Source organism: Terrapene carolina, unplaced genomic scaffold (assembly GCF_002925995.2).
Source record: "Terrapene carolina triunguis isolate 2854851 unplaced genomic scaffold, T_m_triunguis-2.0 Scaffold130, whole genome shotgun sequence".
NCBI classification, from domain to species: domain Eukaryota; kingdom Metazoa; phylum Chordata; order Testudines; family Emydidae; genus Terrapene; species Terrapene triunguis.
In genome coordinates, this window is record NW_020664481.1 from 31,740,732 (window position 1) to 31,812,820 (window position 72,089).

The window sequence follows — 72,089 nt, forward strand, 5'->3', positions numbered from 1 at the left end:
ATTCCTACAGCATCACAGCTAGTACAAGTTTCCAAATCTCGAGGTGGCTGATAAGACTGTGTGCTGGGCCAGTATTTTTCAGCAGTAAGGCTGCAAGTGAGAGTTAATACCGGAGACAGAAGCTGCATTTTTTTCCTTTGCTCTTCTTTGGTGTGTGTGTTTGCCTTGTTTTGCCTCTTGGAAGTGGGATCAGACTTTAACAACAGCTACGACAGTTTCAGCCCATCTCTACTAACTTCTTCTCTTTTCCCCAAAAGGACAATTATTACCATTTTTAATACCACCTAAGTTACTGTCAAACAGCAGCGTTTTCCTTCCAAAAGGAAAATGAAGGAAGTAAAATGTTGTTAAAATGAAGGCCTTATTTACTACTTTACATTTCAAATGCTTTAAATGTTTTTCCTTCTTTTCATCATCTTTAATACAGTGTTTGCTACAGTACAAAGCAGGCTAAAGTTTCTTTATATCAAACCACAGATCTTGTTGAACCCTGTTTAATGTTAAACCATGATTGGTTTATGTTAACACTTTTAACCCATATATTCCATCTAAATTAATACAACACACCTGACCCCCTCCAAAGACCTAAAACATGATCGCTAGATGGTGTTAACATGCACTTATCCCTCAGAAGGATCCTACTCCATAACGCACCAGTTTTGGCTCAGGACAGAACATCATGGAGCTACATTACGTGTTTGGTGGCCTCTATGCTGTCCAAGTAACAGCGTGAGAACTAACCAACCAATCTTTTAACTGGTTAAAAACTGAGCTGAATCAACATCCCAGCACCTCCTATTCAACCACATTTTTTATTTGGAGCTATGTCTTTCTCCCTAGCTACTGTCATGGAGGTAGGGGTCAGTCAGCCCTCTTTCCCCTCCTGGACACTATATTTAATTCATAAGAATTATATAAGTTGTGTCAACACAATACTTCCACATAATGATGATGTGGTCCAGCTGAACTGCATACAGTTCTGATCAAAGGTAAGTAGATGAAAAAGCAGTGTCAAGCTCATCTTTGGATTCCTCTGACCCTGGAGTTGCTGCATGTTGGGCCGGTCCATAGACCCTAACTGCTTCTCATGGCCCCAAAGTGCCAAAATCACAGCCAGAGATCAGTGTAGACTATAGGCTTCCGGGACAAAGTCCCCTTTCTTCCAAGCATGCCCCCTACACCAGCTTGCCTATACTGGAATGATCCTCCTAGGACAGGATACTGCAGACCTAAGGTCAGATTCCATCAACCATACACCACTAAGTAACTAACTACAGCCCAGTTATTGGGCCAGATACTTGGATACTTTCCGAACAGGAATTAATTCCTGACCTCAGCCTATTTGAGAAAAAAAATCCCATTTGAGCTGTAAAAGTGGAAAAACAAATGTTTACTATTCTAAGTCTAGATTTGACTGAGCTATAAGCACAATAATATTTAAAAGTTTTGAACTTCCCACATTACAACTTCAGCAAGAATATTTCCTTCACTGACAGTTTCTGAAACTGCAACAAAGTGTATTCCTTTTAAACTCATGTATAGTGTAGTAATTAAGTTCATAACATTTGTGTGTAACATTTCAGCTAAATTTGAGGCAGCTACTCCTACAAGACAAGAGATTTGTATTACAGTGACAATCCAAGAACATCACTTGTCATTCTTACTAGTAATTTAATAGTGTTTAATTCTCTCGTAATGAAGATTATATTCCTCCATTATCATTTATTTGTCAACCATTCAAATGAAGCCAGAATATTTTAAAACACCACTGTGCATAGACCAAATAGTGTTGAAAACTTTAAAATGACTCATAATCATACAACTAAATATTTACATTAAAAAAACTCTCTTCTGGAATACTTCCCAGTCTCACTAATAGTCTTTGCTAGCACACCTGCAGCTTTTTGTAACTAATTAAGGAACTCCAGCAAACACATTCAAAAATGCCTCAAAAACAGATGCAGACTCCATTAATTAAAAAAGCTAACACCAGCTTCTGCAATCGCTGAGTCTGTAATTGGAAAATGTGCTTCTTTTACTCCCTTTCTGAAAATTCAGTGATTTTCAAAAAAAAAAAAATCTGCTTGTGGGGGGGCGGAGAGAGGTAATAAATCAACTGCTTTTGAAACGGAAGGGACAAACTCAGCTTAGTCAAAAGAACTGTCCTAATTACCGGTACTAAACCTACACTTCATGTTGAATTATTTATATAAACTTGTGCTCTTGGAATCAAAGAAGTAACATCACTGTCTAGAGCAGAGCATATTATACACTAGGGTCACTACAGTCTAGCTCTAGCAATAAGCTCCATGCAGGCAACATCTCCTTGCCTACAAACCAACCATCTCCACATGAGCATACAGGTCAGCAGTGAGCTCAGTGTGGACACAATTGGAAACTTGAACAATGCAGGCTTCTTCACGCAGCTCTGTGAATCCACCTCAGTCTTTTTTTAAATCTATTTTTGCTTTTAGCTTTTTTTATTTCTATAATCAATGAATACAAGTCCTCAGAACCTCCCAAGGAGGACTTGACAGAGCCATTGGAAGTGTGTATGTCTTAGGGAGAGGTAGCAGATAATCAGAATTGGAGAGTGTTAGAAAAGTCTAAATTTTTCATTTCTGGGCCACATGGATCGTCATTCCTGATGTATCGTTCCCAGAAAAATTGGGCAACTGTAATACTTATTGGATTGGTGCAGATTTAATCTTAGTTTCCTCTCAGCACAGTCATACAAAGTAATTGTGTACATATTTGTGTTTTAGGCCCTGATCCTGCAAACACTTACATATCTGTTTAACTTTATGCACATGAGTAGTCCTATTCGAGTCAGTGACACTATCCACATGCATAAAGTTATATGCTCATGTGTAAGTGTTTGCCAGGATCAGGGCAGTATTTGTTAAGGGTATCATCAAATCTTGACTGGCTCATTGAACAGCTCTTCTGTCAAGGCTCTAAAGGGTGATTTTGGGAGTGAGTCTCACTCCATGCTGTGTCAAGCAGTAGCCCATCCTGTATGAAGTATATCTCTCAGGTGTCAATATTTCAGGATGAGAGCCTAAAGTTTATTTTCCATGATCATTTGAGCAATCAAAACTCAATTACTGGAATGTCCATGGGAAGCACACAGGCATGTAGCATGGTTGAAGCTAATTATTTTTTTCAGTTTGAGCAAATATAGGTCAAAAATGTTTTGTGGTATTTTCCCAGCTCTAATATAAATAATTGATAACTTGGCATTCATCACATATATTCCTGCTTTTGGATAATTCCTAAAATGTCCTAGGGGTACAAGCTCCTTCTGGTACTCCATGTGGAAATCCAGGAGCAGAAGAAGGATATGGTTGGTCTCCTCTACTAACTGTTGACAGATAATAAATAATAAGTAGAGGGCTCCCTCCCTCAAACCTATGGGATGCAGCTACAGAGACAGGGAAGTTCCCCTCTTGCTAACAGCCCCCTCAATGATGAGAGTTTACTGTGGAAAGCCTTTATCATTTATTCCTTACTTCCTCAGCAAATGTTCATTGTTAATAAAGTAAAGTAATACAAGAATTTGCTCAAATTCTGAATCTGGTTCAAGTACAGTTCTGGGCCTGAGATAGGAAGTTAAGATCCAGTTCAGACTTCTCTGTCATGGTAGGGGTCTACTACAGACCACCTAACCAGGAAGAAGAGGTGGATGAGGCTTTTTTTAAACAACTAACAAAATCATCCAAAGCACAGGACTTGGTAGTGATGGGGGACTTCAACTACCCAGACATCTGTTGGGAAAATAATACAGCAGGGCATAGATTATCCAACAAATTCTTGAAATGTATTGGAGACAATTTTTTATTTCAGAAGGTGGAGAAAGCTACTATGGGAGTGGCTGTTCTAGATTTGATTTTGACAAATAGGGAGGAACTGGCTGAGAATTTGAAAGTGGAAGGCAGCTTGGGTGAAAGTGATTATGAAACGATAGAGTTAATGATTCTAAGGAATGGTAGGAGGAAGAACAGCAAAATAAAGACAATGGATTTCAAAAAGGCAGACTTTAGCAAGCTTAAGGAGTTGGTAGGTAAGATGCCATGGGAAGCAAGTCTAAGGGGAAAAACAATTGAAGACATTTGGCAGTTTTTCAAAGAGACATAATTAAGGGCACGAGAGCAAACTTTCCCCCTGTGTAGGAAAGATAGGAAGTATGGCAAGAGACCACCTTGGCTTAACCAGGAGATCTTCAATGATCTAAAAATCAAAAAAGAGTCCTACAAAAAGTAGAAACTAGGTCAAATTACAAAGGATGAATATAAACAAATAACAAAAGTATGTAGGGACAAAATTAGAAAGGCCAAGGCACAAAATGAGATCAAACTAGCTAGAGACAAAGGGTAACAAGAAAACATTCTACAAATACATCAGAAGCAAGAGGATGACCAAGGACAGGGAAGGCCTGTTACTCAATGGGGGGGAAGGAGCTGGGGGAGAGGGGGGCGGAGAATAACAACAGAAAATCCAGAAATGGCAGAGTTGCTTAATGACTTCTTTGTTTCGGTTTTCACCAAGCAGGTTGGTGGCGATTGGACATCTAACATAGTGAATGTCAGTGAAAATGAGGTAAGATCAGAAGCTAAAATAGGGAAAGAACAAGTCAAAAATTACTTAGACAAGTTAGATGTCTTCAAGTCACTAGGGCCTGATGAAATGCATCCTAGAATACTCCAGGAGCTGACTGAGGAGATAGCTGAGCCATTAGCGATTATCTTTGAAAAGTCATGGAAGACAGGAGTAATTCCAGAAGACTGGAAAAGAGCAAATATAGTGCCAATCTATAAAAAGGGAAATAAGGACAACCTGGGGAATTACAGATCAGTCAGCTTAACTTCTGTACCCAGAAAGATAATGGAGCAAATAATTAAGCAATCAATTTGCAAACATCTAGAAGATAATAAGTAACAGTCAGCATGGATTTGTCAAGAACAAATTGTGTCAAACCAACCTGGTAGCTTTTTTTGACAGGGTAACAAGCCTTGTGGATGGGGGGAAGCGGTAGACATGGAATATCTTGACTTTAGTAAAGCTTTTGATACTGACTCACATGACCTTCTCATAAACAAACTAGAGAAATACAACCTAGATGGAGCTATTGCAAGGTGGGTGCAAAACTGGTTGGAAAACCATTCCCAGAAAGTAGTTATCAGTGGTTCACAGTCTTGCTGGAAGGGCATAGCAAGTGGGGTTCCACAGGGATCAGTTCAGGGTCTGGTTCTGTTCAATATCTTCATCAATGATTTAGATAATGGCATAGAGAGTACACTTACAAAGTCTGTGGATGATCCCAAGCTGGGAGGGGTTGCAAGTGCTTTGGAGGATAGGATTAAAATTCAAAATGATCTGGACAAACTGGAGAAATGGTCTGAAGTAAATAGGATGAAATTCAATAAGGACAAATGCAAAATACTCCATTTAGGCAGGAACAATCAGTTGCACACATACAAAATGGGAAATGACTGCCTAGGAAGAACAATGAGGAGTCTTTGTGGCACCTTAGAGACTAACAAATTTATTTGGGCATAAACTTTTGTGGGTTAAAACCCACTTCATCAGATGCATGGAGTGAAAAATACAGTAAGCAGTATATATACAGCACATGAAAAGATGGGAGTTGCCTTACCAAGTGGGAGGGTCAGTGCTAACAAGGCCAATTCAATTAAGGTGGACGTCAGCCTATTCTCAACAGTTGACAAGAAGGGGTGAGTATCAGCAGAGGGAAAATTACTTTTTGTAGTGAGTACTGCTAAAGGGATCTGGGGGTCATAGTGGACCATAAGCTAAATATGAATCAACAGTGTAACGCTGTTGCAAAAAAAAGCGAACATCATTCTGGGATGTATTAGCAGGAGTGCTGTAAGGAAGAAATGAGAAGTAATTCTTCCGCTGTACTCCACGCTGATTAGGCCTCAACTGGAGTATTGTGTCCAGTTCTGGGTGTCACATTTCAGGAAAGATGTGGACAAATTGGAAAATCCAGAGAAGAGCAACAAAAATGATTAAAAGTCTAGAAAGCATGACCTATGAGGGAAGACTGAAAAAAACAGATTTGTTTAGTCTGGAAAAGAGAAGGCTGAGAGGGGACATGATAACGGTTATCAAATACATAAAAGGTTGTTACAAGGAGGAGGGAGAAAAATTGTTCTTCTTAACCTCTGTGGATAGGAGAAGAAACAATGGGCTTAAATTGCAGCAAGGGTGGTTTAGGTTGGACATTAGGAAAAACTTCCTAACTGTCCGGGTGGTTAAGCACTGGAATAAATTGCCTAGGGAGGTTGTGGAATCTCCATCATTGCAGATTTTTAAGAGCAGGTTAGACAAACACCTGTCCGGAATGGTGAAGATAATACTTAGTCCTGCCATGAGTGCAGGGGACTGGACTCGATGACCTCTCGAAGTCCCTTCCAGTCCTATGATTCTGTGATTCTCCAAATTACAAGGGAGATTAGTTGTGAGCTATAATTTCAAGTGAATACAAAATAAATCTCTGCTGTAACCTACAGGTTTTGTCTAGCTTTGAGTCACAGCCATGTGAAAAAAAAGTTCCTCTAGGTTCCATCTGAAGCCATAAATCAACCCAGATTTGCCTCACACTTGACGCATGTTTGCAAACCTCAGCAGACCTTTTGACAAATCTAGCTTTCATTTCAATTTGTGATGGCCCCTAAAACTAAATCTCTGCTCCTTCAGACACTTACGGTATGTCTACATTGCAAAGAAAAAACCTGTGACACCAAGTCTCAGAGCCCAGGTCAGCTGACTTGGGCTCAGGCTGTGGGGCTAAAAATAGCAATGTAGATGTTCAGGCTTGGGCAGGAGCCTGAGCTGACAGACCCTCCACGCTTGCTGGGTTTCAGAGCCCAAGCCCAAAGGTCTACACTGCTATCTTTAGCCCTACAGTCCAAGCCCTGCAAGCCCAAGTCTATTTGACCCTGGCTCTGATACTCAGTGCCATGGGTTTTTCTTTACAGTGTAACCATACCCTTACACATCTGTGTAAAATTAAGCATATGCATAACTGTTCGCAGGATCACAGCCTAAGCCTCTAATTTCATATGCTATTTTAGACTAGAAATTAAAAACAAAAAAAACAAATGAAATTTCTGCTTGTCCTGAGCATTATAATCTCACGTGCTACTTTATTTTAATGAGCAGGGCCATGTTCTCTGAAAACTTTATTACAAGCTTGCATTGGCTTCAGTAAGAAGGCTCAGATCATTGTATGCTACAAACCACATTTAATATAATATTTACTATTTTAATGTATTGTCCATTCAACCCTTGGATCAAGACTTACAAATGAAAAGCACTGAGAAACACAATATGACAAAACATACCACAAAGAAATAAATTAATAAAGTCCCAAGAAGGGGCCACTTTGTTTATGAAACACTTAAGCCTTTGGTTGTGCTGAGTCATCTACAAAATGTACAGCAGACTGCACAGCTAGATCTCAAAACATTTGCTTTTGGATTTGTAATGATGTTCTTCTCTATCTCAGCTGCTTGTAAATTCGTATCCATAATAAAACTTCCTACTTTCCATTCGGGATTACCAGAGCTTGCACTAGCTGCATTTGAACAACAGATGGCACCAATCATCTCAAGAAATCAGCCAGAGATGTATTAGGTATAGTCTAGGTTTGTTTGTTACAAAAAGTAGCATCATGATGGAAAAACAAAATGCAACTATGCAAGCTAAAGGAAAGAAGAATCCCCTTGGAAATCGTCTGTGTTCAGGAGACTAGAATTTCATATTTAGCACGAAGCAACAGAGGGTCCTGTGGCACCTTTAAGACTAACAGTTAGTCTTAAAGGTGCCACAGGACCCTCTGTTGCTTTTTACAGATTCAGACTAACACGGCTACCCCTCTGATATTTAGCACGGTCTGTTTGTGGTAGGAATTACCTCCTTTATCTGGTCAAAGTCTGACAAAAAAGGTGCTCTGGTTTCACACTCTTTTTTATTTTTTTTGCCAAGCCACAGGCTGTTGGGTCAGTGAGGCAAGCTTTTGAGCTTACAGAGAGCTCTTCCGAAGAAACAGCTTCTCTCTCTCACCAACAAAAGTTGGTCCAATAAAAAAAATATTACCTGACCCATCATGTCTCAAAAAATCATGAGAATTGGTTTACAAATCACAAGCAGTTCACTGTAACAAGGGGCAGGAACTTACTTTTCTCTTAAATGAAAGCTGAGATTCTGAGGTAATAACATGATTCCAGGAACTGAGACTTTGAGGGAAGGGGGAGGAAGAAACCCACCAAATATGGTGAGTCTCAGAATATACGAGGGGAATTGAAGCCACTGGTTACTTTTCCAGAAAAGGCTCCCCTGCGCTCACAAACAAACAATGCTCCTTAATCGCTCTCCTTCATAAGGCAATTTCCACGCCCCTCTCACCGGCCCGAGCCAGCGTTGAACTATTTGCAGCCCAAGTGCAAGGCAAGGCGGCTGTAGAGGGGTTTGTCATCTGCCCCAGGAAGGATTTTTCCCCAAGTCACTCTGAGCAGATGCTGAAAGGAAGGGAAGGGCAGGACAGGGCTGAGCTCCTATTGAAATGAGCAGGGGAATTTTTGAAGACGTTCCTGGTGACGTTTCTGTCTCGCGTTTCGCGTTCCCGTGAAGGGCCGGGGAAGGGCGTTACCCCCAGTAAACTTGGCTCATATCGATACAGCGTAGGGCAGGGCGCTTGTTTTGCCCTCAGTAAAGATGGCAGCTAGACGTCTTGCCCATAACAAAGATGGTCGCCAAGCGTCTTCTTCTCGGAGGGGAAGCGGGTGGCCCGTCCTAATAACGTGGAAGGCGGTTGTTTGATTGGGCGGAGTCAGGGCACCCCGCGCCGAACTTGTGTCGCAGACGGACGACGTACCTGTCCCGCCGTGATGAGGGCAGCAGGGGTTTCCCCGCTGGTGTTGTTGTCCCTGGGGTCCGGAACTATGGGAGGCAATCGCGCAGGGCTCCCTGGCCGGCTCTGATGGCGGCTGCCGGAGCGGCCGACGGCCCCGTGCCGGTGCTGGACGAGTTCACGGCTCCGGCGGAGAAGAGCCGCTTCCTGGAGAAGAGTCGAGGCCGCATTCAGAGCCTGTTCGGGGTGCGACTCGCCGTGTTGGGGGCGCCGGGAGACTGGTGCCCCTCGGGACAGACCCCTGGCTCGGGCCCGGCCACTGACAGGATCTGGCTGCGGCTCTCCGGGGACAAGGAGACTGTGCGCAGCGCCAAGGTAACAAGGGGCGGGTCGGTTCTTCAGGTACATCGGCCCCTTGGATGCTCCCAGCCGGGGGTCCCGCCTCCTGGGAACTCTCCTCATCTGTCCCGTCCCGCCCTCTTAACGCCCCCCCCCCCCCCGGCTCCTGACAGGGCCCCGAGCCGTGCTGGACCCAGGGTGAGAACAAGGCTGGCGGGGAGAGGGGCCCTGTACAGCGCTGAGCACGTTATCAGCGCCTAACAAATAATGATGATGCTTATCTTATGTTGAGTCTGCTGGTCACACAGGAAGGGGGGGGCACACTTGGCACTTCGCACAGACCAGGGCCGGTTTTGTTTTACACGTGGTTGCTGAGCTTGGTTATTTTTGAAGTGGGCCTGGAAGGAAGGTGGTGGTGGCTGAGTGTAATGTGGGCTGTATGCAGGGAGTGGGAACATGAGGTTCAGATATTGGGGTATATTCCAGTAGTTGAGAACCTCTGTCAGTCATATGGAGGATAAAACTGATTCTTGATCTATGGCCTGATCTACATTTGAAATGTAGGTCAATATAGCTATGTCTCTCAGGGGTGTGAAAAAATCCATGCCCTGAACTCTAGTTATGATGACCTAACCCCTAGTGTAGATGCAGCTAGGCTGAATGCTTCTGTCCACCTGGTTACCATTGCTCAGGCAGGTAGTGATCCTAAAGCCACAAAAAATCCCTTCATCACTGTAAGCTGGATCTAAACTATGGGTAAGGCCCTCCATTTTCAGTTTTTATTAAGTTTCCTGGGAATTTAAAAAATGGATGTAATTCAGTACAAAAAATTAAGTTTTCTGGGCGAAATATTCGGGGATAGGAAGATAGAAAAAAGCAACAGAGTAAGAGTAAAAGTAAAAGGAGTTTAATGTTGTCACTTAATTAACTGTACGTTAACAGTACATACACATATGTGCAGGTGTGTGTTCCCTTACTTTAACAGACAGCCTCATGTTGCATCTAGACTAATTTATTAACATAAACACATCTACCCAATGCAATGAATTGGATTTTCTTAACATAATCAGTATTTTCATGTACTTATGTTGTCCAAAATTCAGATGAAAATCAGTAAATAATAATAATAATTTAGTAATAGCGTTTGTAAAACCTGGGAATTTTTCAGTAGAAACTAAAAATGAGGTTAACTATGGAGTTACGCTGGCATATAGCTATGGCGCCATAGCTATGCTACTATAGTCCCAATAGTATAGACGTGGCCTTAGTGTATGTTTGTATTGGTGTAACATAAACAGCTATGGATCAGCCCTACCCTACCTCAGATAGCTTTAGATTGAGTATTTGTGTGTGAAGGGAGGAGGCGGAAGAGAGAGAAATAAAATACGTCCGTATAAAAAGAACTCCAAGTCAGACACTGACTTGTCCTAACAAGTTGGTGTTCAGATTGCCAGTGTATTGTTTTTTGTGCCATTGTTTATAAGCATGAGAAATAAGGAACCAAACATTATAAGGTTCTGTCAACACTAAAGTGTAGCCCTGCTGTCACACAATTGTGAAAAATGGCTGTGTCCTAAGCATTTTATATCAGTTTCTTCTAGACTGTGCAGGCAGGAAAAACAAAACAAGAACCATATTCTAATCATGTTAAGAAATGTTTTAGTCAGCATGGTTTTTACCATGCACGCAACTTGATTTCTCCTTGAGAGCTATCTTACAGTCAGGCTGCAACCATAATAATTTGGTTTCTTCTTGAGGGCTGTGTGGATGGTAAAAAATATGTTGACTAAAACATATTTTCTTAATGTGATTAGAATAGTTCTTGTTTTGTTTTTCCTGCCTGCACAGTCTAGAAAAATCTGTTATGAAGTGGTTGTGCCCCAGCCATGTTACACAATTGTTTTAAACATGTCTATTTTCATTGCATTTTTGTAGCCTAAGGCTCTGTTTATCATTGCATTGAATGGTTTTAACACGGTTCTTCCTCGAAGAATGCTAACAGTTTGACATTGCTAATACCTCTTCAGCATCAGAGCAGATAGAGCCTACATGATTTCATCAGCTTAGTTCTTGGAATAGGTGGCATTTTATCCAATTAAAAAGCAAAAAAAAAAAAGAGTTATACTAAGCCAGGAAAAGGCTAGCTAGTCTTTCCTGTTCTTACATTCTCTGATATTTTGGAGTGTTGGGTGTGACACTAACTGATGTGAAACAATCTCCTAAGAGTGGTTTTGTAATCAAATTTCTTTGGCTAACTTTTTGGGTGTCCAACTACAATGTTGCAATTGGCATTACTCCAATAGTTAATGACATGTGGCAACTGTAGCCCATTTGAGGCATGTGGGGAGAATGGCAGATTGAGCATCATAATTTGTTTAGCAACCAGTCTGCAAAAAGTAATTCCTGTTGTGTCTCTCCTCCTTGTATTAGTAGAGATTCTTAGCACCTATTCCTAGGTCTAATTCAATAATAATTTTATCTTTACATTTTAGTTCTTAAGGTTTGATTCTTTAGCTGTGGAACTGCAGAATAATTTATTTCAATTAAATCTATGAATGATTTCTAGATTGAAAAAGCCACCAACTCTCAGAAGCTTAAAGTTTTTACTATTATTTATATAACAGAAACCCTAACAGGGTCAGCATCTCATTGTCCCATGTGCTGTACAAACACACACAAAGAAGTTTCCCCTCTCCAAAGAGCTTCCATTACAACTGAATAAGTATTTCTTTTCCTAACAGCAAGGTCTGTGGAAAGTAGCAGAAAACTTTAAAATGTGTTTTTAGAAAAATTGAGTTTTCTTTGAACATTGTGGATGAGCTAGTCATTCTGTAAACACTGCTTTCAAGAAAAAGATAATTTGTTGTGCTTGTAAATGTGCTAGTCATAGCACTAGAAATTGAACTGCTCTGGTTATTTACAGAATAAGTAAAACACATGCAGGGGAAAAGCCAATGGTCCTACTAATGTGCCTTCACTTGAGCATGATAATTATCCCCTACTTTATACCTCTAAAGCAGTGAAACTCAGACCTCTCTGGTTCAGGAACCAAATTAGCCATCAACATTACCCAAAAGAGTTGCAGTAGTGTGAATTCTTCCTTTAATTTACTATAGTACTATATATTCATATTTAAACAGTATGAAGGGGAAATATGTAGTTTATATTATTCTCACAGCAAAATGATTGACCATGTATTATTATTTTATCAACTACAATTGGTTAATAACATAGTAAAAGCATCCTGATTGGTTAATAACTTAGGTTAATAATTAAATCACACAGTGTTTTAATATGTGACGCAAAGAGCCATTTGTGACTCTCAAACCTCAGTCTGAGTATCACTGCTCCAAATAAATCCTGGGCTTCTCTATGGAGACTACCAAAAAAAGTGCCAGTTGTGGCTGTAGATGTTGTTTGGGGGTCCCCTTTTAATTCTTACTTTAACGGAGGCAACAAATTGTCAACATTTTAACCACAAAGTTGCCTAGACCTGCTCTAGGCAGGGTTAGATGACACAATGGTTAAAACTCTGTCATTTGGTGGACACTGGTAGTACTCTAGTATTTTCTTGGAAAAACTTGAGACATGTTGAGACACAGCCACAGAGGTGATGGTATTGATTTTCAATTATTATTAGCTGTAACTATTGAAAATTAATTTGTACCTCCTAGTTCATGGAGTCCATGAAAAGAATCTGCCATTTATATTTAAAAGAGAGAGTGCTCTAGTTTGTTTTGGAAGAATTTGACCAGCTCTTTATAGGTGGAAGTGTCCAGTGTTAAGAACTGTATTCATGACTAATTGATATGTTGCTGAGATTTATAAGTATAGCAACAGAAATACTTTTGGTTAAGGGAAGCTGAGCTGCAATGGAAACCCATTAAGTGTTTTGCTCAATTCTGAGTAACGGATATTACAAAACATGATAGAGGAAGGACTCTCTTCAACCCAAATGTTGAGTTTACCCGTTGATCGTGAACCTTATGAGTAGACTATACATAGATACAGTGCACACAAAGTGAGTATGCATAGAGTAATGCTGGGTTTTAGCTCTGATACACTGCCTGACTACTAGGTAATGTATGTGTGAATTTGTCTGCTCACTTTAGTTCATGGTAAAACGAATCAGGGAATAAAATGTTAAGAGTTCCACTATGATAGCCTTCTGCAACAACTTGAAGAGTTACTTCTGCATTGGATAGAGCAAAAATGTAGAATAAAACAGTGGGTTTACAATTTCAAGTGTTTAATAATCACAGATGGCTAGTATAATCAGAAATGACTGACATTTTGCATAATATTTACAGTATCCGTTAAATAACTAACCTGAAAATTGTTATTTATTTGATCAGATGACTTAAAAATTTGAAATGGATAATAGAACCTAGCCCAGGTAGGTGACAACAAAAATTACTGTTCGATGGCCCATGGGGAATCAGTTAGTGGTTATAAACGACACAGATGTTGGCAGTCTCAGTGAGAAGCTAAGCATCTGAATGAGCCTTGTAGATCCCTCCAGGTCAAGATTTGAAAGGATATTGGCTGGGCAGTGTGTGTAACTGTACATTGCCATTGCCTTATAAAAACAAAACTTCAGACTCCAGGTCTGTCAATCACAAGCAGTAAAGTCACTTCAGAAAGCATTTTCACTGCTATATATTACTTTTAAGAAACTTTCCAGATACTGAATGTCTCTTTCACTACCATTTTATTGCTATTTTTATGGGGGAGGGGACTCTTTGTGTGTTTGTGTTTGTGTGCAGGCCAGAAAAACTACTTGCCTCCTTCAGCTTATGTTACAGCAGCAGTTTGTACTACTGTGTAGTCTTGCAACATCCAATCCTTAAAACTGTGTTGATGAGAATCAAAGATGGCAGCTTTGAAGCTGGAGGTCATTGATTTGAATCTTGGTGGAATACCATTAATCATGTTAATGTGTGTGTAGAGTTAATACATGATGTTTTGGAGCCTGTAGGTATGCTGACTTCAGTAGTTTAGAAACTGGCTTCATGGCATGATAGAAAGTTAACTGTAGAAACAGGAGGCTTTCCTTGGTGGCTTTTACATGTTTAGAACAAGGTTGTCTAAATTCTTGTCTGCGATATTGCCTGCGATCCAAATACATGCTCGACTTTCCAAGTTATGCAAGAATTTTCAAATAAATGCAGCAGATAAGGAGGAAGAGATGCCAAAAATCATTTATCTCCAGCAATAGATGCAACTGTGGTGTTTACTGTGACTATCTGGATACTAAACTAATTTTGTATATGAACACTTCCACTTTTATTTTGAAAGCTGCAATAAGCTGAAAATGAAAATTAGACCTGCTTTTCTGAAGATGCCAATGGACATTTCACCTCCTATGGCTCTCTACTAAGCACTATTTTACAGGTTATAATCCATAACCACAGCTCTAATTATGGATGTTTAAGAAAATGGCTTGAACACCAAGTCTCTAAAAACTGATTCCCACACTGAGCTATGAAACTTTTCTTAGTGGTCTTCAATATTAGATATTTTGAAAAATCAGGCAATTGTACTTTGGGAGGTTAAAAGAGGTGGTCTGTGGAAAATGGAAGGGTAAGACTTTTTTCTTATTAAATGGTCTCGAACCACTGCTGTGAAATAAGATAAATGTCTATCTTTAGTACTAATTATTAGCATAAAATATAGTTCAAGACTAGGTAGGGAGCCACAAAGGCCAAGATCAGTATAATAGAGGCCTGGGTTGTGTACTGACTGAAAAAAGGAAAGATAATTATGTACTAGAAAGAAACAAATGCATGTCTGTTACATAGAAATTATATTTAAACACCTCTGTGGAAGATAGAGAATTAATTAGACATGTCACCACTTTGATTCATACCCTATTGTCTGAAGAGAAAAGAAAAGAGAAACCCCAAAATTTACTGTATTGCTTCATTCTTTAAAACCGACATTGCAAAACACCTAGCTACATTGGCAAGGTTAATGCAAGGTACTCTTTATAGCTAAATAAATAAATAAATAAAAGATAGTTTTGTCAGTCCATTGTGAGACTTGCTTTATTGCCATTGTAAGATTTAAAACTAACTTTAATGGATGTCATTTGCAGTGGTGGTGTAGCCATGTTGGTCCCAGGATATTAAAGACAGAAGGTGGGTGAGGTAATATCTTTTATTGGACCAACTTCTGTTGGTGAAAGAGACAAGCTTTTGAGAGCTCTGCGTAGCTCTTCTCTCCCCCATTGCCTCTTTATTTGTCATTCATTTTTCTGAAACAGAATTATATCCAAAAAAACCTGTGAAAAGACCATTAAAGTTTTGTGTTCAGCACTCTGTGCTTCGATCCCTCTGCCCTGTCCCCTCTTGCCCATTCTACCACCCTATGCCTGACTTTTGCCCTGTCCTTCCCCTGTCCCCATCTCCCTCCCTCAGCTTCTGCCTGTGTCCCCTTATCTTAACTGTTTCCCTTTTCCTCTCCCACGGTCTTCATCCTGATACCTGCTCCTGTCTCTTTTTCCTCCATCGCTCCATCCCACCCCCATTCTTTGTATTCAAGTCAAGGTGCTCTCCTCCTTCACCTTGCTGTCTGAGTGAGAGCATTGAGAGATGTTCTTGTTGCTCTTGGTTCCATTGCCTGCCACAGCAATGGCCCCTGACAGAGGGGAGGAGTATTTACAGGGAAAATCCTGCTTTGCCCCTGCAGCCCTGGAATGGAGCATTCAGTTGCTGTGTAGAACTAGCACAAATCTTTTCAGGTCTGTATATAGGAACTGAGGATGAAGCCTGCTCAGTGCACATGGACTTCAGAGAACTTAGCTGTCAGTTCTAACAAGTTTCTACTGAGCATGTACAAACCGGGTTTTGGTTTGTTGGTTTTTTGTGTTTTGAAGTTTATAGCTTGGCCAGATTTGGGTGAATTTTCATGAAAATTACATCCCTGATATCAGAACAATCATCTCTCCAAATTTCAAGTCCCTACTCCAAAACATGGAGGCACTAGATCATCTCAGTGAAATAATTACAGGATTTTTTTTTTAAATAGCCAAAACATAATTTTCCTTAACCTCATTCTCAGAGATGGCTGAACCGTGTTAGCTGAAACTTTCCAAAAAAAAAAAATTCATCTAGAGACAGACAGCTGGCATGGAAAACTTCAGCCCAAACGATTAATTTGGCAAAGTTATAAGCTACTGAAAACAAAGCTTTGGAAAGTGTTTGCCTGTCTATAGGTGTTACTAGCTGTGCCACTTATATTGTGATGACAACAGAAATGTGTCTATAAAGGAACAAACATACTTGGAATAACTTTTCTTGTTTTCCTTGTTTAGATATAGAAATGATTGGATTGTGGAGTTCTGTCATTCAATCACTCTTCCATTTCCTACCAGAATCTGTCCTTTTAGAATCTTATTCTTTAAAACTGAATTATAAAAAGTGTGGATGATTTTTTGTGTGTGCGTGGCTTTCTTTAAGTATAACTACCTGTTCTAAATACGTGACTGACTAATGGAGTTGCAGTTTAAAATAATGTAATGAATATTTTATTCAGGTAATGGAAGAATCTATAATTGTTGGCATCTGGATACCATGGTGGGGGGGGTGTTTTGGTTGGTTTCTTAACGGAAATAACTACCTATATTAGAATTGGTACTGAAACTAGCTTTGTTAAAAATGTTTTTGTAGCTTGATGTATGCATTCTGAAGTTTAAATACTGATCTTGAGTGAATAATTAAACAGTGCTAGCATAAAATATAACTGTAAAAAAATATTACTAATTATACCTATTGCAATATGTTTAAATCATTTGTTAATTTTCTTCATTTTTGGTATTGGAATACTGTAATCTTTTTTAAACAGAGATAAATTTGTGGGCTAAACCTCACCCCTCCGGTAAAAACATGCGTCATTTCAGCATCAGTTTTCTGCAGAATATCTTTGTAGCTGACACTGGGACATATTAGTTATATCAGACCACCTTGCAGGACTGCATGTCACAGATGAACTTGATTTATTATTCATAACTATAGGGAAATTGCCATAAGAATAACCCTTTAAAATAGTCTTATGCAAGCCGTTTTTTTGTTCCAGCATGTTATTTATGAACCAGAATTACCTTATGACATTGTTGAGTCAACTTCAGAAGAGCATGTCTCTTCTCTGACTAATATTGGTAAAATGCATCCTTATATTGTCTTTTTTTTTTTTAAGAGAATCAATCAACAACCAAGTCAACTTCAGCTATAAAAAACATAAGAAATAAATGTTTGTTTCAAATGAGTTAGCTGATAGCATAGCCAAGCATAATAAATCAAAACTGTTTCTATTCTTACAAATCTGATTTTTAAAAAAAAAAATCAGACTGTGTATACATTCAGCAATTTGTATCCCAAAAGAAAATAAGACCTAATTACATATTGTATGAATATTGGGAATAACTATTTTAACTTGACATAGATTTCAGGGTTTTGAGGCAGGTCTAGAAACCTTGATAGCCGCACTTTCTATGCATGTAAATGCTTCTATGCAAAGCTTATCACTTTGACAAACCTTAGACCATTGATCCCCAAACTTTTAAGGGTTGTGCACCCGCCGCTGGGGCTGGGAGCGGGCTAGAGCTCCGGGGGGTCAGACAGGGTAAGAGGGCCAAGGCCGCAGCTGGGGGTGGGTCTGGGTCCAGGAGTGGGGCTGAGGATGGAGCCGCGGCCAGGGGCCAAGGCTGGGGGTGGGAGCAGAGCTGTAGCCAGGCTGCGATGGGAGTCTGCAGCCGGGCTCGCAGCCAGGTGTAGCTCCGCTCCCACCCCCAGCCTCGGCCCTGGGCCGGGAATGGAGCCAAGGCTGGGGATAGGGCCGGGAGCTGGGGCCACAGCTGCGTATGGGGCCGGAGCAGAGCTGGGGGCTTCGTGACGCTCCCTCCCAGCCCCCCCCTTGCGCCCCACCCCATCGGGGCTGGCCTGGGCCCCTCCGTGTCTTCCCCTCCCCCCCCGAAACGTTCCACTTGGGGGCACACGCCACAGTTTGAGAACCTCTGCCTTAGACTGTAGTCTCCTGGGAAACCCATAACAGACATTTGAAATGCAATGTTTACACTTACCTTGGATATCTTCCTCTAGTGAATAACGTCATACATCATAATAAACTGGCTTTACTGTCTATTATAGTGGCTTATCATTGGCCTAAACAAAAAAAATTGAAATTGTATAGACACTTTTGATTTGTAAAAAGTTGTTCATTATGCTCTCTCTCTCTCTCTCTCCCCCTCCCCCCGTCCCCCTTTATAGGAGTATATTAAGGGACTCTGTGAACCTGAACTAGAAGAAAAGGAATGTTATCCAAAGGATATGCACTGCATTTTTGTTGGAGCACAGAGCCTGTTTCTTAACTGTCTTATTCAGGATACCTGTGCTGATATAACAGTGCAGGAAATAGGATTACTTAGTATTAAGGGTGGTGCAGAGGCTGTTGTGATGGCTAGAAGTCATATTCAGCAGTTTGTGATGCTCTTTGAAAACAATGAAGGCTTATTAAGTGACAAGGAATCGAACATAAAAAAACAATTTAAACAATTTGTGGAAGCACATGCAGATAAATATACAATGGACTTGTTGATCTTGCCTAGCTCGCTTAAAAGAGAACTTCTGAATCTTACACAAAGTGATTGCTGTGAAGCAGATGGCAATATTATAGATCTTACTACAGATTCTGAAAGTACACCAGAGTTTTCACAAAACAAAACCCCAAAACTAACTGTAATGAGTGGAGATGGAAGAACAATTGGAGAGGAAGCAAGAAAAAAAGCTGGAACCCCTGTAACAGAGCTTACAAAACAAATGGACACGGTGTTTTCCAATGCACCAGGAAAGTGTTTTGTTCCTATTAATGGTGTGACTCCACTTGAGGCATCTGTTTCCAAAGAGAGACAGTCATGTAAAAGGAGGTGTTCTGATGCTGAGGAAAGGCTTCCTAAGAAACAGTTTTCATTAGAAAGTGATCAGGAGGGCAGGCCTACACCATGCAGTAAAGATCCAGATAGGGATGCAGTTATCGATCTGATTTCTGATAGCTGCAATGAGTCGGATGATCCACGCTTCTCTATTACAGACTGTGATGACATTAGTGAGGAGATGGAATACAAGATTCTTGTAAACTTTTTCAGGACCATGGGATATTCCCAAAAAATTGTAGAGAAAGTTATTAGTGAACTGGGACAATCAATGGAACCATTAATGCTCCTGGAAGCAATAGAAAAGGAAAGTACAAAGTTTCAGAAGGAAAAGGAACAGTCACCGCAGATATCTAGAACTGTAAGTGTGCATTCAGGTGGTATTGCAGATCTTTCACAGACTCTGAAAGATAGAGGTTCTATCAGTAAAAATCAACTTAAACCCAGTCATACTTTAAAGGAGACAAAAAATGTAAAACAAAAAAGAGCGAATTCACCACATGCACAGCTCCGGGCAGAAGACAAAATGCATGTGACAGACTATAAAAATAAATCTGCTCTTCCTTCCACTAAAAATTCAACAGAGCATTGTAAACAAGTACATTTGAATTCTTCTGATCAGAGTCCCAATTCCAGGACAAATGATATAGAAACTGATGGTCTCATACCATCTTTTAACACTGCACAAGAATTAAAGAAATATGGAGTACTAAAAGATGTTGACTTTGTAGCAAGAGGGAGCTCAGACCGAGAGCATGCATCAGTTCAGACTGAAACTGTAGTTCAGCAAAAATCTGCAGGGCCCTCGAATACGCAGAATAATCAACCTGTTCATGTGCAGAGACCAGGACATTGCAATCCTTCCCAGTTTAGACTCCTCCACCAACCCTCTTTTGATATCCCAAAACCCATTGAACGTCCTCTTCCAACTTCTGTGTTTCCATCCCAACTGCATGCTCCAAATCTAGAGAGGAAGACAATGGGACCGTACAGTCCTCATACAGATGCCTCAGTTACTGGGGTTCAAAGGTTTATGGATTCTCTGAAAAAGCCGTATAATCTGGAGTTGAAAAATGAACCTGGGAGAGCATATTTAAAACACATCATTATAGATGGAAGCAACGTTGCAATTTCGTAAGTATTGCTAGTTTGCGCTACTTCTCTTTATTAAGTGTCAATGAATTTCAAAGTGAAACTGGGAGGAGCGAGCACAGCCTGGGTATAAAAGCTTTACTTGTCAAAAATTCTTAAGTGGCCTCCATGTGACCAGCTATTTATTTACTACTCCAACAGAGTTCTCCAGCAATCTTGTAGTAATGGGCTAATTTGGTAAGGTGTATAGTGCTGAATTCTGTCTATTGCGAGCTAGATGAGCAACATGAACCTCATTTAATTGCCTATTTAAACTGTAGAAAAAAATCACAGTTTAATACCTGTATTCTCCAGTTTCTGTTATAAACATGTATGGTGTTACTGTTTAATGGTTGCCATGTTCCACTTAAGTGCTTTAGAAATTCTTCTAGATACATACCTCAGAGATGATGCTCAAATACTGTGCTGATGTGCGTGGTATAAGAATAGCAGTCCCATTTCTGTCATGTGTGAAGCAATTCCCAGAGAAGAGTGTGTATGTTTGGGTGGGGGAGGACTTTGACCTTATGCTAAATAGAGCTACTATCTATTTATTAAAGCTTAAAGTTTTTAGTATTTGATAAAACAGGTGTGAGTTTAACTATAATTTTTAATCTTTGTAAGTCAATTGAAAAATTAAGTAGTACATACTAATAGTTGTCCTAATTCTAAGTTTATATATTTTAAATGTTATTCTGTGGTACCCTTAAAGATTTGACTTCCACATCTTGGCAAGAACTGAGGAGAGTCCTGAAAACATAAAACAGGTGTCCCGTGATTTAATTTCTTCAATTTCATATTTGTGCACAAAAACATTAATAGACATGATTGTAAATGATCAAATGCACACTTCATATTTTTACATAAGAATGTATATATTTTTATTAATACAATATGGAATTCTTTTTAACATTGGTTTGTAATATAGAAAACTAAAATCAGATAGGGCCAGGGAGAGAGAAGAGATCATTTCTAAGATAATTCAGTTTTCATTTTGCATTTATTAAATCTACAGGGTTTTTTATTAAGCAACTGTCAAACACAGTTTGATATGTGCACTTTTTTAATCAACTGCTTTAAACTATGCGTATGCAATCTCAATGAAACGCATCCCCACTTAAATTCAGAAAGAGAACTCAGCAGTGAGCCCTAACCTAATATTATAGCTTAATAAAATTGTATGATTGAAACTTACAAATAGAGTAACCTGACATTTAGTGTTCTCGCAGACAACTAATGAGCATAATCTTAACAGGTGAAAACAAAAATAATTACAGTAAGAATGTAATGTTTGAGCAGTGAGAATATTTTATAAATTATCAATGAAGTTAAGGGTAAGCATCACATTAAAATCTAATTATTTAAAAATTTGAGTAAAAAGGGGTTGGCTTTTTACATTTGCCTGAAGTTGTCTTGCCAATTTTTGCTTTTTTTATAGTCACATTTTCCTGTCTCTAAAAATATTTATAGTGCATTAGTACTCCCTTGCAATCAAGGATCAGGGCCCCACTGTGCTGGACATTCTGCAGACATGCAATAAAAGTAGTCTCTGCCCCCCAAAAGGTCGACAAACTAAGGGGGGGTTGTGTATTTTGTTTGACGCCTACTGGATGCTGTGTGAAAGACTAACAAACAGAAGAAACAGTGCAAAGGACAGAATACAAAGTAAACTTACTGAAAATAGACTTTTACCTTTCAGTTATACCAATTTTAGGTGTTCGCAATTTTTACCTATACTTGTTAAGAGTGATACTGAGGGCTGGTCTACACTAAAGCTGTAAGTCAACCTAAGTTGCGCTACTTCAGTTATGTAAGTTACATAACTGAAGTAGACGTAACTTAGGTCGACTTACATTAGTGCCTATGCCACAATGTGTTGACGGGAGATGCTCTCCCACTAACTTACCTTCCGCCTCTCAGGGAGGTGGAGTACAGACATTGACAGGAGAGCGTTGTTCCATCGACTTAGCTTGTCTTCACCAGACTCACTAAATCGACACTACTGCATCGATTGCAGCAGTGCTGATTTAGCTGTAAGTATAGACGAGTCCTGAGAAGGGACTTCTAAATTGCCCTCTCCTTTAGTTGATCTCATGCACCTCAAACTATGGAGTTTGCAAGCAAATGAGTAGTAGAGTGATTACTTGCTTGAGAATTCTTCACAAAAATGGAATGTGAAAGTGTGATAATTTAGGAACATTTCATTTCTTTTTTGGGGAAGTGCTGTTTTCCAGGAATAGATTAATTGAGCTTCCTGTTGCTCCACTGACTAATGCTAAGATAAGAAGTAACCCTGTCGTGCTTTGAGTTCCTCTGCAATGAGAACAAAGAAACTGTCTATGAAAATAAGTGTCTCATCTGAAAACTCACCAGCAAAAAGTAAAAATTGATTACTTACAGCAAAAATAAAATCAAACCCAAACAAACAAACCCTCTATGGATTAATTTACTCCCGATTGGCTAGGAAGGGAGTAAGCTAGACTTCATGTCCTCCTTTAAAACAGACCCTTTATTTTAAATAGTATTTCCTGCTTTTAAAGCAATATAACTGAAGTGATATGAAGGACCTAATTATAGACATAAAACTTCAAGTGGTGATTGAGGTCAGTGTTTTAATGGGACACTTCAGAGAGTAGGCCAGAGTGCTGCCTGTAAGGGTGATTCAAGAAAGTACCCTATGCTGCAGGAAATGCTCTCAACTGGATGAGATATACAGCAGGTCTTATTCACTTGTAGCCATTAGATCCAAGATGCCATTAAATAGAATTATTTTAAATCTGTGTCCTAAACAAATGAACTTTAGTTTAATATTTCTCAGAATATGTAAATTTTCCCTGCAATATCAATTTACAGCATTCTTTATTTCCTGCCCTAAACATTTAGTGTTTCTTTGTGCTGTTAAAAAGCTGGAATATAGTTTCCCATCAATATCTGTAAATATGTATGTATTTGTATATACATACATGCATATGTGAATTATTATTTTTAAAAAAGTCTGCAAACTTTTGGCTAGATGAGGATAGAAAAATGGACTCTTAACTACTACACCTTGTACATCTAGAAGCAGCCATGGATTTAGCCACCCAACTCACAGTTCACTAAATTGTGAATCTTGTTAACAAACAGTGGACAAATTTCCTTAGTTGTTAGGGAGAACATAACTTCCACAAATTCCTCTAGCTCCTTACCCAACCTGACATCCCCACTCTCCAAGCCCCAGTTTCATTTTGACACTAGAAGAGCCTGATAGATATCAACATCTGGATCCAGTGAAAAGGATGAAGGACTTGAAAAGAGGCTTGCTCAGTCATAGAAAATGTGAGTGCAGAGGATGTCATGAATGCTTGTATACAACAGAATAATATTTAGCACAAAACTATCTTTGTTTTACCAAAGTACTTATGACTTAATATATATTCTATGGAACTATTAACTGTGGATTATTTTGTAGTGCATCGTGCTTCTGGTTTTGAAATCTCCTCTCATTTACTTTTATAATGGCTTATAAAAAGTCAAAATTTATTGTAGTGTATATCATTTCAAGTTTAGATATTTGAGATTATGCAGATTGTGACCTTATTTTCTGCTATTCAGATGCAGATCATGGTGGTTTCTGAAGTCTCTTCTACTGTTAAGCTGCACAATTAGTCCTAGGTATCCCCACTTCCAATCATATCTTCAGAGTGTACTTACCTACTGTAAAGGTAGCTTTTCCCTTATTTTGCTGGGAATAGGAGATTTGAACTTTATTTCATTCCTTCAAGATACCTTTCTTGCATTGGATATTTTAGTGACAGCTTGGCCTGGATTCTTCACATCCCTTTTGAGCTGGACGTTTTTGTTTTGTTGCATGCGAATAAACATTCAGGTGCTAAAGTTTCATTACTCAGGAAGAAATTTATGCCATAGCTGTTAGAGCCACGAAAGAAATTCAAAATTGAAGAAAAAAAATTCTACATCTCTAGATGTTGAGTTGAAATTTCATGATGTTAAATCAGTTAGGGCTTTCAGCAGAAATTTGATCTCAACAGGTGCTGGTCTCATCAGATGTTCCCTGGACTCCTACAGATCATCCTTAAAGCCTGATAGCTTCTCAGAAGAGAGATTAAAAGAAAGCAATTTGTCTTAAAACAGCAGCACCTGTTAGTACTGTAGTTAAGGGTATGTGTTAGATTCCTAACAAAGTATGTTACTTTAGGAGTTCATATTGTAGCTCTTAACTGTATTTCAATTGAGACTGAAATCTAGAATACAAAACATTAATAGTGACTAATTCTTTAGCCCTCAGTAGAATTAAAATAGGTTACTAACATAAATATCATGGACTGATTTGTTTGGTGTCTGAGATATGTTACTTTGTGGGGTGCAATGTTTTCTAGTTAGAACATCCTATTAATCTATTGTCAATATTTTTAAAATAGTTTAAAAAATGGTCTAACTAGTGATCAGTGGTTTGAGAATTGGCCTGCTAAACCCAGGGTTGTGAGTTCAATCCTTGAGTGGGGGCCTTATAGGGAACTGGGGTAAAAATCTATCTGGGGATTGGTCCTGCTTTGAGCAAGGGGCTGGACTAGATGACCTCCTGAGGTCCCTTCCAACCCTGATATTCTATGATTCTATGATAAAGAACAGTAAAGTATAGCTACATTCCCAAAAGTGTAGATTCTTTCAAGGTTGCTCAGATATCACAGTACTAAGTGCATTACAAAAACTCTCTGATCTTTTCCTTCACCCTTGTATTCCATCTACTTTGACCGATTTCTGTTTTTCTTTTTCCCCTAGTGCTAGCCTGATGACTTCTGTTTCAGGCCACTTATATTTGCTGATAGTTGAGTAGACCTGGGAGTGTTTCCAGAACTGGCTGCTATCCTCATATCTCATCTCTTGGAACCTTACCCATGGCCAGAGATTCAGTGCTTTCTGGCATATCTCTACGGGTATTCTTAAGGTTTCTTATTGTACCTTATCTCAAAAGGTATTTGTAGCCTCCAGCACCGTAATGTCTGAGCACCTACTTCACTGACGGGCTTTAAATTCACAGGTGCCAAATATTCATGCTGAAAGTAGTTGCACACCCTTGCAGTCAGAGAACAAATCTTACTTTCACTGGCCAAATACAACTAATGCATTTTAAAGAGCAAAGATCTAATAATGCCCTCGTGGACCTCTTTGTAATCAGTCCAGAAAGATTTTTTTTCTAAAAGGGGGGGAAGGAGTCAGAAAAGCAAGTTTTGAGTAAATGAATATATCTGAGGAAATTGGCCTCTTTTTGCTTGTGGCATATCATGAATGGTCAATGAAGTGAGTTAACCATTTGTTCCAAGATAAATAATTTACCCAGTCTATTGTTAGATAATGTAGGAAGCTTTCAAATACAGTGTGTTACCTTCCTTAAAGTATGATGGTTATTAACTAAAGGAGATAATTTGGTAGCTATTATTCTAACTTCAGTTTAAGGACCCATAGGTATATCCTCTGAAGAATTAATTTGGATACCAGTCTTGAAAATGCCAGCATTATAAGGGTTAACTGAAGTACTTGATTAACACTTCCTGTCACTTGACTGTTGCAGTCCTGGTAGCTCTTACGGGGAAATTCTTTATGACCCACAACTGTATGACATTACTTGAATAAAAGTACAGTGTTTTCATTACTGTAAATAGCTTTACAAATGAACTATTTCCTCATTGTTCAGATTTTGTTCTTTAGAAAATAGTCATGCAAACCGCAAGTCACAATTATGAGTCATAATTTATCTTAACCTTTTTAGACCGATTTCCCAAACTTATATTAATGGAAAAGAAATGCAAATTGCTGGGGTTATGTAGAAAGTAACAAATCCACCATCCTCTTTAATATTTACTTTTTACAAAAGGAGCATTTTTCTGGAGAAAGAGAATGAGGTTTTATGTAATAGTATGAGCTCAAAATTCTGTCAGAAGATATAATGTGCATTGTTCTTCCTAGCACTCATGAAGGTATTGGATGCTTCAAAAAATAAATGTCTGGATGTATCATGCTCAGTATAAAAACTCTGAAATGACCACTCAATTAACAGATAGTGATTTAAAAAGAAAATACCTTAAAGCATTCTTAAGCCATTGCCTAAAGTTTCACTTCCATACAGGCTTGTTTTTGTTACATTGTTAGCTCAAGGTATAACTTGAGTTTTGCCTCTAACCCAATTCCCATCCACACAAACAGCTCTCTAGCTTGAGCTGAGTGGTCCTTTAAGCTCAAGCTGGCTGGTCGAGGGAGTGGTACAGGTTGAAGCCTGTGTGCTTTCTGATACTCAAGTTTAGGCTATGTCTACGCTAGAGAGCTTACAATGGCGCAGCTGCGCCGTTGTAAGATCTCTCATCTAGCCGCTCTATGCTGATAGAGAGCTCTCCCGTCGACATAGCTATTGCCGCTCGTTGGGGGTGGTTTAATTATGTCGGCAGGAGAAGCTCTTCCACTGACATAGTGCTGTGCACACTACCACTTATGCCAGCAAAACTGTCACTCGGGTGTATTTTTTTCAGCCCCCTGAGTGACCGAAGTTTTGCCGACATAAGTAGTAGTGTAGACATGGCCTTAGTAATGTTGTGGGGATGCAGCAGCTGGAGTTACAACTTATCAGCTATTAATCAGATCACTCTGTGCTGCTTATCTGATCGCTCTGGGCAGCTTTTGTTTTTGTTTTGAGTGTTTCGCAGTATGGTTGCTCTCACTAGAGCTAGACTAGCTCAAGTAGAGTAACAAGAGAACTTGCAGTGAAGAGAAACCCCTACAGAATGTCTACACTGTATCTGGGAGCAAGCCTCCCAACCATGGTGGACAGACTTGTGGTGGGGCTTGTGCTAAAAATAGCTATGTAGACATTCTGGCTCAGGCTCTCAAGCCTAAATCAAAGGAACACAGCTATTTTTAGCACCCACTAGTCTGAGCCTCACCACTACAAGTCTGTGGATCCAGATGCAGTGTAGACTAGCAGTTCTCAAACTGTGGATTGGGATCCCATTGTAATGGGGTTGCCAGGGCTGGCATTAGACTTGCTGGCGCCCAGGGCCAAAGCTCACGCCCCACTGCCAGGGGCCAAAGCTCAAGGGCTTCAGCCCTGGGTGACAGGGCTTGGGTTTTGGCTTTGGCCCCCCTGCCCAGGGTGATGTGGCTCGGGCGGGCGCAGGCTTCGGTCTCCCCTGCTGGGGTCATGTAGTCATTTTTGTTGTCAGAAGGGGGTCACAGTGCAGTGAAGTTTGAGAACCCCTGTAGACATACCCTGAAGTGCTTTCCCTAAACCTATTCATAATGACACCTGCCTCAGTCAGCTGAAAACTTTGATTACAAAACATGAGGGTGAGGAAAGTTAGCTTGAAGTAACAGAACCATCAAGAAGTTTAAATGCTTTACTGAGTAATCACCTGATCTTTTGTCAAGGTTGTGCCCTTGATTTGTTTATTGCAGCCTTGTTGTGTATAGGAAAGGCCTGAGGTTTTCTGGTTTTGTTTAAATCCACAGCTTTCTATGTACTTTAAAGTGGGGGTTTTGAAACTGTCATCTGCACCTCCACCAAATCATGCCTCCTCTGTGTCATTTTGACTTCTACCCTGAGATGCACCCACACCCCTCCCACACATGCAACACACCTCTTTGGGAGGGAAAATCTCTGTCCATGCCTGTTAAACTGAAACTGAGTGGGCATCAGGCTCTAACGCACCTTTTGCCTTTTGTACCCCTCCTGGGAGATTGAAGAACTTTATTCTTTTAGGTTCTGTCTATATAGGGAACAAGAGGTGTGTGTCTGTCATGTTAATGTGTAAAATCCTGGTTTAGGCAAGTTGTAGTTTTAACACTTGTTACTTAGTTCAGGTGAACCCTAGGGGAGTGTTACTTCAGTCAGCTTAGAGTTTACCTTAACCAGCTAATTTGTGTTTAAAAATATACCTTTTTTTCCTTAATGAAGAGAAGGCCTTTCGGGTGGACTGTGGGAAACATCCATGCAACATTAAAACAATATTTATTAAAATAAGAGAGAAAAATAAGAGCGGCATAAAAAATAACATCTCATCTGGATTCTTTGGAAAAGCCCAGCCAAGCTGGCTTCTCTTTTCTTAGTTATAGGAAAGAAAAAACCTTACATGTTCTAGAAAGCAAATGCTGTCTCTGACATTATCCTGCTGCTGCTGCTATGTTATGCTGCTTATTATCTTCTCCTTGCTATGGCCCCACACCAGTTGTAAATACACAAGTTGGGGAATGCTGCATTCCATAGGACATGAGCAACTGAGAATAAGATGAGTCTTTAACAACAATTACTTGCTGTCTTTTAAAGGCCTACCTAGCTCAAGTACCACATTTCACAGTTCAGCTTGTTTAGCAGTGCCCCTTTTACCCAGGCTTCGTTATTTCATTATTATTAATGTTTATTACAGTAGTGCCTAAGGCCCAACTAAGAGTGGGGGGGAGGAGAGAGCATTGTGCTAGGCATTATACAAATCCACTGCTCAACTGTCCCTGCCTCGAAGAACATAGTCTCAACAGCCAAGACAGATGCAAGGTGGGGAAGGGGGTAGAACACAAGCAGTTTAAATTCTTTATCAGTTTTCTCTTGCCATGAATTATAAATTGATAACCTTAGACCCCCTGACCCAATCCTACCTTCTTTATACATAATAAAGCAGCAAAAATGCCCCTCCCCTCTTTTTGCCCATGCAGATCACCTTTAAGGAAGACGCTCTCTCTTTATCACTGCACATTTTGCCTGCCTGCCAGCTCCATGAGTCTTGAGGGTCAAGAGCTGCTGCTCTAAGGCTTCTGCCTGGACAGTTTGATTGCATGAGAGAGATTGTAAGTCTGTTGTTCAAATGCAGGTGGCAAAATCATTCATTTGTGTCACTTTTTTTTTAAAGCCTTGCAACAAGAGAGACGGCAGGAGAGGCATAACTTACAGTTTTAGGAGCCACTGCCAGTTCTGCTGCTTTCTGTGTCCTCCAAATTCTACACTCTTCTAAATAAAAATTACCCTTTTACAAAAATACAGTCATAATGTGAACTAATGTGTTCTTTGATAGCAAAGTTTTCTGCAAAACAAGAATCAGTAGCAAAGATCTGAATGTCAAAAGCCAACTAAGACTATTCAGGTGCTAAATTATCAAGCATAGGTATTTGTTTCTTAAAAAAAAAATAAGGTTGCATGGTAGGGTGTAGAAGGTAAGGGTTTTCTGTGAGAGCTAACTCTTTGACAACTGCATTACTTTATTTAAATGTTGATGTTTGTTGTGTGAAGCACACACAGTACTATTTCTATCAGGAAAAAGTGCTGCACAATCATGTGTTACATAAATGGGGCCATATCAGTTCAAATATAATTAGTGGTCTGTCTATCCTTCCCCTTCCCCTCCAGCCCCACTCAGAGAATCTGATCTCAGATTGAAGTAGGTGGCATCAAAAATATAAAGCAAGGAAGAAATTTAGAAAAAGAGGGTTTAAAAAAAAAGGGATTACTGGGGATTAAAGTGTTGTACAGACATTTAAATTAGGATGTCTGCTAGCAGATCGTATTTTAGAAGTTGGTTATTTAGTTGATCTAAAGTCTCTAAACTAGCTGTTCAAGGAATAAGCGTAGACTTCAAAACATTTAGGGTATGTCCATGCTGCAGCCGGGAGGTGTGATTACAGTACACACAGGCATACCCGAGGTAGCTTTGATCTAGCTAGCTTGCTAAGAATAGCAATGAAGCCATGGAGGTGCGCAGTGTTGCCATCTCCACATAGCAGGAAGTCCCCAGACAAACCCTGAAAAGTCACTAGATATAGCTGTTTAAGCTCAAAAGGAGTCAAAAATAAATAAATATATATATATATATATATATATATACACACAAACACACACGTGAGTATAGTCACAAAATAATTCACAAGCAGCTCAATAGTGTTGTTAAAATCCATTCCATGCTGTTCTTACTACATTCTGTTGCACACCAGAAGCAACTAAAACAGTACACTATCATCAGGAGGGCGCCCTCTGCTCATTGGGAAGAGCGCTCTGTACACTGCAGTCCAGGTTAGCTGGGGTTGGTTAAATTCAGCTGAGCCTCCCTTTCTTGCCAGCCTGGATTTGAGTCTACAAGTTAATGAAAGGGAGATCCCAGAAGCAGGGGGAAGAGGGCATTCCTCTGACCTGAGCTCACCACTGCAGGGAGCCAAGAAAGTAGACTTAAAAACAAAAATCCGCTAGCCGGACCCCTTCCCCCCCTTCCAGGGTTTCATTTCTGAAAACAGCTGGGCAGCTAACCCCAGGCCAAGCCAAGGAGAGGAGTAAAGGGAAACCTAAATCAAGCTAGCTGCACCTTTGATCTTGTAGTAAGGGTTTCATCCCTGGCGGCACGGTGCCCCTCTTCCCCGTGCCCCAATGGGGCACATGGCCCTGTCTCATCCCACCCCATCTTCCATCCTTGCAGCGCTCCTCACTGGCTAACCTGCCTCCTCCACCCAGTATGCTGCTTCATTCGCCGTATTTCCCTGCATCACAGGGTGTGCTACCTATTACGGAGCAGTCAGAAAGAACACATTTGGGTAAAAATAAGTCCTGGCAAATGTGCTGCTTTCTCCAAAGTGTGCCTGGCTTTAGCAACCTATTTAATTAGCCTCCACAAACTTCTTTTCCTCACTTGCAGATTATAGTGATCTCAGCCCACGAAGCCCTGGAATGTGATTCCTTCCAAGGACATGCTCAATTGAGACATAATGTCATTGACTTGGTGTGCAACAGAATGTAGTAAGAACAGCATGGAATGGATTTTATTAACGCTTTTGAGCTGCTTGTGAATGATTTTGTGACTATACATATTGGTGACTTCTTTCTCTGAATGTCACTGTAATTGGCAGTGAAACTCGCTAGATTTGTCACTGGTCACTTTGACACTTATTTTCTCGCTAGGGAAACCAAAAAGTCACCAGATCTAGTGACAAAGTAGCTAAGTTGGCACTAGTCACTTGAGTGAAGTTCCTCTGGGACTTTCAGTATATATTCGGGCAGCTAGTCCATTTCGTTGCCCATGCTGCTGTGGCTTCGCTGGTATTTTTAGTGAGATAACTAGATCAAAGCTAGCTCAGGTGTGCCTACCTGTGCTGCATCACACCTCCCAATTGCAGTAGACATATCCTAAAGTACTGAATAATGCAGGCCTACTGCCTTATTTCTGAGCTCCCTGATATGAAATGCATATGATCCACAATGTGTTTAGTTCTTGCACTATGCAGATAACTTTACATTCTCTTGGTATCTACCTGATTAGAAAACATGAAATGTGTGCTGAAACCTGCTGCCCTCCTTTCTATTCACAGCAATGTTTCATTAAGTTGCTTTCCTGTCGATTTAAATTCTGTTGAACCTGTTATAATCTAACCTGCTGTCTCTACTCTGTGTGTGACTCTCCTCCCATAAATCTGGCTTCTGATCTGTAGAAGGATATGAAACATAGTGATTTTTAAAATTTAAACTGGTGTTAATCTTGTTTAATCTGTTTCATAAACTTTCAGTGAGGTTTTGTTTTGTTATATAAGGAGATCTCTCACTACCTGCTGCTATTTAAGTCTTCCCTTTGCCCAATTCTCTTACTTAGTTCAGTTCTTGAAATTGGGTGGACTTCTAATTGGCCTATGCAGCTTTTTCATTTGGGAAGTTGGATGCTGGAAATCATGGTTTCTGGAATAAAAACTTAAATTCTATTCAATATTTGCCAATTTTACTTGTACTGAATACTGTTCCATTCATTTTTGCTGAACTGCATCGGTTTCTTTTGCATATAAAAGCATGATCATTCCTATCTATTTACATCCTGTCCCTAGTTGGAATTTTTTGAACAGCTGAGTCTAATCATTTTCAAAAGTAACTTTAGTAGGAGATAAAAATTGAAGTATTGGACTATTACACTCAGGGCTCAATATTTATTTTAATTGTAGCCACTTTTATAATCCACACTGTAATTGCTGTGTATTATCACTAACCCTTGTTAAAGTGTGTAATAAGTAATATTCCTCAGGACTATAATCAACAAGGACACATGCAGAGCCCTGCACTTAGGACGGAAGAATCCCATTCACTGTTACAGACTAGGGACCAAATGGCTAGGAAGCAGTTCTGCAGAAAAGGACCTAGGGGTTACAGTGGACGAGAAGCTGGATATGAGTCAACAGTGTGTCCTTGTTGCCAAGAAGGCTAACGGCATTTTGGGCTGTATAAGTAGGGGCATTGCCAGCAGATCGAGGGACGTGATCATTCCCCTCTATTCGACATTGGTGAGGCCTCATCTGGAGTACTGTGTCCAGTTTTAGGCCCCACACTACAAGAAGAATATGGACAAATTGGAAAGAGTCCAGCGGAGGGCAACAAAAATGATTAGAGGCTGGAGCACATGACTTAGAGGAGAGGCTGAGGGAACTGGGATTGTTTAGTCTCCAGAAGAGAAGAATGAGGGGGGATTTGATAGCTGCTTTCAACTACCTGAAAGGGGGTTCCAAAGAGGATGGATCTAGATTGTTCTCAGTGATACCTGATGACGGAACAAGGAGTAATGGTCTCATGTTGCAGTGGGGGAGGTTTAGGTTGGATATTAGGAAAAACTTTTTCACTAGGAGGGTGGTGAAGCACTGGAATGGGTTACCTAGGGAGGTGGTGGAATCTCCTTCCTTAGAGGTTTTTAAGGTCAGGCTTGACAAAGCCCAGGCTGGGATGATTTAGTTAGGGATTGGTCCTGCTTTGAGCAGGGCTAGATGACCTCCTGAGGTCCCTTCCAACCCTGATATTCTATGATTCTATGATTCATACAGTTATTAAATACTTTAAATGTTTGTAGTTGAAGGATTTACCCGCTGATTTGGGAATCAAATTCTTACCTGCCTATTTTCATTTCTTAACTTCCATCAAGTCTTGCTGTGTAACAAGACATCTTAACTTCTGGTAAATTGACCTGTATCTTCCATGTTAGGCTAGTTCCATGCTTTCTTGGTTTGCTTTCCTTTATTAGAGCCACGCGGCTAGGTCACAAAAATAGGAAGGTGTTACCACTTTATTCCTGTTGTAGTTTATCTGAAGTGCAAAAAATTCAGGAAGTTTAGCCTCAGAGGTATTACATCATCCATTGATCTTGCTAAAAATTTCTGGCCCAAAATAATGGATAGGAAAGGAGTGAAGGGCCTTCTGTTTCCCAAACTCAATATCTGCTATTCCAAGGAATCTAACAAGGCAGGTCCTAACATCTGGCCCTCCCGGTGAAATATGTTTCGGTGCCAACTGGAGAGAAGGTGGGTCTGGTGCTTTGCAGCACAAAACTTATTTTCATTATAATTGGATATGGATCATTTTAATCTGTAATTGATAGCTAATCATAAAACTAGAATATGCTTCAACTTCAGAAGTTCTCAGCTGGTGGGCTCTTCACAAGGGCCTGGTCCCTGCCATGACTGATGGCTGTAGTTCTGTCTACAAAACCTGAAGCGAGCTAATCTGTGTATCTGCCTTGCTTTGAGAGGGAGGAGTCTGGTAATATGGCAGAAGAGACACTTCTCCCTTTTTTTGTGCTAAACTCTCTTCCTTGTATGGAGCACCTTGTATGTAACTAGAGCAATAAGCATTCCCCTACCTTTATTTTTTTATGGTATTGTATTTATAGTGTAAGATATAACGTCACCACAACACTTTGAATTTCTTCAATGTTCATAGTTGCACAACTCAACATGAACCAATCTCACTTGTTTTTTATAGTCATGGTCTACAGAAGTTCTTCTCCTGTCGAGGAATTGCAATAGCTGTTGATTACTTTTGGAAACGTGGCCACAGAAATATTACTGTGTTTGTTCCACAGTGGAGAACAAAACGTCATCCTAACATCAAAGGTGAGGCAAATAATCTCCTGCTTTATTTTCTTTTGGATTCAATCTAATTAACTCTCTTTCCAAGTTCAGCTCTTGATATTTGGGACCTGTCACAAAAATGTAATTGATAAATCACCTAATTTTGAATTGCTAAGTAACTGACATTTCTATTAAGTTTTTTTACATTTCTCTGAATTTTATTGAATCACTTGACAACATCCAGTTAGGTGTTATATACTTTACTTTAACATTTGGGTATTTAGAGAAACCTTTCCAGGTTTGCTCAACAGTGTTGAAGACCATTCTTTGAAGAGCTGATATTTATTTAACTATCATGAAGACACTGAGGATGCATCTTTATCATAAAAAATGTATTCTTACCTCGAGTGAGCTAACATAGGGTAAAACCCTAGGCAGTTTGTAGGTTCATATGAGTTAGCAGGTTGAGTTAAACCGTAGGTGCTCCCATAGTCTTTAACTTGACCTAACTTGTGTGAAAACTACAAACTGCCTTGTCTTCACTAGGTTTTTAACTCATGGTAGCTAACGTGAGTTAACACATCTTTTTCCTAGTGAAGACAAGGCCTTAATGCTTACAAGTCCTTAAACTCACAGCTTTACCTTTCCTCCGCTATTCTTAATTTCTTTTAAAATCATTCTCACCTCTTGGATAACTTTAAATTTTTAAAGTTATTTATAAGACTGAGCTAGCCTTGTGACAGTTCTGTGAAGTAAAGAAGCAGTAGCTTCACTTTAATTAGGAAAATAAAACACTCAATTAATGGGACTTTTGGGTGCTCACGATCACTGAAAATCAAGCTACCTGTTTAGGTGCCTAACTTTAAGCACTCTAGTTTGAAATATTTTTAGTCTAACTGACCTACCATGGGTGGAGATGGGTTTTAGAGGCAGGTTAGAATTTAGGAACTTACGGGCCATTGGCTCCATCCACGTCAGACTTACCTGCGGTAGTCCATTTCTAAGATGCAGCGTGCCACCCGTGCAGATCAGTATGTACCGTTCTCAGAGAAGATAAGCTGTTTTGTATGTTATGTAGACTAGATGTAAATTCTGTAAGTAAACACTTTAAAGAAGAAAGCCTTGCCTTTAAAACTGAATGTTTGTTTTACCCTCTTAACAGAGCAGCATTTTTTAACACAGCTCCAGGATGTTGGAATATTGTCTCTAACTCCTGCAAGGATGGTATTGGGAGCAACAATTGCTGCTCATGATGACAGGTATGAAAGATGGGAGTTAAACCTTTTAAAAGATACACAATGACTGGGTCACACCTCATGACTGATATTGTGAGGTAGCCATTAACCTGGAGAGCCAAGCACCAATGTCCTGTCTAAGAGGTGTTCCATATCTTTGTGTGCAACTGCAGTGTATCTGTCCTATCAGGGATCATTATTTAAATGACCTTCACTCCCTTGTACACATTCTGTTTTCAGAATGTCAGTAAGGCCAGCATTTTTAATGGCATTATATGTAGCCAAAATGTTAGCAACTTTAAACTATCATCATTCATCCTTGCATAACATGGGTATTCTGTATAATTTGGTAGCTTCTCTCATTAAAACTCGTCATGGATTTTAGTCCTCACTGAGGACAAGTGTCTTTGACAAGTTTTGTATAAATCACTTGCTGAGGTTTACTAACTTATAACCCACTGAGTTGTGGAGATTGAATACACCCATGTGTCTGGATCTGTGCTCATTGAAATAACATGTAAACTACTTAAGAGGAACTAAAGAGGGAGTTTTTGCCTGACCCTTTTTCTACCTTCCAGCCTCTAAGATGGTGTGGAAGAGACAAGAGATTGTTACCTTGTGCTTGAGTTCCATAGGTTGCATATGTTCAAATATTGACTCTCTTAAGACTTGCTGCACTCAAGGTGATCGTAGCCCTAGTGTGCCATATGGTGGTAAACTATACAGAAAGGCAGTTAATGTCAGACTTGCATCCCAGTTTTATTTAGAAACACATCAACAAAATACCGTAGTTATTTTAAACACCACCTCCAACCTTGAAGTTCTGGGGAAGTCTTTCAACAGATCTGTCTCACTCATCGCAAGTGGGGAGTTTCTTTCCACAGTCAGTTAGCTTTCTTACTCATTGAATGATTACTACTAAAGTCTCCCAATGCAAGGCCATTAGTTAGAAGAGCATGCTAGAAAAGTTTCTTTTATCAGCTAACCCTTTAAAAGTTGGCAAAGACAAGCAGCTGAAGCTCTGAGCTAGCCATCTGGAAGCTAGCTTTTTTTGCTGCATCTCCCTCCCTCCCAGCTGGTAAGCAATCCACCTTCTTGTTTTTCTACTGACTAAGGAGATGGCATGTTCTTGCACATAGTGTATGCCTGATGTTGTTGAATATGCAGTCTAACCATCATGTACTCATTAAACATGAAAATAAAAGTAAATGCACCAGCACATTTTAGTAGTTCTTAAAAATAAATACCCCAAAACCCCTTCATTAATGCAATGTTGTGTCAGAAAATTAAAAGGTACAAAATGTAGGCAATCCATAGTTGTTCCCACTGTAGTTCTTTTATGTTCTACCATCTCACATACTTTTAAACTTATGCCTTAAAATAGAACAGCATTTATTATAATACAAAATGCTGTATACTTTCAGTGGAAAGACTTCTGATGGCTGTGGAAATCAGAGTATCACATTGTGTTTACATTGAATCTGTGTTCACGGTTCATGTAAGCAAAACTCTTTGAGAATAACTTATTCTTTTTAAACTGTGTACATCCGAAATAGTTCATAATTGGTATTTTTAAATAGCAAAAAGTGGGATGTTTATTTCCAGAGGAATAAACAACTTGTGTACTTTCAAGGTGGTCCCTGTATTTCTTGTATTACTATATCAATAATAAAAACTTGCATTAATTTTAATCATATGATTATGAAAGGGATATATTACTCATTGATAAAACAGCTGATGAAACAGGCAAGCATAGTGGTAGTAATGCAATGGGGCTGAAGTATTATCCTGCTGCACAAGGGGACACAGCAGATTAGCCAGAAGAGAATGTCTGGCAATGGACTTAGGTTGAATTGTGTAATGTACTTTCAACTTTACTGGTTTATTTTAGACATGCAGCTTTATTTACTTCTACATACACTTTTTGTAAACCTGTAATTCAGTGTTCTTAGTTAGCATTTCTATGATCAGTACCAAAGACTTAACTTAAAAACGTGCCTGAGTAAGCAGTGCAGCTTGCAGTCAGCTGAGGCTTGGATTCATTTTTTGGTTGGTTGAGGTCAACCAGTCCCTCTTTATAAAAACTTTAAAATAGGTGTTTTCATTAGCAGAACTATGCTGTCTAATTAGGGAAGGCTCCTCTTATATGACTATGATGCTTGTTTTCTAGCTGATGTGAATGGCTTTGGCCAGAACTAAACTGAAACAATATTTTAACTGTCTTTGAAATAAATGTTGTTGTAGATTTTTGCTGCATCTTGCTGATAAAACTGGAGGCATCATTGTTACCAATGATAATTTCAGAGAATTTGTGACGGAATCATATTCTTGGAGAGAGATTATTGAAAAAAGGTAATAATGTGGATTTATACACACCCTAAAAGAGAGTCCTATCCTTATGCTCTAGATGCCCTTAATATAATTTTTAAAATACTGCTGTGACATAAACTTTAGCAATACCATACAACAAAACTCCTCACCTGACATCCTGCTCCAACAATTTACCCCCATTTTCAAATGTCTGAGGGGCAAAAAGGCACATCTGAAAGTAATCCTTATTTGGGCTGTTTTAGACTGAGGTGGGAACAAAATGTAAAACTGTGCCTCCCCTTCCTCCTCCCCCCCCCCCCAACATCCTGCCAGTAGCCCCTCCCATTGAAGATGCATGATTACATAAGCTTGAGAACCTTTGCTAATCTCAGCTATGGCATAGGGAGCAAGGCAGTTTGTCAGATAGGTAAGTAGGTCCTAAGAATTTAAGGCTTTGCTGGTCAAAACCAGTAGCTTGGTTTCTGGATGGAATTTCACAGAGCACTGACCTCAGATTCTTACAGTGAGATACTCCATTTATCTGCTGGGTCATTGCATGCTGCAGAATCTTTAGTTTATGGGTGGTTTTAAGGAGTAGCCTTTTGTAGGGTCCACTGCAGTAGTTTAATCATGAAGTGACAAAGGCATATTGTAAATACCCATTTTGGTGCTTCTATATTGTTCCTTTCTCATTTTAATGAAAAAATACAATGGCCAATGCCATATGGGTATTTATTAATTCCAACACTTCATTGATAATTTTTCCCGTAGACTTTTTTCAGTGGCTTTCTATTCTGAACATGTTGTTGATTTTTGTCAAACTGTCCCAATTAATGACATGGAGAAAAGCCATATTGCAGGTACAATACACCTGCATGTTTACCTGTAAACAACCTCCTTCAACAATTAACTTTTAGTTTTTTAAAGTTATGTAAACAAAGTCTAAAATCTAAATGTAAAATCTTAAAAATTGGGTGTGTCATATTAAATTTAAATGACACACCAGTTATTCTATATTATTTAGGGTCTAATCCCAAGTCAATGGAAAGAATCCAGCTGGCTTCAGTAGACTTTGAAACGGGCCCTATCGTCTATTCAGAAGACAAAATACTAATAAGTAGTTTTTATTAAAGGATTTAAATAGGAAGAAGGTGCTTAAATGGTACAGAAATGATCTCTTCCACTATTGTATTTCAAGTTTGTATTTAGTATATATAAACACAGGAAATTCTGATTACTTTAATGCTAAGGATTTGCAGCCAACTAACGTTAAATAAAAAAATCTTCACACAAGACTAGTCAGCATCTAGTGCCTGTCCCCTGGAGACACTCTATTGTGTTTTGGTCACAGATCCCAATCAGTTGTGCGGCTTGCGATGATGTAGGAGTCTTGAGCTAATCATTTGAATATACGGACAAGGAAGGAGAGTTTAAACAAGTATAATATAATAAAATCTTCTGTGGTCCTTTCGCTCTCTTACTTGTTTTGCAGTGGCACAGACCTTCCAGTTTAAGAACCCACTGTAGTCAGGAATAGTGGCGGGATTTTCATTTCCATATAATCACCCATTAATTCATGATTTTGAAAGGGAATGTCATTTTTAGCTATAGCAGAATAGAAGTCCATTGATCAGACTGCACTGATTCTGGCTATGAAATTAGGTGGCTATCCTGAGGTAGTTAATTCTACATATTGAGAGTGGGAGATTGAAAAAACTAATTGTATTGGTAGAGCTATTTCATTATTATTTACTGTTGCAGGTTGCTCCAATACACATTTGTTGGGGACATATTCATGATTCCTGATGATCCTTTGGGAAGAAATGGACCTAGATTAGAGGACTTCCTTCGGAGTGAATGCTGTTCTAGGTATAGCAGTCTCTTCATTCTGCTTTGAGAGCCAAGGCTTAAAAGGGGCAATAAATGCTTTAACTGAAACCTGAAGCAATTTACTTAAACAAAGTCACAGTGTACAGTATGAAAAATATATTAAGAGCACAAGCTCTAAAGATGTAATAGCTTTACAGGAAAAAATGTGTTCTTTTTTGTTACCTTAGTCTGTTCAAAAAGTGGTGGTGACGTTACATGGATCTAACCAGGATCTCACAATAAGTAAGGCAAGTGCCTCAGTAACTTCCTCTGAGGTTTGATTGTGGTGGCGTTGACATAAATGTGGTGGTCCACATAGCATGTTGGTATTACACAAACCTGTGATGCATAACTAGAGACTCTGTTTCATAAGAAATAGAATGAGTTCATCTAAATATATCCTTGATTACCCCTTACTGATGATCAGCATTTGGATGATAGGAGCACTGTAGAAAAACCTAAGATAAATAGACATATTAACGGTATATTCTGCACATGGGAGACACACAACTTTTTTCCTATTTCTATTTTCATTTTCCAAGCTGCCCTCAGGTTACTACATCATACTATTAACAATGCCTGCCAAGACTTCTGGAACTAAATGACTTTTTAATCTATTTCATTTTTAATCTTAATTTGTTTTAAAATGTGTAGATTTAAATTTACTACCATAATTTAGAAATATATTTAAAAATCAGATCTTCCTTTATATTCCTACAAAGACATGAGTTCAAACATTTGTTTTTTTCCATTGCACCACATAATGACTTTCCTAGTCTCTAAATCAGTGAAATGAATGCAGCAGGGCCGGATTAATCTTTTGTGGGCCTGGCGCCAAACTTATTTGTGGGCCCCATGGAGACAATGGAGCATGGCGCATGGAGGTCAGTCCCCAGAGCGAGGGGCCAGCCAGGGGCAATGGGGCATGGCATGGCAGGGGCAATCCTGCTCCGGCCAGCCCAGTGCGAGGGCACTATTTACAAACCAGCAGTTGCCAGACACACAGTGGTCCGCCCGGCCCTGTGCTGCCAGCATGCCCCTTCCCCTTGGGGAGTGGGCCCATACCGTGCCACACAGCCCCTCCACCCAACATCCTCCTGACTCCCTATGCCCAGCACCACCCAACCCCCTCCACTCAAATCCATAGCGTCCTGCACAACACCACGCCTGCCCAGCACCCCACAGTCCCATCACAACTGCCTAGCACCCCCACACACACAGAACCCCCACTCCCTAGTGCCCCAACATGCACATTTTCCCTGTCCCATGACAGCCCAGCACCCCCATAAGAAACCCACTCCCCCATGCCCTGCCTCCCGGCCGCAGTCACTGGCCCTGCTGGGAGGCAACTGTGTCTGCCAGGCTGAGCTGGCAGTGCAGCCAGAGCTGGTCCCAGAGCGGGAAATTGCTCTGGTCCTTTGGGAGTGGTGTGATCAGCCAGGCCAGGGCCTGCCCCAGCCGGGCTCCCTCAAAACATACTTCCCCTGGAGGGGCCCAGCCAAGCTCCCCACACTGTCCCCTTCCCCCACCCCACCCCACCCCCGACCCTGGCTGAGACTTTCCAGGCTTCTGCACCAGTCCTAGGCGGCTCAGCTCCGGGAAGACAGGTGGGGTCCCACAGGTGGTGGGAAGCAGAGACCGCCCAGAGCTGGAGGTGCACTGGGGTCCGGCCAGGGGGCAGAGAGGAGCAGGGGGGTGGGGACAAGGAGGCAGCAGGTGGGCAGGCCAAGAGGAGCAAGTGGTGGGTGGGGGGAGCCAGCAGGGTCTCGGGGTGCAGTGCAAGCAGAGCAGGCCGGAGTCCCTTCTGAGCGTAGGCCCGGCTCCATAGAGCCACTGGAGCCATTGTAAACCTGGGACTGAGCTTCATGAACAGATAAGTAGTGACAGTATTTTCAGCATTTGGAATAGAAAGAGCCCTGATCTGGGGGTTCTTGACACTTAACCTTAAAGCTTGAAATGAAAATACTACAGTATTTATATTAATGATGATGATGATCATAATAAACACGTAACTCTTTAAAAACATGACTATTTCATTAGAGATAAAGATAAAAATAGTTGTTGGCTGATTTTCAGCCATCATGTATGATAGTTTATGTAATGAACTGGCTGACTTAATAGTGGTTTTTTTTTTAAATCCATCTCTACTATAACTAAGTAATACTGAAGTTAGTACATGGCATTTTGTAAAAATATTAAACTGATTACTTGAATGTTTTGCTGTATGTTGAGCACTCTTTACCTGTCTAAAACATGCATCATAGTCAGTCATATCTAATGCTAATCCATGTTACTATCTCTTAGGTTTCAGGTTTGAAGTCCCTTAGCTAGATTGTTGTACTTACTGTTTTGTATCACTTTGATGGAATCAAGTGAACTGCATCTTTAATCCAAAACAATCTGAAGAATACTAGAATGTAGGAGTTCAGAGGCTTTATTTTGCCTACACTTTTTATACTCAGAACAATATCACCTCTTCCTTAATTTACCAGAGATTTCACTTTTGTTCTATAGAGATTTTCCACCAGCACAAATAACTCTACCGACTGGGGGACTGCATTCTTCTGGGACCTCACACTTCATGCCAATACCCAAGTCATGCAGTAATAATAGACAACCTATGAACCAAGTACATGGTGGTCCTCCATCTGCCAGGCTTCCATTTGAACCAAACTTGCCAAACATACAGACTGGTCTAACAATTCCACCACAAAGATCTACTACAGAAACAATACAACTAAGGGAAGCATTGATAAAAATATTTCCTGATTCTGAGCAAAGACAGAAGATTGATCGAATACTAGCTGAACATCCATTCATGAGAGACCTTAATGCACTATCTGCCATGGTACTTGACTGAGTATGATATGGGGGTCTTACATTGCAACTGATCCATCTAAACTTTGAATGTCAATGTGAAGAAACATGTTGCTCAGTGTCATGTCACTTTATGCATATTCAGAAAATACTTTTATTTGTATAAAAAGATATGAACTATTTTTTTGTGTGCATATTCTTAGGGCTTTCAAACATCAACCTTTTTTGGTAAATTAAGTTATGCTGCTATTACAGATTTGTATTAATATTTTCTGTGAAAGAAAAGAAAACTTTGCTTCTGCCTCCTTGGAATTGTTTATTAAAGAAATAGCAGTTCACTTTAGAATAGTGTATTTGTACTCGTTTCTTAATTATACTTAAGGGGGGAAAAGGTCATGTTTGACACACACTCAGATTAGAATTTTTTTTTTTAAATATAAGCTGAAAATGGCACCTTTTAAAACAGTTTACCATTGGGGGATGTATTTGCCAGATGTATGCACATACTCTCATTAGCATTAAGTACACACCTTCAGGTAATTGTTTTTTTTGCCATGGGGTTGGAATTGCTTGCACTATTATAGAATATTACATTTTCTCTGTATTGTAGAAGTAATGCCACTAGGTGGCATCTTGTATCCATTAGTTTGTAATGACCAAGAAAAAGGTTTCTAACTGAAATTCCAAAATGCCAATTCATATAATCAAAAGAACATACAAGCAAAGAGAACTAAATTGATGACTGAGACAGTGCTACTGTGGCACCATTTAGGGAATAAATAGTGAGAGGGCTGTTGAACATAATTTAAACAATATAATTGTGTTACATAATTCACATACAAACCTTACAGGAAAGAATTCTGCTATTGCAGGAGGCCAGGAAATAAACATTAGTCTGTACACATGGGTGGGATTTTGGTTCTCAGGTAGTTCTAAAATAACTTCATTCTTAAACTGAAATCACTCACCCTACTAATCCAGATTGGGGGTTAATACCTTAGGGTATTTCCACAAAGGACTGTTAAAAAGAAATGTACATCCATAAGCCAGTATAACAGAAAAATTCCTAATGCTTTTAAAAAACCACCACAGTTTGAAGATGCCAGGTAACTGATATATATATTTTTTAATGGTCAGAAAGGGTCTCTTGACCCAAAAAAAATAAAAAACCTTTACACTATTTTGTCCAATGCTTTTCATATAAAACTTGCTGTTTATAAGTTACCTGTTCAGTTTTAGTTGCTAGTGCTGTGATCTCAACTTAGTTACTGAAAATGAAGCTGTATTCTTCTGTCCTATACATAATTACCGGTCATCTTAACTCGTTCTTGACTTTTCTTACAAACTGTATTAAATGCTGGGTTGTTGGTGACTAGAACTTCCCATAGCTAAGAGAGTGTTCATAAAATCTTGGCCCTCAAGTACCTGAGGGCTGATTTGGATTGGTGTGCTGGTCCTAGAGGAGCTGCACAAGATGCATTAAACTGGGGGCCCACCAGGTGGTGTCAGAGGGGACACTGAGCCTCAAAGCATTGTTGGAACCAACTACTTACTCATCACAGCAGCAGCTTGGTTTAAGCTGAAGAAAAGGAGTTTGCTTACATAACTTTTTTCTAGGCTTTTTAAAATTTACATGAATCAACTGAAGGAAAATTGTGCAATGATTTATTAAAAATTATACATTTGGCAGTCTAGAAGGGGGTAGTGTTGCCAAATCTTGTGATTTTTATTTATTTATTATGAGTGATGTTAGAAACTCCAGCCCTCTGACTGGTTGCCTGCTCCACTTGCCCATCTCCTGGGCCAGAATAACCAATCAGAGCTTCTGCTGGCAGAGCTCTCTTCTCCCCATAGCAACCCAAAGCCATTCTTGAGAGAGGTGGGACTGTAATGGAGAGTTAAAGAGCCCAGCAACTCAGGCTGAGTCTGCTCCCTCCTGTGAGCAGCGAGGACAGGGTAACTCCTCCCCTCTCCCTCACTACAGCTCCTGGCTTGCGAGGGGTGAAGAATTGTTGGAGCTGCACCCCCAGCCTGGAACGGGGAGAGGAGAATGAAGAATCCTAGGAGGAGCAGAAGTGAAACTGGAGTGCCAGAACCGCTGGAGGAGCTGAACTAATGTGTGTTGGCACTGAGGAAGGCTGAACTAATGGCAGTTTGGGGGCAGATTTAACCACTGGTCAGGGCATGGGCAGATGTTGTGGTGAGAGATTATTCACGAGGGGCCAAAATCACCTTACCCAGTACATTTGGGAGAGTGGGTAACATTAAATGTGTCTTTCATGGAGAGGATGAGTGTGGGAGTTCAAAATTCAAAAGATGGACTCTTATTTATTTAAATCTCATGATTTTTGATCTCTTGAGGTAAGCCTGTGTGAGCAAAGTGGTGGATCCTTTTTGAGACTGTACAACTCTTTATACCGTTTCTAGTCTATTGATGGTATTTTTACTGAAATGGAAAGATTCAGAAAGCATCCCACCTGACCCTAACCAGGGTTTTCTTGTTGACCTTGATAAATCCCAGGCATAAAATGCATATACCACCTGCTTACAGCTACAGGATTAGCTGATGTGATCACATGCTCCAAGAATACAGATCTAAGAATTATAAATATGTAGATAAAGTCACAGTCCTTAGTAGCTCCAGGCAAAGTCTACTGAGCAAGTCAGGATAAAATATTCCTAAAACTGAGTAAATTCAAAAGCATAAGAAGAGAAACATTTTTAAATAACATTTTTATGTACACATTCTCAAAAAATCTCACTATGGCTGCCATGTGAACTGTAACTCATTCTACTTGAACGTATATAGTAGTCTTGGTCTGTTTGGTAACTAATGCTTAATGAGTGTGCAATTTGGCCATGTTATGGTTCCCATAGCAACCATAGTGAAATTCTTGCCTGTATTACATGTAAAATCTCATCCCTAACAGGTCAGGGTAGACCGCATTTCATTTCTTCATAATGAGGCCCACAGATCCTTGATAGTGGGGCTCTCCTCTGCACAGCCTTGGAGGCAGTCCACAGCTGTCAGTCAGAGGCAGAGGGGGTGTGACTCACCTCAGAAACCTCCCGCTTATGTCTGGCTCTCCAGCTGCAAATAGGGAGACCAGCTACTCCCTGCTGCAGAGCAAAATTTAAGAAGAAAAAGCTTAAAATTTCGAGGCGGTGAGGATCTGCTGTTTGTGTCAGAGAGGATTACCTAGTCCCAGGCATTCCCTATGCTCCCCCACAAGGAGTGCAGAATGGCAGAGAAGGTGAAGAAGAGAGGGAAAGCCAGACACCATGGCTCCTGCACCTCCCCCTCTGACTGAGGGCCTGCATGGAGATCTGTCTATGCTGTTCTGTGGAGACTCAGGCCCCTCTCAAGTGCTCAGACAGGGGCAGGCTTTCCTGTAGCCTCCCTCCCAGGACTTCCCTGGGAAGTGCTCTCAGGAAGCAGTGGCAGCTCCTCAGCAGCACAATCCCCTCAGGCCTGGCAGAGGGAGAAGCAGTGGCCCTGGGATTAGTACAAGTGGCAGTTCCCTCATTCCCCTCATGTGGCGGGAGGGGGGAACATAGGTTGAAACCCAAAATCAAAGGTTCAAGGACTCTTCCTGTTCCCAACCAGCCACTGGAGCCTGCACTCGCAGATTTGAGTGACCGTGAAGCAGTTGCCCAGCCCTTCTCCCTGCTGCAGCGGCAGGGAGCTACTGCCAGGGATCCAGAGACACCAGCGAGAGCCTGGTAAGAGACCCTCGGGCCCACCCCCTCCATCTGTTCTGCGCCGAGTCCTAGTGCAGCACCTGAGCCAAGGACTCCCTTAGAACCACCACAGTTGGCATCTAAAGCTCCTGGGGGGGGTCAGTCTATGTCCAGGCCATGTCCAAGAATCTCCCTTGAACAAAACGTGGGATGCTGCAACCTTCCCACACACACACACACACACACTTCTGGATCTATTCCAGCACAGTCTTCCCAACCCACTCCCCCTTAAGAAAACTACTCTAAAGAGTAACCACAAGGTCCACCCCTCCCTTCCCCCCAGACTGCAGTATTGCCAGCTCTTGCAAATTAATTGAAAGTCACAGGATTTTGGAGCCTGCAGGAGGAGCTCTTGTGAGGACATGCCTCCCACTGCCCAAGAAGAGTGGCTGAATTGCTGGCCCAGTAGAAGCCAGGGGAGGGAGGGAGGGCAGAGTGGAAGGGGTCCAGAATCGGGGTGGTTGGCCGGGGAGGGGAATCGAAGAAGGAATTGCAGGGGGACAGGGGGAGATCAGGGACGTGTTTCTTGCAAAAGGCTATAAACCAATCCCATCTTGTTTTTACTGTGACATTGCTTATATGAATCATTGATGTTTTTTTTGCAAAGAAGCACTGTCATTATAAGGTGATTTTTGGAATATTACAAATACTTCCAACACATTTTTTTAGTGCCAGGAGATTATACAACACTGTGCTCCCTAAAGATACTGGTTACTTGTTAGTTGCCCAATAGTGAACACTGATTAGTTATTTCATACTTACTTGCAAATGTCACCTGTTCTTTAATTGCAGTGCTACATAAACATATGAATTTACTTGTATGTAATGACAGAGCTGACTTCTCTTCTGTTGCATACAATGCTCATTTTTGTCTAAGACCCCCATCCTGACATATGACGCTGCACACTGTTCAGCTACATTCTGAAAGCAGGACTTAAAGTTCTTTAATATGTATATCTCTAATGTATCAACCCTAAAATGTAATATATATTCTATTTGCAAGTGTGAATCATGATGCATTAATTAGGTTAGTGGTCTCAAACCACTTACCATTCAGACCTTTTAGCAAAGGAAATAAACTAGAAGGGGAGAGAGTCAAGACGCTAATAGTTATGGCTAAGATTTTGTCATGGTTATTTTAAGTAAAAGTCTTCCTCAGTTTTTTTGGTGCGTTAGGATACTTTTATCCCACTATTACATCCTCACAGGCTGCACGAGGAGGGATGTATAGTTATAACTTGTCTAGGGAATCTGCAAACCTCAGAGCAGTTTACAACTCTCACTAATTTCTTGCCTCAAAGTCTATCCTCTGTGTATTTTTGGAAAATTCCCTCGGTGTGGTTGTGCATGCACACCTAGAAGAAACAGCACATCTATGGCATGGTCTTTTCTGCATTGATTTGTCATGTGTGAGGACAGCACCTCAGATGTGCAAGAAATGGCAGGCAGTGAAGGGCTTCTTGACCTGCCATTTCTTTCCTTCCACCCCATGCTCCCTCCCCACTCCTCTATTCTATAAGGTCGGAACATTCCTCAGTGTGCACCAGTCAAAATTTATCCCAGTATCACTATGGAAGATGAAAGGGCCGATTTCCTTCATGGTCAGGAACTCATCATTTCTAACTGGGAGAGATTTTTACCTGTGCATGAGTTTCTATTGCTTGAGCTAAAGGACACGTTTCTTAGCCAAGGCTATAGCAGGCTTATAACAATTGATAACAATGGAGATATCCTATCTCCTAGAACTGGAAGGGACCTTGAAAGGTCATTGAGTCCAGCCCCCTGCCTTCACTAGCAGGACCAAATACTGATTTTGCCCCAGATCCCTCAGTGGCCCCCTCAAGGATTGAACTCACAACCCTGGGTTTATCAATCTTATCAATCTCTAGGCGGCCTAGCCACCAGTAGAGGGGGACAGAGCGCCACTCCGAGCAAGCGGGGGTTACATACTCCTCCTCGGCATCTCTGAGCTTCAGAGACTCTCTCAATTGAATTGCCTGAATTCCCCATACGGGCCACCACTTGTAACACCAACCCACGCAGGGGCATTGGCAGTAGGGATCAAACGTGGGACCTCCTCACTATATAGCCTTTGACATGTAGCCAATTCCAAGCAAGCATATCTTAGCCCCCTCCTTCACACATGAAAATAAATATGGGGGTCATCAGGCCAGGAAGAGCAAACAAAAAAGAACTGTTATCTGACACCCTATTGCCCCCACACGCCTTCACAAGCAATGCTAAAGGGGGGCCAAACTGCAGCTCGCGAGGCGCATGTGGCTCTTTTACAATTAAAGTGTAGCTTATGGAGCCCCCCCCACAAAACCCACCATTCTCCACCTACCAGCTGGGGGGAGCTCAGGGCTTCTGCCCTGTGGCAGGGGAATGGGGCTAGTGGTTTCTGCCCAGCAGAGAGGGGGATCTTGAGGCTTCAGCCCCACAGGGCGTCCCTGCCAGGGCTTCAGCCCCAAGAACCCCTCCCCAAAGGGCTGATGCTCTGAGCCTTGGCAGGTGCCTCCTGTGGGGCTGAAGCCCTGAGACCCTCCTCCCCTGAGGGCAGGCGCCCCTAGCCTCACCACGCCACCCCAGGGCTGAAGCCCCAAGCTCTGGGTGGCGTGCTCCAGCTCTCAAACTTTTGAAGACTGTCGTATGCAGCTCGGCGGGTCAGTAAGTTTGGCCACCCCTGAATGCTAACATGGGTGGATGGCATTTCAAGGATGGTCCCTCTCAATTTATTTTTTTTTTAAATGTTTTTAATGGCCTCTCCCTGATGAAGAAGAGGAGTCATGACAAGTGCTTTCTTTGTGCTTTATTCTCCAGCATCAAAGGAACTTCGAAACTTCCATTTCCAGGTGGCTGAGATATTGTATCTCAGAAGCATAAAGTCAAAAAACTTAACTCTGTCTTGCAATATTAGAGCTCACTCCCTCAGAGCTGTGGCAGCTTCATGGACAGAAATATCACATTCCTCATACAAGGACATTTGTAAAGTAACCAGCTGCGCATTTATTCATACCACCTTCAGATTCTACAAACTGGACATCCTATCAGCATCTGATGAAGCCTTCTGTAGGTGGGTGCTCCTCCCTGTAATATCCGAGTAGCTATTAGGAAAGGGTTATATTCTTTTGCATCTGTACATAACTGTGTATACAGTACGCTCCTGTTTATCTGAACAGCCTGGGGGACATCTGAAACTTTCAGATAATCGCAGTAGCGTAGCTGGGGGGAGGAGCGGGGGAGCGGCTGCTCCCCCACCAAGCACAAGTGGCGCCTTTTTAATTTTACTCACCCAGGAGCGAATAAAAAAAAAAAAAAAGGTGCTACCCGCTGCGGCGCTTTTACTGACAGGGCGGCGCTCCGGGTCTTCGGCGGCGGGACCTTCACTCACTTCGGGTGTCTTCGGCGGCACGGAAGCTTCATTGCCAAAATGCCGCTGAAGACCTGCGGAGCGAGTGAAGGTCCCGCCGCTGAGGTGCGGCCAAAGTCCCAGAGCGCTGCCCCGTCAGTAAAAGCGCCACAGTGGGTGGCACCTTTTTTTTTTCCCCGCTCCCCCTCTTCCCTCCACCTGGCTACGCCACTGACTTCCTCCACTAAGGATTTCTCTCCTGAGTCAGTGCTTTGAGTGGGAAATAGTAGAGACAGTCCTGTCTAAATAGTGGGTGATAGTGAGTATTGTATAGGCTGCTGCACCATGTTTAGGGTCTTATAGCATGCCCGTCTCCATGGTAGCTGAATGCCTTGGCTTTTTGTACACTGGCTTTTTGTTCTTGCTGTTGTTGCTGAGGAGAAGTACAAATTTGTGTAATATTGTGTGTAACAGACAAGAAAACATGGTACCTGTCCTGAAGAGTTTACGATCCAAGGGTTAGATTATATAGTACCCAGCATAAGCAATGGGATCACAATCTGGCTCTAAATCTCCACCTCTCATTCAGTGCCTTACTCAGGCTGCTGGAATCTGTCTCTAGCTAATTTTTGGAAGAGCGCTTCTGGTAATGGCATATGTGTCTGAACAGCCCTTCTGGGGAAGGACATTGACTCATACAGTGCGTTTATTGACTCTGATATGATCTCCTTCTAGTTCACAAGCTTAAGGGCTGCGTTTTATATGAACGCCTCTCTCTCAGTGATGTTTTTCTGCAGTGTGTGCTATTTTTAGGTGAAGGCCTGATTATGTTCTGAATGGTTCTCCCGCGTGGGAAGCTTGTAGTTCCCTCTGCTGCGATGTATGAAGTATGACATGTTCTTTTAATAAAAAAAACTATTTGATTCTGCAAGTTTTTTTAAGACCTCCTAATGTGCTGTCAGCTGAGTAAGTGGTCATATTCTATTGCTAGAGGCGTTCTGATATGTGGAAAAATCTGCTAATAAAACTAGGCACATATCTGGTATGTTCCCATTTCCACCTGCTGGCAGAGGGCATAAACCCAACAGGCCTGTCCCTGTACATCAGAGCTCTCAAGGATGTTTGACCTATTTTTCAGTGCAATCTCAACCAAACCTCCAGGTCTGTGCACAATTTTGTGCATATGCATTTTGGTATGCTAATATCTGTGCACACAGTTGAAAGACTATAATGTTTGGGCATAGTTGATAAACTGTTCACGCACAAATGGGTTTTGTGCATACAAATCCTTTCACCTACGTGTACATACTTATGCTCAAAACATGTGGTTACATCTTCTTCCTGAAACACTGCAGCTATGTAGACTACAATCCTCGTGACTTCTCAGGGAAACCAACCAGTTTTACAACCTTAATTACAACTGATTAAACCCCATAAGATTTCATTATATCTAAAATGATTGCATCATCACTACAAAAATAAGACACTGTCTCCCCCATTAAAAAAAACAACACACATTCCAAAGAATGAGGAATAGTCAGTATAAAATTGAGACAATTTAACTCTGTAAAATATTGCTAATTCTTTAAGACTTGTATTGAATTTCTGAATATAAAACATTTTAAAACCCCAAATTCTAGGCAAGTATGTTCTAAGAGAAAGCTCTTTTAGAGCCAAGAGGGTCCAAATTTTCAGAAAACAGACTCCATTTAGGTACATGTGACACTTTACAGCTTCTCAGGAGCAAATAACTGGCACATTTTGAAAGAAAAGCAATTACTTATATCCTGATCAAAATCTGGAAACTATGTTCTAGTAACTGCACCAATTTACACCACTTGAGCAACTGGCCTTATTTCTTGTACTCAACCACAAATGATAGAATAGGTGAGCCAGGCCTTTGAGTATCAGCCCACTGTGACCTGTTGTTCCACTGTCTAGTTCATAAATGGAAGTACATTAGTCAAGGTGATGGGTCTTTTAAAACCTGCAATGCCAGCGATAAATCTGATCATTAGGGCCCTACCAAATTCACGGCCATGAAAAACGTGTCATGGACTGTGAAATCTGGTCTCCCCCTGTGAAAGCTGGTCTTTTGTGTGTTTTTACCCTATACTATACAGATTTCACAGGGAAGACCAGCATTTCTCAAATTAGGGGGCCTGACCCAAAAGGGAGTTGCGAGCAGAGGGGTCACAAGGTTATTTTAGGGAGGTCACGGTATGGCCACCCTTACTTCTGAGCTGCCTACAGAGCTGGGCAGCCGGAGAGTGGCAACTGTTGGCCGGGCGCCCAGCTCTGAAGGCAGCGCCCTGCCATCAGCAGGCGAAGTAAGGGTGGCAATACCATACCAGACCACCCTTACTTCTGCACTGCTGCCTTCAGAGCTGGATGGCCGGAGAGTGGCGGCTGCTGACTGAGGGCCCAGCTCGGCATACAGTAGCGCAGACGTAAGGGTGGCAATACCATACCATACCATCCTTATTTCTGCACTGCTGCTGGCAGCGGCTCTTCCTTCAGAGCGGGGCTCCCGGCCAGCAGCCACAACTCTGAAGGCAGTGCTGCCGCCAACAGCAGTGCAGAAGTAAGGGTAGCAGTACCACAATCCCCCATACAATAACCTTGCAACCTCTCCAGAACTCCTTTTTGGGTCAGGACCCCTACAATTACAACACTGTGAAATTTCAGATTTAAATAGCTAAAATCAGGAAATTACGATTTTAAAAATCCTATGACCGTGAAATTGACCAAAATGGACCGTGAATTTGGTAGGGCCCTACTGATAATGAAATATGTTGTAAGAGAAAACACAGTCCAGCAAGGATACCAGCAAGAAAATAAAATGAGGTTTTCATGTGAATAAAAACAAAAACAGACTAGCAGGCACAGTGGTAGCACGTTCTAATAGATGAAGAACCAGTTGTCACTTGTAAAGCCAAAATCCATACACTCCAGGTCAAAAGGAAAAAAAGAACACGTTATTAAAATGATTAGCTGACAGAAAACAGTCCATAGTACCTTTAAAACATCCCCTACTAGGAAATCTGTGTGTTGATGGCACTAAAGTAACTGCAGGGGGCACCCGTAGCCAATTCTTTCCGGAGATGAAAAGTTACAATTTCTCAGCCATTATGAAAAAAGGTGTGCGCTTATATAGGGATGTGTGATCATAGCAAACGTTTGCACAGTTACTCAGACTTAACACAGAAGTTTGTTTCTTTGTCCCATTGTTTCTTTGTGCTCCCCCATTGCACTGTCAGTATCCATCGGATGTCTCTTGCCCTTATACTTAAATTGTAAACTGTTTAGGGAAGGGACCATCTTTTTGTTCTGTGTTGGCACAGTGACTAGCACAATGGGGTCTTGGTCCATGATCAGTCTGAAATTGCAAAGAGCCTGAAAAAACTGGAAGAGCATGAAGGTCAGATCCGAGACTGGCAGGACTTTGAGGGGGAAGGAGGAGGAGGATATGCTGTGGTTTATAAATAGCTTTCCACAGGAAATGTTTACAACAGAGGGCTTTGAATTAGAAGTGTTTCCCAAAAGGTGGGTCCCAGGAAAGATCTAGGTGGGTCACACATGCCCCAGAGGCACTCTCACCCCAAAACTTCCCCTGGGAAGCAGCAGATAGTGATATCTGGGTGGCAGCAGCAGCGCAGAGGAACCAGCGGGAGTCGGAATGAAGACAGTCAGGGGCCTGGTAGCAATCATGACACACACACACACACACACACACACACACACACACACACACACACACGTGTGTTTTTTTTAAATATATAACCTACAAAGATAGCCTTGCTTATACATAAGCTAGGCTATCTCCAAAAACACTTAAAAGAAAGCAAAGGTGTGTCCCATCCAGTTCCTTTCAATGTAAGATACTTTCTCCATAAGTGAATTCCCTAGATAACATTTTATATCATCTAGACACACAGTTCTACAATCTAATATCAGAATAAGAAAAGCAGTTCAATGTTTTCTTTAGCATTGCTATAAGCATCAAAGAATAAACTAGCATATTAAGTAAAAGATAGGTCCCCATCTTACTCCAGCTAAAGTCAATAGTAACACAGGGTGGGAGGAAAAGACAAAGATGGTTACAACCTTCTACCATTGATTATACTGGGTCCTGATTCCTCACAAAGATCCTCTCTGCAGAGGAGCATGAGGAAGCACTAGTATTGCTGAAGCTCCATAATGAATTAAAAGAAAAACAGTTCATGTTTCCTTTAGGAAAAGCCAATTAAAAATAAGGTAAATGATAGCATTTCTTTGTACTTTGTTCCTCTGAAAAAAAAAAAAGACGCTCTAGACATATCATGAGGTTCAATAGCAATTATTTCCCTATCAAATCAGCTCCATTTATGACAGAAAAGATAATTTATTTCCCCCTCCCTAATTGTCAGCCCTGCAAACTCACCTTAGGATCTAAGAGTCAAGGTTGGGTACTTATTTCTGATTCTGCACCAATAAAAAAAGGTTCTGCAGGTGGCACCCTCAGCAACACCTGTGCAATCCTATGTCCCTCAGTAGGTTTGCCCAGGTGTACAGTATTGGAATTAGTCAACAATCCTGCTGGTAAAACACAGACTCACCCTCACCAGCACACACTGTCTGATCTATGGTGGCTGTGTAGGGCTCGTAGGAGTAACATAGGCCTACAGAGCTATCATAGGCCAGCAAAGACTTACCCATGTGCTTAACTTCAAACACCATGAGTAGACCCTCTTGAACATTTATGCATATAATAAATGGAACTCAATGGGTGCTTAATGTGCATCCTTTCTGTTCCATTGGAAACACAGGAAAACTAACTCATGCTTAATCAGGGGCTTAACGTTAAGCACCTGCATAAATCATTGCAGGATTAGGGCACTAGTCAGCAATCCTGCAGAACAACTTGTGGGATCAAAGCCATATTTCTGTCACTAAAATGAACAGATAGGACATTGGGTATACCCAGAGCACATCTTTGAGTAAAAAGATGCTATTTTTACAAAGGTCTTGTCTACATGATGCCTTAGTCTGCACCAGCTGGGGTGTAAATTCCAATGCACACCAGTGTGTTATGCACTAACTGGCCCGACTGAACCCTATTGGTGTGCATTAAAAGTTCCCTAGTATGGATTAATGTAGTCCTAGATTAAACAGTACTACCTTAACCCACACTAAGGAACTTTTAGCATGCACCAGCAGAGTCTACACTGGTACACATTGGCGTTTACACCCCCATCTGATGCAGACTAAGGCACCGTGTAGACAAGCACTGGCCATTCAGTCACTTTTCAGAATAGAACCTCACTTCACATAAATGGTGAGAATCTCTTGTTTAAACTGAGCTCCACACCAGCAGCTCCCTGTGCAGGAGCAGGGGTGGGGCCTATGCTGTCATTAGATATTTATGGTTTCTAGTTTCAAAGCAAACTGTAAAGTGATGTAAGCCCCACATTCATCTGTCTTCAAACGTGTGCTGTTGGAAAACATTCTCCAGTTTAAAAAACATTCACCACTGAAAAGGCAACAGAAAATAGCATCTGTTTTTGTGGGGATCAATATTATTTGAATTATCATAGTGCTGAAGAGCCCCAGTCGTGGACCATCTCCGATCCATGCAGATACACTGCCCAGAGTTGTGCTTATTCCTGCTGACAACTTTCATGAGTCTAGTCCAAACCCAAAGAAATTGGCTAATTGAAGAAGTGTTTTTTTTATTGTGTTTCTAACAGAACAGAGACTAGGCTCATTTTTCAAATACAAAGGATATATTTGTTACAGATCAAAAGTCTATTTTTAGACGTGCCAAATGTGTTTGTCACCAGATTCCTTGGCTTGACAGCATTTGTCATTGCTAAGGGCTTGATCCTGCAAACATTTATGCATATAAGTAACTATTGGGTAGCCCCTTTTACTTAGGTATACTCACATGAGTAAAGCTATGAACATGCTTAACTGTCTGCAGGATCAGGGTCGGTATGTCCAATGTATTTCATGGTGGCTATTAAAATGGCTTAAAAATATCAACTAAATATTATCCGACTTTGAATAATTTGTAGTGTGAAATAAAAGATCTTTTTATTTGATGTTTCTCATAATTTCACACAAGTAACTTCAATTAAAGGATTTTGGGTCATGATTTCACCTTCTTCTTTGTAATAGTGCCTGAAGGTCCCATCCAACATCAGGGCCTCGTCACACTAGGTAGTCTCTGTGTGTGTCCATATATATGGTATAGAACCCCAATCCTGAAACATGCACATGATTAACTTTACACACATGTAATCCCATTAAAGTCCCTTTGCAGTTTGTTGTTAAGGCATTGGACTGAGATTTAGGTGATCTGGGTTAAAATCCCAGCTCTGCCATAAACTTCCTGTGCAACCAGGGGCAAGCCATACCTAATTAGAAAAGACAGACAAGGGCAGGAAAAATAAAATATTATCCCTATTTTACAGAGACAAAGAACAATTAAGTGACTTACCCAAGGTCATACCAGAAGTCTGTGACAGAGCTGGGAATTCAGCCCACGAAAGCTTATGCTCTAATAAATTTGTTAGTCTCTAAGGTGCCACAAGTACTCCTGTTCTTTTTGCGGATACAGACTAACACGGCTGCTACTCTGAAACCAGATCTCCCAGTCCAGTGCCTTAACCAAAAGACCATCCTTCCTCACCACTCCACCCCCTCCCATTATCCATTCTTTAAAAACTAGAATGTTACTTTGGTATTTTTTTTTGCCATAACAAAGCCATGATTTTCCTAATTCTTTCCATTATAAACTGCCATAAATTCACTCCCTCGTCCTCCACCATCGGTGGTGATTAGAGTATAAAGAGCTGAGGGAAAACAATGTCTGTCTCAAATAAATAAATAAATAAATGGGACACTGTCGCTCTCTAATGATTCCCTGGCTGAATTCTGGTTGAATGTAATGAAAATAGAATTGGTAATTAAGACAATTGTGAGAACCAACCAACCTTTGTACTGTCTATATTTCAGTCATTGCATCCCCTCTGGGTGATCAGAGATGGAGATATAAGACTTGGTTTTCCACTTAGATTTTTCCATCCAAGCTCTTTTTTGATCCATTCCTCTTTTTTCCCTTCAGTTTTTTTTTAAATGTCATAATCAAGGCTCTGACTCACCAAAGCCCTTTAGCAGGTACATAAGTGCTTTGCTGAATCAGGGCCAAGGAAAGCAAATATACATCACAACCATCAGGGATTCACTGAACACTCCCACAAGGATATTAGAATAGGAATGTGGAATCATTTGGGACTTGCTTCTTCAGCCCTTTAGACAAGTGCATAGACCCATTAAGGTTAATTGAGTAAAGTCTGCAGGTTGGGCTCCTGCTGAGCTGTATGACAATCAAATACTATATTGTGTATTAGACATCTTTAATGAGTTTCTATTTAGAAGTCTGTGCCATGGTTCATGGATAGCTATTTCAATTGTATTTGAATTACTTCCAGAGACTGCTTTCTCTTACCTAGGTTTTTACTTATTTTCTGACCCATTCTAAAAAGAAAACAACCTCAGTGTATAGATTTCAGTTTGATCTGAGCGTGTTGGCTTGAGCATGGACACTTTATATTGACATCCCCACCCCACCCCCGGCAGACAGGCAGTCTTTCTCAATGAACTCTTAGGCTTACTCAACAGATAAGCCAGCTGGGGAGGGTTCATCAGCTAAAGCAAATGCCCTTCCCCAAACCATATGCTCTCTCTCCCCTTGACCATATGCCCTCTGTGACAGTTCTGGATTAACCCAGTGTGTGTGAACCCATATCCAGCAGATGGCATCTTTGAAGACCATAGGAACAACTAATGGAACCTCTGGTATTTAAAAAAAAAAAAATACAGACTCTGCCAGCCAGCAATAGGACGAGTTAGCTGAGAGTTTTTCCATATCTTTTTTCAATATTGTCACAGCGCTTTGATTTCTTTGCCAGAAGCAGTAGAAATCTATAGACATCTGGCATAGGCTTAGAAGATTTGTTTTATATGATTTTTACAATAACATAAAAACCCAGGTAAGGACACATCCCAGATATAATTGATGAGGTAAATGGAACAAATTGTCTGACCGTAATATATTAATCTTGCAAAATCTGGCATAAGAGACGTGGCACCTCCAAACTTCACAGGGTGTTACACTAGTTTGCAGATTGGCTCTCGTTAGTTTTTTGTCCATGAATAATTTCATTTAATGAATTATAAGAACTGATGTGTTCCATATTCTGATTGCAAGTTTGTCAGTCACAGCAACTTAATTAATTGACTCAATAACTTTAAAGAGGCTAGTATTTCTGCATGATCACTTTATATATGACTCTCCACAGGACAAGGAAGATTTAACAAAACACTTGTGTAAGCTGGGAGTAATGCCACCATATTGTAAATTTTTGTTCAAGGAGGCTGAGCTAATAAATGCAGAGGCAGCTGCTCAGAATTCTCTGTGGTTAAACAGACCAGTCATCTCTTCATCACTATTTAAATACAGAGGAATTCCAAAGGAGACAAACACTCGTAAGAGGCTTACCTCACAACTGTCAGTGCACACAGATTAATTGCATGGCAGTTATACCAAAAATGTTGTGATCGTTATTTCACTTTTATGTAAGGCGTTCATTGCCTGCTGTATATGTTTTCTTAAAACCACAAACAGTTTCTTTTTTGAAAAATAGCTTGTGTACAAAAGTTTTAAGTAAACACATATAGGGCAACATTCATAACAGGAGTTTTGGTGGAGGATAAACTAAGGCCTGGGAACAACTGTGAAAGCAAAAACCATGAAATGTTTTGAAAGTATGCCAGGAGCTCTTTTGGGCCATTAGGCATTGATTTCATACCAACATAACAATCAAACCTTCACATGTTATGGGGCAAATCAGCTAGGCTGCAGCAGGCAGGCATCCAGAACGTCCATTTGGTGTATCATGCACATAGCCATTGTGCTGCAGGGGAATGTCAGTCCTTTCAGAATGATTTTTAATAATTTATAGCAAAACAATTATGTCTTTTGCCAAGTTACTACAACAGATACTACTTTATCAACACATGAACAATCACGCGATCACTACTTCATTATAGCAGTTATTGGCAAGATAAGAACCTATTATATTCCCAAGTGTAATTAATACCTTAGACATGCAGGCAAGATCAGTGATTACAAGCATGGGAATTACACAGACATAAATTTACCTGGTTCAATGTTTCATTGCTTTCAGTTTTACTAAAAGCAAGGTTTTCTGCAATGTCCTCAGTCACCATTCTCCTTGCTCCATAAGCAGAGTGTTGTGGAATAGTTTGTAGTCACCTTCCGTCCCAGAGGTACCTGAAGTTCAGTGGTGGTGAAGGGATACAGAATAATTTTTTTAAAACTAGTGACTTAGGAGCCTGAGTCCCATTTTCAAAGGGGATTCAGGCACTTAGGCCCAGATCATTAAAGGTATTTAGGCTCCTAACAGCGCTTGCCCCCAATGGGAGTTAGGAAAAAAAAAAAAAAAAAGAAAAAAAAGCCGCGATCGCGATCTAAAAAAAGCTGCGATCGCGATCTGCGGCGGCAATTCGGCGGGAGGTCCTTCACTCCCAGGTGGAGTGAGGGACCGTCCGCCGAATTGCCACCGAATACCTGGAACTGCCGCCCCTGTCCGGAATGGCCGCCCCAAGCACCTGCTTGAGAAGCTGGTGCCTGGAGCCGGCCCTGGCTCCTAACATCTGTTGGTTTCAATGGGAGTTAGGTGCCTAAATACATTTGAGAAGCTGGGCCCTAGGATCCTCATTGCTAGTCAGTGGGAGTTAGATGCCTACAGATGCAGATAGATGTCTACAGGATATTCAGAAGTGCCTAGATGCCTACCGCCTACTGAAGTCCTTTTTGTTCTAAAATCAGTTTTATTCTGGAATAGTGTCCTCACCTGGGGAGTTATACCAACAGAGTTTTCATGGAACAATTATAAAAATAGTTATGTCAATTTCTCCATGTAGACAAGTCTTTAGTTTTAACTATCTTGCTGCTCTGTATAAAATATCAAGGTATAAAATTTTAGTAATATTTTATTGAAGATGCAAGATAGATATGTATGTCATATTTGTAATGCTGGAGGGGATTTTGGTGCTTATAAATGAGGAGTAATTTCTCTTTTTTTCAGAATCTGAGTTCAAAGTTTTGGCTTTTCAATGTAGCTTTTTATTGAGGTCTTGTCAATACATCAGAATCAGATACAAAATATACGGTGAGTAAACATTCTTAGAATAATCACACCTGTACATTGACTTGAGACTTCAACCTTTCTTCCTTTGAGCTCACCTGCTCTGGAACTATTAGACAGAGCTAAAAACAAAAAGAAAACTATTAAATAACAAACAGCAAAAACTCAAAGGAAAAACAACATTAAATATATTACAAGCATCACATTGTTCCCTGTACTCATATCCCATCCCCAAACCTTTGTTTTATTGTCTGTTTAAACTGTAAGCTCTTCTGGGAATGAACTGTCTTTCACTGTGCTTGTACAGCACCTAGCACAATGGAGTACCAGTCTTGGTTGAGTCTTCTAGGTGTTGCTGTAATACAAATAAATAATATTGATAAATATTCTATGGTCTATCTTAAGTCTAATACTCACTATGGGCTAGACTGTGCCTTTTAAGGCACAGCCCTGAGCTGGAGGTGGTGTGGGATATCATTCCAGGAGGATCACCAAGACCCTTCAGTCTATGATAGGCAGAAAGCCCCCCAGAGCTCTCTAGTGCATGGGGGAGCATGGACACTGCTACACCACATGTAGAAGTGCAGCATAGTTACCTCCTCACAACTCTCTAGGCACAGGCGGTGATGGTCTAATCCTGGTGGGGCACAACTTAGATGCAGTTCTGTCCTCCCCCAAGTGCAGGGGCTGCAAATCTTGATGATTCAAGGGCTGAGGAGGTTTCTTGCTCTCTCCCCTTCTTTCCCCCTACACCTGCATAACAGCAGGTCATGATCTATCTAGCTCTATAAACATTTGAAAGCCAATATCTGCATACCATAATACTTGTACACCATACTCCAGTGACACAGGGCACCTGGAAAATCTCTGATACTTCACAAAGGCTGAGTTGGGGCTGTCCAATTTCAGTTTAAATTGACCTTTTGTCTCTGTCTCCTGTGCTGCAACACCTAAGAATGCTCTGTCATGTCACTTAAGAAAGGAGATCATGCAGCTTTACATTTCTTCAGTTTGTTTTGAAACAAATACGTGTGGAGCTCCATTTCCACCTGTTGCCACTTGCCACCTACTCTTAACCACTTTCTATAAGAAGCCGGAAGTGCTAACCTCCATGTCCTGACAGTAGTGTGTTTCTCCGTGAAAAACTTTGTACATCCTTCTGTGTTCTGGCATCTGTTATTTCTGGATTATATTTTCCTCATTATTCCCAGCAGGGAGATCTCAATAACTTTCATTTTTGGTGACAGTTGCTGTTTCTGGCAATATGTCTATATATTTTGGGACAGTACCATATAATTTGGTCTAAGCTCCCTTCTCCACTGCAGTTTCTCCAACAATGTAATTTCCATAGCCCATTATCTGGAAGCAGAGGAACAGAATCTATGTACGGGTGATATGGTGTTCCCATCAAATTATAGGCAGTAGCATGGCATCCCGTATATATTACCTGATTACATTCTTCTTATATTTAGAAGTCAACTGCTTTCCCCCATTCTTTAAAGCTTATTTTGTTCACTTTGTTCTACCTATTATTCCTTTCCATGGAGAATCCTGGAATAAAACTGTCTTCAATTCAGTTATGTCTTGAGTTATTTGTACGTCATTTTTTTTCTGTTGAAACACTACACAGCTGGAAACAATTACAAAAGGAAATTACAAAAATCCCTTCTATTCCTGATGTTCCTCAGTGGTATAAACTCTGAAATAAAGTAGTATATAATATTTTCTGATAAGCTACTTTCTCAATTATTAGGCTTTCCAGTAGTTGAGGTAACTATTGTTAACTTGATTATTTTTCCAAGTTTCTTTTTTAATTAGGTCCAGTTCTCTATTGTTGTCATAATTAAAGATGCTTCTTACAGCATGTTTCTTCTGTATAGTAAAGATTCAAAGCTGCATTAAGTCAATGTTCAATTGTAAAGTTTTGAAAGAACAACCATAACGTTTTGTTCAGAGTTATGAACATTTCAGAGTTACAAAAAACCTCTATTCCTGAGGTGTTGGTAACTCTGAGGTTCTACTGTAGCTGAACTGCTCAGTAATAGTGACAAAAATGTAATTAAATTTAACATCCTTGTAGGGGGGGAAATATCAAAGAAACCCACCAGAGTACCATTTAACTTCAAAAAGGGGAATTACACAAAAATGAGGAAGCTAGTTAAATGGAAATGAAAAGGAACAGTACAAAGGTGAAATGCCTGTAAACTGCAGTCAAACTATTTAAAATCACCATAACAGAGGCTCAAACTAAATGTATACCCCAAATAATAATAATAGTAATAATAATAATAACAAAAATAATAAATCATTAAAAAACCATAGGATCAAAAAATGCCACCATGACTAAACAGCAGAGAAAAAGAGGCAGTAAAGGCATCCTTTAAAAATTGGAAGCCAAATGCCAGTGAGGAAAGTAGAAAGGAGCATAAACTCTGGCAAGTCAAGTGAAAATGTGTAATAAGGCAGGTCAAGAAACAATGTGAAGAGGAACTAGCTAAAGACACAAAAACTAACAGCAAAATTATTTTGAAAAACACCAGAGGCAGGAAGCCTGCCAAACAGTCCGTGGGGCCACTGTACAATCCAGGTGCTAAAGGAGCATTCAGGGAAGACAGAGCCATTGCAGAGAAGCTAAATGAATTCTTTGCATCTGCCTTCACTGCAGAGGATGTGGGAGATATCCTCTCACCTGAGCCATTCTTTTTAGGTGACAAATCTGATAGTTCCTTGTCTGTTTATATTTCCAGATATAGGTACATCTCTATTCTTTTTGTCAGATAAGGATGGCATAATTTAGAATGAAGAGTTTTCTATTTTCTCTTTGCTTTTTCCTTTGATAGGATGCAAAATATATTCTTCAGTCCAAATTTTATTTTAATTTAGCTGATTCATCACCTGTGAGATGAGGCTTTTGTATGCCTGCAGTATCAGGAGGTAGCTTCTTAAGATAATTAAGCATCTTCTTTTTCTTTAGCAGATTATTATGGCCATTAACATTCCAGGAGACTATTTTATAAGTACTGTTGGTCCCCTTTATGTAGGGGAGTAGATACAATAGAATTTGACACACACACACAGAGTACTTGCCTAAGGTATGTGCTATGAAAGAGAAATAATCTTCCTCATGTGCTGCATTTGACTTAGATTTGGCATTTTTAGAATTGCCGAAGCACGTAAATCAGAGATCTCTCTCTCTCTCTCTCTCTCTCTTTCTGCGTGTGTCTCTGTGTGTGTGTGTCTCTGTGTGTGTAAACCCTTCAGCATTCCAGCCCTTCAACAGCAGTAAATCCTGCCAATGAAAACTAGCTAGATACCTAAGTAGAACAAATCAACAGGAAATCTCATGAAAAAATTTCCACCACAAAGCTACAGATTCCCCTACCTTCCCCACCATACACATTTTGTGAGTATAAATTTCCCGTATTATATGCTTGGGTAGTCAACAAGGTGAATCTGAGAAAGATAAGATTTTAAAGGGAAAACAATTAGCAAATTGTATGGAATTGATATTTCACATATGAAGTTCTGCTTTCAGTTTGTACTGTTTCGGGACATTCTTTACTGGCCTGGTATGCTGCATTTGTTAATTAACTCCATCTGCTGAAAGACTGGTCTGGCACTTTAATACTATGAAGAGTTCCTTTATTTAAGAGTCATGCTATATGGTAAGCTTAGAGATTCTACTTGCCTTGCAAGAGCTACTGTAGAGTAGTAACAAAAGTAACAGGGTCAATACGAATTTGTATTACAAATGTATTTCATATTACAAATGTTGAATTTTTGCTGATGTTGAGGCACTGTAGAATATCCTGGCCTAAGAATGTGATCTTGTCGTAAATTTTGCATAGTATAATCCACCATGCATATTCCCATACAAGATAGGACATTTAAGTGGGTTATATTAATCAATAACTCCAGTTGTAATTCTATGGGTCAGGTTAGCTGGATGATTATGGTAAATCAATTACAGTACTGGGAAGTGAATATTATAAAGAAGATGACATCTACAGTGTGCTGAAATGAACTGGAAGAGTAAATGGACCTTGTGAGTTGCAAGTGATTAAAGTAAGCTGCGCATACCCTTAGTTTGGCAACATGTCGGGGAATTCTGTTTAAATGTGAAACAAATATAAATCCAGGAAAATGTTATTGTATTTATTGTTTATGCAGTTTAGAGCCTTATATCGCACCCAATGGGAGATTTGCCATTGACTTCAAAGATCAAACACTTAAAGAACAAAGGAAAGAAAGGGCTGTAATGTCCATGCAAAGTGATCACATTGGTATTGGATACTTATCTGGTCAGTTGGTTTTGTGTTTGTGTAGCACTAACAGCATGCCAGGCACTCATTCTAGAACAGAAACCGTGCTATTCCACATTAGTTTGATCATTCTCATTGTGTACTAAAGTTAGCAATTCTGTATAGCTTTGTAATTTACTTCTTTATTATATGTCATGCATGGGAATTGAGTAGCATCCCTTTAAATAATTTGTGAGCACTTGAGTGGCCATCCCTGTCTTCTAGGCTTGAGAAGGCACCAGACCTGTGCCAAAGTAGCAGTGTGTATACGTAGCTAGGCCATGCATGCTGTAAATAGTAAACATGGATATTTTAATCCCACTCTGCCGGTGTGGTTCCTTCCTATTATGCATGTTGTGTAAAGAGCAAGACACATCATCCTTATGCCTTTAATAAAAGCTTGAAGTTTTGGGAAGTTGGTTTGGACTGGAGTGATGAGGGAAATTCAGCCTTAGTGGAAGCAGGTGCAGCTGCAACTTCATTCATCTCAGTGGAGATACCAGCTTATAATGGGGCTGAATTTGTCCATGTTTCATTGTGTGCATTAGTAGCCTGGCTTATCCATGATATAGACTACAGCTAAACAAGTTTACTTACGTATAGTCTCTACTGACAGTACTTTTAATGTTCTTATTATTAAGTGCGTACCACTTGCTATCGAAAAACATTTGACCAGTTTCCTAAACAGTATGGCTCAAAATCATTCTTGACATAACTTATTGACTGCAGTGAAATTACACCAATGATAAATTTGGACCCACTTTGATTTAGCAAATGCCTCTTTAAAGACAAACCATGGGTCACACCATAAACTGCAATCGCTAATCATGAATGAGAAAAGGAGTCCAAAAACAACTACTCTGGGAGTGTTAGGGCATTCATGAGAAAGGGCTGACCCAGCTTAGTCACTAAACCCAGGAGTGGGTTCATGCCTGAGAATCTCAGATGGAGGGAAGCATCTCCCACTCCCTCCAGTCCAGAGTTAAGCACCCCTCTTCTTCTCACTCACATTCTGTAGTGGCTAGCATAGGTGGCTCCCTGCTCAGTGTGCTGGTTTCTGTGAATCCCTAACTATCCCTATGCATTGTACAGGGAACCTGGGCACCCAACTCAGGGTTGTGAATTCCACTAGGTGATAGGGTGCCTAAATGTTCACCTTGTGAATCTATCTCTAAGTGCCTTTCTGCATCTGTAGGTGCCTAAGTACCTTTACAAAATCTGTCCCCTAGTAAGGTTGTTACATTATCACATTTTACCTGCTTTATTGAAAGTGTCTTGCCATATGCAAATTTGTCTTGACAAAAGTTTAAAAGATTGCACAATTTCACTAGGTTACTGCCTGAAGTTTCAAAGGAAACTTAACTAACAGTCTGCGTTGCTTGGCATTGATTCAAATGTAGTAACAAATGAAAAGCAGTCTGAGAACTGGAGATTTAGAGCTCTAGGTAGAAAGACCTTTCACAGAGGTCTGTTTAATCAACCATCTATTATTTAACTTCAATTTTTTAAATAATTTTTAGGGAACTGTAAAGATACATGGCCAAAATGCTCTTTTGATCATCTGGGGAATGCCAACATCCAAAGCAAAACATCAGACCGAACTGAGTGTGAAGCAGTCCACTACCTTTTTCAAAGGAGACTAGAGGAGCCTGACCTCTGTGCTCAAGGAGGTAAGTAAAATCCTAAGTCAGGGTCAGGGCCGGCTCCAGGCATCAGCATTCCAGGTGCTTGGGGCGGCAATCTGCAAGGGGCAGCAGTCCGTGTGTTTTTGCCCCCCCAAGCAGCGCGCGGAATTGCAGACGGCGGGGGCAGTCCGTGTGCCGGTAGGGCGGTACGCGCGTTTCCGCGGCAGCTGCAATTCGGCGGCAGCTTCTATGTTCAGCTGCCTGCGGCAGCAATTCGGCAGCTTCTGTCTTCTGGCTGAAGACAGAAGCTGCCGTGGAAATGCCACCGTTGCAGAAACGCGCGTGCCGCCCTAATGGCACACGGACTGGCCCTGCCATCCGCGGTGGCAATTCCGCGCGCTGCTTGGGGCGGCAAAAACATTAGAGCCGGCCCTGGTCAGGGTCCAGAGAGATGCTGTAATTTCATTTGCAAAACTTCATCTCTAGCACAGACATTGTGGCGGGGAAGCTGCAAAGAATCTGAGAGTATCTAGGCTGGACCTGTGACCACAATTGAGAAAGTAGTTGAAAACCTGATTCCAGCTAAACCAGTTTCTACAACAGGGCCAAACTATGTAGAACCACATTTAAGAGTCCTATTATAGGCTAGGTAGGGATGGTGTAAAGACATACGCTGTCTCTGCTGGTTTGACCCCATGTATGTTTGTTAGCCACATATACTCAGAAAACTCTTTAGCTGGAACCGTGTGTAACCTAGACTCCTAGAATCATAGGGTTAGAACAAGGGACCACAACGGATAGCTAGCCTAACCCCCTGCCAACATGCAAGATTTGTTGTGTCTAAACCATCCAAGACAGATAGCTATCCAGTATAAACACAGGGCTTGTCTACACTTACCGGAGGGTCCGGCGGCAGGCAATCAGTTTTCTGGGATCGACTTATCGCGTCTAGTGAAGACGCGATAAAATCAATCCCTGATCGCTCTGCCGTCGACTCCGGAAATCCACCGCGGCAAGAGGCGGCAGCGGAGTCGGCGGCAGCGCGGCAGCGGTCGACTTTCCCCCGTCCTCACCGCCAGGTAAGCCGACCTAAAATACGCAACTTCAGCTACGGTATTCATGTAGCTGAAGTTGCGTATCTTAGGTCGGACCCCCGCTGTAGTGTAGACCTAGCCACAGTTTCTGAACTTGGGTAAAGCACCAACGTTGATGTAGGGGCTTACAAAGGAGATGATCACTTATAATGTGGCACCAAATAATTGTGTCTAGCCCATTGTGTGGATAACTGTGTGAAATAATGCTGGGATTGAATGTGTCTCTTGTTGTCTTTGTATTTGGTTTTTGTTATTTGTTAATACTAATAAGATGTAGGATGGGTTAAGGCATGTCCAGGATAATTTCATACCTCTCAGAGGTAGCTAGGATATATGGACTAGTCACTCGTCGTTTGGCTGATGTTTGTGCGGGCATGGTAAACTTTCTTGATTTTAATGTTATAATCATACAATCTTAAAAATCAGAAATGCAAAAAGCCTTCTTCTAGTACACCCCCTCCCAGTGCATACAATTTTAATTACTGAGCTCTGGATTCAGTGCAGCTTCTAATTGCATTCTAGACTCATTTAATCCTCCCTGCCTTGGAGGGCAATCAGCAATACAAATGTTGGGCTAGGTTGTTTTATGGGTATATTAGTATGTCTTGTTACATTGCACAATACTAACAGGTTTTTTTAAGCCAATTGTGATATATATTGGTGTAGAAGTGGTGAATACATTTATCTTGTATGACTGTATACATAGCTGCTTCTACAGTTGCAGGTATTACTTGTGCCTCATTTTACAGAGCTAAAAAGAAATCGGAGTGATTAAAACTATTAGATATCAGTGCTTCTCAAAGAACCCAATTCAGTGGTTTTCCAGCATTTATTCTGCTGACAACTTTGCAGGAGAAATATTGGCCCACCTCCTGTCCCTATCCCTCACTTTGTGGCTCTCAAAACATTGTATTCTGTGGACCACCAGAAAAGACTCCACAGGCCCTGGTTAGAGAACTGTTGCTGCAAAGGAAAAGAGATCTAACTAAATTAGCCTGCAGTTACATCAAAGAATTCCCTCATTAATAAATCAATAAATGTCATGTTTAAACAGATGAAACACTAACAACAAGCATTCTGCTTTCAAATTGGGTGTAATGAATGTTATATAGAGAGTACCCTTCAAACACCTTAACACCAGTCTGTAACATTCTGAAAATGCTTAATTTTTTGAGGCCAAAATTTCCCATGCTTAGGTCCAAAGGTCGAGTGAAGTTTATTCATCCTGATTATGTGAGAGTGGAGGGGGAAGGTGGGAAATACAGTTTCTTCTTTTATTTTTTTGCTAACTAATAACTGAGAAATAACTAAACAAAAAACATTTCAAACTTAGAATGTGGCTAGTCCTCCATGAGGAACAATCTTTTAGCTAGGGATCCAATCCTACAAATGCTTACTACCATGCATAATGCTAACTGCTATTAGTAGTCCCATTGACATCATAGCCAATGTTAGTTCAGCTGGAAAGTTTCAAGCAACAGATATTTATTTTAAAATTTAAAGTCACTGGGTCTAACCTGATTGGTGCTTCTATGTCTGTTTTACCTTAGTTTAAAAAAGCATGAGATTACTCATATTAGTAAGCACTAAAACCACTCGTAAGAGTCTGGGAGAAGATCTCTTCTGAACCTGTTCAGTATACTAAAGATTTTAACAGGACCTAATGAGGTCATTCCCACACTGACATGCAGGTGGCAGAGAGGACTGTACATTCTCCCTGCTGCCACTCTCGAGCCACTGGGACAATGTATATTAGGGAGAATGAATCCTCTGAGTAAACATGGCAGGATGTGACCTGCAGTGTTTAGCATTTAAAAGGTAACAGTATAGTATGTTATACTTTTTTTTGTAAATTCACTGTAATGGAAGAACAAAGATGCAGTATGTGTGTGCTAACTGTTTGCTTCTGTTTGCACTGATCATTGTTAATTAAAGTTGCACTCAGGATAACATGTTTTGGAATATAGTAGTAGCTATAGAAGTAAAATAACATTTTAATAGCTATACAAGATCCATTACAAGCACATTATGGAAACGAATGCCTTTTAGTTAATCTTCTCTTTTAAAGACTCTAGCTAGATAGGTCTCTGCATTTGTAACTTGTTATACATACAGTCATGCAAGAAAAGTTTTGTAAGCCCAATAGAGAAGTGCTTGGTTTTAATAAAACTAGAAATTGTAGGTACTCTGCTTGCAAAAATTTTTAACTGAAGTAAATTAGGTATTGAGGCACTCAGTCAGCTAGACCCACAGACTCAACACATTTTAAAATACATTTGTTATAATTCACTGGATGCAAACTTTGTGTAACGGTGAACCTTGACTGGTCTAAAGTTTGGTCCATTTTCCTTTGTGACATATTTAATATGTGACAGAGCTTGAGAAGGCAGAAAGGTAGAGAGTAAGTCAGGACTCTGACAAGGGACACTTGCTTCTTAATTAGTAAACCCTAAGTCATCTAGTACATGTGATAGTCAGAAAGTTACACTGCTCTGTGTAGATGGTGGGATGGATGGGGGAAGCATTCCATTTCTCTGCTTCCTGTGGCAAGCAGGTATATCCCCCTACCAGCCACCGGGGATAGACCATGTGAAGCATTGTGATATCAGCCTCCTATGAAAAGGCTGGTTCTGGCTGAACAATCCAGTTCACTAGCTGTTCTGTCCAGCTGAAATAGGAAGTATTTCAGTGCTTACCTGCACCTAGCCAGTTCAGGGGACACATACAATCTGGTCCTTTAAAAATACACACAACCTTATTCTCTCATGTTGGTTTAAATTAGTGGGACTGATTAGCTAGATGTTCTCCACACTCAGAAGAGCTCATCTTGTTTGGTTGCCCCTCTTTTTCCATTGCTCTGTGGAGCATCCTGCTGACCTCTGCCTCTCCCACTTCCTTTAGCAGTTGAGATTATACCATCAGTTTACAGCTCCTTCAGCATTGAAAACAACAGCAGAGTGATGTCAACATGATCCACTCTGCCCAGTCTTTTTTTTTTTTTTAGAAGAAAAAGTCACTGATCTCTTTGTTCATGCTGTGAAAGTGGAAGAAAAAAGTCAAGTTGCACAGAATCTGCTCTAGTAAATAACAAGTGACAATAAAGGCCTTGTTTATCCCAACAGGAGCAGATGAGAATGTCAGTAGCTGTTGCTGAATTGTCATCAGCATTCCATTTTTATGTAACAGATTTTGGCTCTTTCGCAAGTGTGTTGTGCAATCCGTGGGGCTGGGTTTTGGCTTTTGGAACAATAAATTTACATAACATGGTTTCTAATCCAACCTCCCCTTCCCGGCTTGAAATAATATCTTCGTGAGGAATTTTCCGTAATAAAGTTTCCAGATTCCTGTGCAATTGTTTACCAAAATAACAGTATCCTAACTCTTAAAGAGATAATACAAGTGCACGACTGGTTTTGTTTGCATATGGGGCTGCTATTGTTCACTTTTAAATGATACACCATTTTGTTATTTTCATATCCCATTTGTGGATGAAATAAAGTTTTTCATACCACACTGACTGCTGGGGCCTTTTACTAGCAGAATCGTCTCAATTGGCACTTCATGGAGGAAACTGAATCATTGATTAGTGATCATCCCAGTCCTCAAAGGCTTGTACAAATATCCTGGATTGGGAGAGACTCACTTTTCCTTCATGCTATGCTTATGAAAGTATAGTTCCCAAACTGGCAGCCACAAGGGACCCCCATTTCAGTAGTGGAGGCCATTGATAGTAGTATGATATGTTCTGCTACGGTGCCGCTCTGTGCTGACAGGGCTCTGTGGTGATACCTTGAAGGCCCTAGGGAACTGAGATTTATTGCAACTTTGGGCTATACATTCTTCCTGCTTTAACAAGAAACCTTCATCCACTATTCTCTAACTCCTTCACAGCGCACACCACCCAGCTCCTGACTTCAACTTTTACAGGAGTGAATACACCTTACTTCCCCCCACCGCCGCCCCAGTAGCATGCTATAAAATTTAAGCAGGTAAAGAGTGAGGGTCCCACTCCAGCCCATCTCCTGCTCTGCAGTGTGGCCAGTTTGCTACATATAATCTAGGCAAAACAGTCCTTGGGCTACTGTAAGCAGCCACAGGAAGCTCCCCCTAGCATCAGATAAGCTTCTGCTGGCATAGAGTTAGTGTAATTGCTTCTGTGCTGCCCTTTTCTCCCCTAGTTGCCAGGGTAAAGGGCACGGCTCTAGGAAAAGGGTGTGTGGCTGAAGCCTCTTTGGAAGCTAGAGATGAGAAAGATTATCTTTCCCGTACCTGAATTGGCCACTCCATCTCCTATCTACTATAGAAAAATTCTCACAACTAGTCCCTGGTTTCGGGGGCCACAATTTCTAGGTGCCCAGCCTTTAGGCAGCTGAGGCTTGAAGTGCAGAAAGTGCAAAGCAGCACCACACATTCCCGCACCCCCACACTTCTGTCACTGTGTTGTTAGGGATCAGCCCCTCTGAGAATCGTTTTGATACTGATGAGTTAACATTTACAGAAGTCTGTGTGATATTTTTGGGATTGACTAGCTGCCATCGCTTCAGAAAACAGCTGTTCAGCATGACTTGCATGAAATTCAAAGAAATCTGCAGCCATAAGTGATGTCTGCAGTAATAAGCAATCATTTTTACTTCCTTTCGCAGAGTTCCCTGCTTTTAAAAGTTGTATATCCTCAAATTCAAAGGGGCTTCAGTTTGTTGTTGGTTTTTTTTTTTTTTAAGAATGAAAAACATTTCTTGGGAAAAAAATCTTTTTAATGGATAGTGAAAGATGCCAGAATGCTAGTCATGGACTGAAGTCCTCTGTTTATCTACAGAACAGAGACAGTTTGGCCAGTAGCAATGCAGGCTTCCTACACTCCCCCGCCAATGTGTGTCAGCATGCAGGTATGTGCTATTAAGTGCATTGCTTTCCACACTCAGAGTGCATACCGACAATGCCAACAAAAACAGGTGGTATACAAGAAACATCCCCGTCTATATGAAATCTTCCTTCCTAAGCCCTCTCCTCTCCCTGCATCCTTTCTCTGCTGTTCTTGACATCACCATCACCCTCCCTGTCAGTCCAAGGCACAAACCAGAACTCATCTTTAACTCCTTCCTCTCCCTTGCCCCATACATCTGGACTGTGTTCAGATCCTACCATTTCTTCCTCCACAGCTTTTATAAGATCTGCCCTCTTCTTTCTGTCCCTATAAACTCTCATTCAGACTCTCATTGCCTCCCATCTTAACTATTGTAACCTTCTCCTCTCCAAACTCCCTGACATCCATATTTCTCCATTCCAGCCCTTCAAAAATACTGCTCACAAGGCCATCTTCCTTGCCCTTCACTCGGATCATGAAGCATCCATCTTCTTTGGATCCCTCCTCTGGCTTCCCATTCTTCACCACATTGAGTTCAAACTTCTTGTCCTCATT

At 40.8% G+C, this 72,089-nt stretch overlaps 1 protein-coding gene across 1 annotated transcript; it reads left to right on the forward strand.

Annotated features, from left to right (window-relative positions):
- The first annotated feature begins 8,915 nt into the window (after positions 1 to 8,915).
- Positions 8,916 to 42,895, forward strand: N4BP1 (NEDD4 binding protein 1). The gene is made up of 7 exons (XM_024208093.3): positions 8,916 to 9,253; positions 18,484 to 20,279; positions 34,024 to 34,154; positions 35,275 to 35,371; positions 37,592 to 37,699; positions 39,419 to 39,526; positions 42,041 to 42,895. The coding sequence occupies exons 1-7, from the start codon at positions 9,008 to 9,010 to the stop codon at positions 42,384 to 42,386; spliced, it is 2,832 nt and encodes a 943-aa protein (XP_024063861.1). The 5' UTR covers positions 8,916 to 9,007; the 3' UTR covers positions 42,387 to 42,895.
- Positions 42,896 to 72,089: the final 29,194 nt, after the last annotated feature.

Excerpts from the sequence above, each read along its gene's own strand:
- N4BP1 (XM_024208093.3), top strand. The coding sequence starts at position 9,008 with ATGGCGGCTGCCGGAGCGGCCGACGGCCCCGTGCCGGTGCTGGACGAG. Across the intron at positions 37,700-39,418 it reads AGAGAGATTATTGAAAAAAG|GTTGCTCCAATACACATTTG; the intron begins GTAATAATGTGG and ends TTACTGTTGCAG. Across the intron at positions 39,527-42,040 it reads CGGAGTGAATGCTGTTCTAG|AGATTTTCCACCAGCACAAA; the intron begins GTATAGCAGTCT and ends TTTGTTCTATAG.